Source organism: Neoarius graeffei, chromosome 11 (genome assembly GCF_027579695.1).
Source record: "Neoarius graeffei isolate fNeoGra1 chromosome 11, fNeoGra1.pri, whole genome shotgun sequence".
Classification (NCBI taxonomy): Eukaryota; Metazoa; Chordata; class Actinopteri; order Siluriformes; family Ariidae; genus Neoarius; species Neoarius graeffei.
The window spans coordinates 13,897,619-13,969,707 of record NC_083579.1 but is presented as its reverse complement, the minus strand read 5'-3'; the positions used below and the strand labels follow the sequence as shown (position 1 = coordinate 13,969,707).

Genomic DNA, 72,089 nt, shown 5'->3' with positions numbered 1-72,089 from the left:
TATTACATTTTGATTCTTCTACAGGGCGGCACGGTGGTGTAGTGGTTAGCGCTGTCGCCTCACAGCAAGAAGGTCCAGGTTCGAGCCCTGTGGCTGGCGAGGGCCTTTCTGTGCAGAGTTTGCATGTTCTCCCCATGTCTGCGTGGGTTTCCTCCGGGTGCTCCGGTTTCCCCCACAGTCCAAAGACTTGCAGGTTAGGTTAACTGGTGACTCTAAATTGACCGTAGGTATGAATGTGAGTGTGAATGGTTGTCTGTATCTATGTGTCAACCCTGTGATGACCTGGTGACTTGTCCAGGGTGTACCCCGCTTTTCGCCCGTAGTCAGCTGGGATAGGCTCCAGCTTGCCTGCGACCCTGTAGAACACGATAAATCGGCTAGAGATAATGAGATGAGATTCTTCTACAAGTAAATGACTGAATAAAAACAAACAGCCTAATAAGTGCTCCCCACACTTATCATCCTCTCTCTTAATTGAGTAGTTATTATTCATAAAAATGATGTATTATAACCAAAATTAAACATTTACACAGTTGTAATTGTAAGCATAGTAAGGGGAGAAAAAAACCAATCAGTAGCTAGATGGGTGCTGTCCACATATCTTACTTTTTTACATGAACAATAAAGTAAATAGGTGGCATTTATAACGTTTGTAAACAGTGTAACCTACACTGTCTACTCACTACACTGAACAGCATTAACATAACTTTGAATTTAGGTATCTCTTACTTAAAACATAATTAACCTTTTGGTGCGTCCTGCAGGATTCTGGTTCTCACGTAAACCATGGCATCTTCTGGGCTTTGAAGTTGTCTCTCGGTTCCATTGTGCATGACATGAAGACGTGCAAGGTAAGAAAGGCCATATCTGTTATGTAGTGGGTTCCTTTAGATAACCTTTCTAGAGACATACTCAGACACATCTTCATGGTGAGAACTATATTCATTTACTGAAGTATCTGCATTAGTTCGTACATGCAGATAATTACTGGAACAGTTGCAGTGCCAACCAGTGGTATGGGGTGCATACATTGGTGGAGTCAGTGCAGGGCACATACAGTGGTGCTTGAAAGTTTGTGAACCCTTTAGAATTTTCTATATTTCTGCATAAATATGACCTAAAACATCATCAGATTTTCACACAAGTCCTCAAAGTAGATAAAGAGAACCCAGTTAAACAAATGAGACAAAAATATTATACTTGCTCATTTATTTATTGAGGAAAATGAGCCAATATTACATATCTGTGAGTGGCAAAAGTAGTGTGAACCTTTGCTTTCAGTATCTGGTGTGACCCCCCTGTGCAGCAATAACTGCAACTAAACGTTTCCGGTAACTGTCGATCAGTCCTGCACACCGGCTTGGAGGAATTTTAGCCCATTCCTCCGTACAGAACAGCTTCAACTCTGGGATGTTGGTGGGTTTCCTCACATGAACTGCTCGCTTCAGGTCCTTCCACAACATTTTGACTGGATTAAGGTCAGAACTTTGACTTGGCCATTCCAAAACATTAACTTTATTCTTCTTTAAACATTCTTTGGTAGAACGACTTGTGTGCTTAGGGTCGTTGTCTTGCTGTATGACCCACCTTCTCTTGAGATTCAGTTCATGGACAGATGTCCTGACATTTTCCTGTAGAATTCGCTGGTATAATTCAGAATTCATTGTTCCATCAATGATGGCAAGCTGTCCTGGCCCAGATGCAGAAAAACAGGCCCAAACCATTATACTACCACCACCATGTTTCACAGATGGGATAAGGTTCTTATGCTGGAATGCAGTGTTTTCCTTTCTCCAAACATAATGCTTCTCATTTAAACCAAAAAGTTCTATTTTGCTCTCATCCATCCACAAAACATTTTTCCAATAGCCTTCTGGCTTGTCCAAGTGATCTTTAGCAAACTGCAGATGAGCAGCAATGTTCTTTTTGGAGTGCAGTGGCTTTCTCCTTGCAACCCTGCCATGCACACCATTGTTGCTCAGTGTTCTCCTGATGGTGGACTCATGAACATTCACATTAGCCAATGTAAGAGAGGCCTTCAGTTGCTTAGAACTTACCCTGGGGTCCTTTGTGACCTCGCTGACTATTACACGCCTTGCTCTTGGAGTGATCTTTGTTGGTTGACCACTCCTGGGGAGGGTAGCAATGGTCTTGAATTTCCTCTATTTGTACACAATCTGTCTGACTGTGGATTGGTGGAGTCCAAACTCTTTAGAGATGGTTTTGTAACCTTTTCCAGCCTGATGAGCATCAACAACACTTTTACTGAGGTCCTCAGAAATCTCCTTTCTCCGTGCCATGATACACTTCCACAAACATGTGTTATGAAGATCAGACTTTGATAGATCCCTGTTCTTTAAATAAAACAGGGTGCCCACTCCAAAAAACCCCTATGGAGAAAAAATCCAGGACCGTGACGTCGCCCGGTAGGACGCAGCCGGGGCCCCACCCTGGAGCCAGGCCCGGGGTTGGGGCTCGTATGCGAGCGCTTGGTGGTCGGGCCTTTGCCCATGGGGCCCGGCCGGGCTCAGCCCGAAGAGGCGACGTGGGCCCGACCTCCTGTGGGTTCACCACCCACAGAGGTAGCAGTAGGGGTTTGGTGCAGTGTGGATTGGGTGGCAGTCGAAGGCAGGGGCCTCGACGACCTGACCCCCGGACACAGCGGCTGGCTGTTGGGACATGGAATGTCACTTCGCTGGGGGGGAAGGAGCCTGAGCTTGTGCGGGAGGTTGAGAGGTACCGGCTAGAGATAGTCGGGCTCACCTCCACGCACAGCTTGGGCTCTGGAACCCAGCTCCTCGAGAGGGGCTGGACTTTCCACTTCTCTGGAGTCGCCCATGGTGAGCGGCGGCGGGCTGGTGTGGGCTTCCTTATAGCTCCCCAGCTCAGCCGCCATGTGTTGGAGTTTACCCCAGTGAACGAGAGGGTCGCCTCTCTGCGCCTTCGGATTGGGGAGAGGGCTCTTGCTGTTGTTTGTGCCTACGGGCCAAATAGCAGTATAGAGTATCCGGCCTTCTTGGAGTCCCTGGGAGAGGTACTGAGGGGTGCTCAGACTGGGGACTCCATTGTGCTACTGGGGGACTTCAATGCTCACGTGGGCGATGACAGTGACACCTGGAGGGGCGTGGTTGGGAGGAACGGCCTCCCCGATCTGAACCCGAGTGGTGTTTTGTTATTGGACTTCTGTGCTAGTCACAGTTTGTCCATAACGAACACCATGTTCGAGCATAGGGGTGTCCATAAGTGCACGTGGCACCAGGACACCTTAGGTCGGAGGTCGATGATCGACTTTGTAGTCGTGTCATCTGATCTCCGACCCTATGTCTTGGACACTCGGGTGAAGAGAGGGGCTGAGTTGTCAACTGATCACCACCTGGTGGTGAGTTGGATCCGCTGGCGGAGGAGGAAGCTGGACAGACCTGGCAGGCCCAAACGTATGGTGAGGGTCTGCTGGGAACGTCTGGCCGAGCACTCTGTTGGGGAGGTCTTTAACTCCCACCTCCGGGAGAGCTTTTCCCAGCTTCCGAGGGAGGCGGGGGACATTGAGTCTGAGTGGACCATGTTCTCTACCTCCATTGTGGACGCAGCTGTTCGGAGCTGTGGCCGCAAGGTCTCCGGTGCCTGTCGTGGCGGCAATCCCCGAACCCGGTGGTGGACACCGGAAGTAAGGGATGCCGTCAAGCTGAAGAAGGAGTCCTATCGGGCCATGTTGACCTCCGGGACTCCTGAGGCAGCCGACGGGTATCGGCAGGCCAGGCGTGCTGCAGCTCGGGCAGTTGCGGAGGCAAAAACTCGGAACTGGGAGGAGTTCGGGGAGGCCATGGAGAAGGACTATCGGTCGGCCTCGAAGAAATTCTGGCAAACCGTCCGGCGCCTCAGGAGGGGGAAGCAGTACTCTGCCAACACTGTTTACAGTGCGGGTGGGGAGCTGTTGACCTCGACTGGGGACATTGTCGGGCGGTGGAAGGAATACTTTGAGGATCTCCTCAATCCCACCGTCATGTCTTCCACTGAGGAGACTGAGGCTGATGACTCAGAGGTGGACTCGTCCATTACCCAAGCCGAAGTCACTGAGGTGGTTTGCAAGCTCCTCGGTGGCAAGGCACCGGGGGTGGATGAGATCCGCCCTGAGTATCTCAAGTCTCTGGATGTTGTGGGGCTGTCTTGGTTGACACGCCTCTGCAACATCGCGTGGCGGTCGGGGACAGTGCCTCTGGAGTGGCAGACTGGGGTGGTGGTCCCTCTTTTTAAGAAAGGGGACCGGAGAGTGTGCTCCAATTATAGGGGAATCACACTTCTCAGCCTCCCAGGGAAAGTTTACTCCAGGGTACTGGAGAGGAGAATTCGACCGATAGTCGAACCTCGGATCCAGGAGGAACAATGCGGTTTTCGTCCTGGTCGCGGAACACTGGACCAGCTCTATACCCTTCATAGGGTGCTCGAGGGTTCATGGGAGTTTGCCCAACCAGTCCACATGTGCTTTGTGGATCTGGAGAAGGCATTCGACCGTGTCCCCCGTGGTATTCTGTGGGGGGTGCTTCGGGAGTATGGGGTTCGGGGCTCTTTGCTAAGGGCTGTCCGGTCCCTGTACGAACGGAGCAGGAGTCTGGTTCGCATTGCCGGCAGTAAGTCAGACCTGTTCCCAGTGCATGTTGGACTCCGTCAGGGCTGCCCTTTGTCACCGGTTCTGTTCATAATTTTTATGGACAGAATTTCTAGGCGCAGCCAGGGGCCGGAAGGAATCCTGTTTGGGAACCACAGGATTTCATCTCTGCTTTTTGCGGATGATGTTGTCCTGTTGGCTTCTTCAAACCAGGACCTTCAGCATGCACTGGGGCGGTTTGCAGTCGAGTGTGAAGCGGCTGGGATGAGAATCAGCACCTCCAAGTCCGAGGCCATGGTTCTCGACCGGAAAAGGGTGGCTTGCCCTCTCCAGGTTGGTGGAGAAGTCCTGCCTCAAGTGGAGGAGTTTAAGTATCTCGGGATCTTGTTCACGAGTGAGGGAAGGATGGAGCGTGAGATCGACAGGCGGATCGGTGCAGCCTCCGCAGTGATGCGGTCGCTTTACCGGTCCGTCGTGGTGAAGAAGGAGCTGAGCCAAAAGGCGAAGCTCTCAATTTACCGGTCGATCTACGTTCCGACTCTCACCTATGGTCATGAGCTTTGGGTAATGACAGAAAGAACAAGATCGCGGATACAAGCGGCTGAAATGAGTTTCCTTCGCAGGGTGGCTGGGCGCTCCCTTAGAGATAGGGTGAGAAGCACAGTCACTCGGGAGGAGCTCGGAGTAGAGCCGCTGCTCCTCCACATCGAGAGGAACCAGCTGAGGTGGCTCGGGCATCTTTTTCGGATGCCTCCTGGACGCCTCCCTGGGGAGGTGTTCCAGGCATGTCCCCCCGGGAGGAGGCCCCGGGGAAGACCCAGGACACGCTGGAGGGACTATGTCTCTCGGCTGGCCTGGGAACGCCTCGGTGTTCTTCCCGAGGAGCTGGCCGAGGTGTCTGGGGAAAGGGAAGTTTGGGCTTCCATGCTTAGACTGCTGCCTCCGCGACCCGGTCCTGGATAAGCGGAAGAAGACGAGACGAGACGAGACGGGTGCCCACTCACACCTGTTTGTCATCCCATTGATTGAAAACACCAGACTCTAATTTCACCTTCAAATTAACTGCTTATCCTAGAGTTCACATACTCTTGCCACTCACAGATATGTAATATTGGATCATTTTCCTTAGTAAATAAATGACCAAGTATAATATTTTTGTCTCATTTGTTTAACTGGTTTCTCTTTGTCTACTTTTAGGACATGTGTGAAAATCTGATGATGTTTTAGGTCATATTTATGCAGAAATATAGAAAATTCTAAAGGGTTCACAAACTTTCAAGCACCACTGTACATCACATCTCCTCCCCACTAAATGTTGTTCTCCCCTTAACATCACCTTACAAACTTTTTTTTTTACATTTAAATCACACTAACCTTGAGGTTGGGAGTAGACTGTCCCAAACCCCTGAGTCAGTCAAGGGTTTATTCTGCCCTTATTCTTGAGACATAACTCCTTAACCTAACAAAAATACAGCTCGACAGTCTCTCCTTCAAGTGTCCAAAAGGAAACTGTCTTCACCATGCTTAACACCTTAAAGGCTGTAACGAACAGGTGGTTTAATAACTCTGGAGGGGTATCGCTTACCAGTCTCTTGTGGTTGTGTGTTGGTTTCCTCTGAGGTTACCTGAGGTGATGACACACTCACGGATTCAGGAGAATGATGCATATCAGGTTTGGGAGTGGTGTTCTCCACCACAGGTAGGTCTACTGAAGTGTGAGAAGATGCCATCTCTCTGTTGGTTGAAGCATCCAACTCAGCATGTCTGGCCAACATCTGGTCAGCGTGGTGTCTCCAGTGTTCTGATGATCCAACGTTGACTGTGTATGACACAGGACCAGTCTCGGCTGACACTACTCCCAGTGTCCACTTCTCTCCTCTCCCATAATCCCGAACTAATACTTTCTCACTGACCTTGAACGACCTGGCCTTGGCATGAATCTCTCAGCAAGCACACTGTGCCTCTTGTGCCTTTTCCACTTCTGATGTGACGTTCGGCTTCAGCAGGTCAAGTCGAGAACGTAAGTTGCGATGCATGAAGAGCATGGATGGTGTCTCCTTGGTTGTGGAATGCGGAGTGTTGCAATACCTTAGCAAGAATGCATCCAGCCTGTGTTGAATTGAAGCTGTTCCTGTGGAACATTTCAGTGAATGCTTGAATGTTTGCACAAAACGTTCTGCAAGGCCATTTGTCGATGGATGAAATGGTGCAGAGAGGATGTGCTTCACTCCATTGCTTTTCATGAATGTCTCGAACTCGCTTGACGTGAACTGTGGGCCATTATCACTTACTAAGACTTCGGGGAGCCCATAGCGACTGAACAGCCCTCTCAGTACCTGTACTGTTTTAGAAGTTGCAGTTGAACTCATGAGGTGTACTTCCGGCCATTTAGAGTGTGCGTCTACGACTACCATAAACATATGGCCTTGCAAAAGACCGGCAAAATCGACATGGATCCTCTGCCATGGAGATCCAGGCCAAGTCCATGGACGGAGGGGTGATGGTCCTGGTGCTTTCTGTGTGAGCTGACAGGACTGACAGGTCTTTGAGACTTGTTCAATTTGAGCGTCAATTCCTGGCCACCACATGTGACTGTGAGCAACAGCCTTCATTTTGACGACACCCGGATGTCCCGTGTGTAGCTCAGACAACAATCGTTTTGGAGGGACGACAACGTGGATACCCCACATAAGGCACCCTTGCTGGAGTGTCAGTTAATCCTTCCTGCTGATGAATAGTGCCAGCATGCTGTCTACATCCTGGACTCTTGGAAACTGACCTGTGGATACCATTTCCACTACCTGAGCAAGAACCCGATTTGTCCTGCTCTCTCTGCAGATTTCTTTGCAATTCACAGGTAAGGCCTCCAAGTGACTAATGTGAAAGCTGTCCACCGCACTGTTTTTTTCCTTCGGAGATGTGGGGATTGGCAGATGTGACAGTCCATCAGCATTGCCATGATGTGTTGCCTCTCTGTACGGTATGGTGTAATTATGAGCAGCTAACAAGAGAGCCCACCACTGCATTCTAGTGGCTGCCATAGATGGTATAGCTTTACTAGGACTCAGAATTGTGGTCAGTGGACGGTGGTCTGTAAGGAGTGTAAACTGCTTGCCATACAGGTAGTGGTGGAATTTACGAATTCCAAAGATGATGCCAAGAGCTTCACACTCAATTTGGGCATAATTCCGTTCTGCTTTGTTCAGAGTCCTTGAGGCGAAGGCTATGGGCCTCTCTTGTCCATTTGGAAGGATGTGTGAGATGACGCTACCTACCCCATATGGGGATGCGTCACACGCCAGCCGAATGGGAAGGTGCGGGTCATAATGGATCAACACACTTTGAGAGAGTAGTTGTTCTTTAGCCTCTTTAAAAGCTGTTGCACATTCTGGTGTCCATCGCCATTGATTTCCTTTACACAGAAGAGCATTCAGTGGGCAAAGGACAGACGACAAATTTGGAATGAATCTGCTGTAATAATTAATAAGCCCTAAAAATGAGCAAAGCTGGCTCATGTCAGTCGGTGCAGGAGCCTCCACAATTGCCCGGACTTTCTCAGGAGATTTGTGTAGACCATGGGCATCGATGACGTGGCCCAAGTATTCCAACGAATCCTTGAAAAATTCACATTTTTCTTTCTGTACACGCAAGCCAACTTCTTTCAAGCGCCCAAGAACTGCGTCCAAGTTCTTCAGATGTTGGGCACGGTCCTGGCCAGTAACTAGAATGTCGTCCAGGTAGCAGTGGACGTTAGGAAAACCCTGGAGGACCTGGTCCATGGCTCGCTGGAAAATAGCTGGTGATAATGTAATCCCAAAAGCAAGCCTGTTATAACAGAACAAACCCTTGGACGTAGGTATTGTGAGGTATTTTCTAGATTTTTCTTCAACAGCCATTTGCAAATATGCATGAGATAGGTCCAGCTTACTGAAATGCTGCCCTCCTGACAGAGATGCAAATAAATCCTCAATGCACGGAATTGGATATTTCTCTACACACAGAGTGGGGTTGACTGTAACTTTAAAATCACCACAAATCCTAATGTCTCCATTCTTTTTAACAATGAGCACAATGGGCGTTGCCCACTCGCTAAACTTCACAGGCGAAATGATGCCCTCTTTACACAGTCGGTCAATCTCAGCCTCCACTGTTGGCCTGAGAGCATAAGGAATGACTCTTGCCTGACAGAAACGTGGTTGATGCGCTGGTTTCAGAGCTATGGCAGCTTCAGTGCCTTTCAGAGTACCGAGCTCTTTTTTAAAGACTTCACTGTGCCTTTGTAGCACTCCCTCTAGCTTCTCTTCACGGATCGTCTTAATTTCCCGCCAATCAATCTGTATTTTTTGCAGCCATTCCCGACCAAAAAGTGGGGGTGAAGTCCCTTCGACCACATACAGTGGTAGCTTAGCCCTCTGCTTGTTCATTTTCACAGAGACCGTGATGACTCCTTCCGGTGAAATAATCTCACCAGTGTATGTCTTCAACATTATACTTGTTTGGCGCAAAGGCAAGTTGCAAAACTGTGCATCATACAATTCTCTTGAAATCAGACTAACTGCTGCACCTGTGTCTAACTTCATTTCAATCATCTTCCCTTCAATTTTTGGTTTAACACATATGTGACAAATTTCCCTTCTGCGCCACCATATGCAGACTTAGTTCTAAATCACTTGTGCTACCATCACTACCGGACCTCTCTTTTACCTCCATGTGGTGCACTCTGTTCTTATTTTTGACTTTGGGTTTCACTGACTTTTCATGATTTACAGTCTCTTTGTTTCTGCAAACCTTTGATATATGACCTTTCTTACCACAGTTGTGGCATTTCTGTTCCTTGTAATAACACTCTGCTTCTTTATGATTCGTTTTACCACAGCGCTCACATTTGTTGCATTGCTGCTTATTCACTGACAATGCATGCACCTTTAGCGCGTTACTCAGCTGATGCGTTTCTCGTGCTACAGTCTCCATTGACACAGCAATCTCTACCGCCTTCTGGAAAGTGAGCGCCACTTCGGTCAGCAATCGTTTCTGTATTGCCTCTGCGTTCAGTCCGCAAACGAGCCTGTCTCTCAATGCATCCTGGAAGTGTGTGCCAAATTTGCAATGTTCCGAGAGCATTTTAATGACTGCAATGTACTGCGTCACAGATTCTCCCTCTTGTTGGTTTCATTTAATGAAAGCGAAACCTTTCCGCGATAACAACTGGTTTCGGAGAAAAATGCCCTTGCAAAACACTCACAATGTCTTGATATGACTTTTCCCCCGGGTTGTCAGGAGCTATGAGGCTGCGTAAAAGCCCATACGTAGCAGCACCCATTACACTTAGAAAAACGGCTACCTTTTTATCTTCCTCAATCTCGTTCGCCTTTACAAAGTGCTCAAACCTCTCCACGTAGGTTGTCCATTGCTCCATGTTCTTGTCGAACGCATTTGTGTGTCCAATGTATCCGTAGCCAGCCATTTCGTGTCATTAGCACTTGCCCTCCCTTTTCTAGACGTGTGGGTCTTGGCCAACTTTCCACTGCGACCAAACTTTTCCCTTCCTCCACTCACAGTCAGTACCGTGGCGGAAACACTGCGGGTAATCTAAAGTCTACCTCGTCGCCAATAATGTTATGTAGCGGGTTCCTTTAGATAACCTTTCTAGAGACATACTCAGACACGTCTTCACGGTGAGAACTATATTCATTTACTGAAGTATCTGCATTAGTTTGTCTCATCTCATCTCATTATCTCTAGCCGCTTTATCCTTCTACAGGGTCGCAGGCAAGCTGGAGCCTATCCCAGCTGACTACGGGTGAAAGGCGGGGTACACCCTGGACAAGTCGCCAGGTCATCACAGGGCTGACACACAGACACAGACAACCATTCACACTCACATTCACACCTACGGTTAATTTAGAGTCACCAGTTAACCTAACCTGCATGTCTTTGGACTGTGGGGGAAACCGGAGCACCCGGAGGAAACCCACGCGGACACGGGGAGAACATGCAAACTCCGCACAGAAAGGCCCTCGCCGGCCCCAGGGCTCGAACCCAGGACCTTCTTGCTGTGAGGCGACAGCGCCAACCACTACACCACCGTGCCGCCCCTGCATTAGTTTGTACATACAGATAATTACTGGAACAGTGGCAGCGCCAGCTAGTGGTACGGGGAGCAAACACTGGTGGAGTCAGTGCAGGGCACATACATCACAATATCGAACACTAATCCGTCCACGGAGTAGTCACCTGACTTCGCTAAAAGCAGACCTAGCTTGTACAACAGCGGGAGGGAAATCCAGGAATATGGAGACAGCGGTTTCTTTGAAACGAAGAGGACCGGACTCCTGGGCATGACGAAGAACCTCGACACAGTCCTGAAAATAATGTAATTTCACCACTATTACACGGGGTTTACCATCTGGTCTCTTTGCCTAGGGACCTCTGTGTGGTCTGTCGACCAGGACATCTTTGTCCATGCCTAAAACTTCTTTCAGGAATCTCAAAACATTGGTTGGAGTGCTTGAGCCTGGTGTTTCAGGAACATTTAATATACGGATGTTACAGCATCTCAATCTTCCCTCCATGTCAAGACATTTTTCTTGTAGATTGGTTACCTCCATCTCGAGCTTGCCCACCTTGTTTTGCAGCAAAGCCACGTCATCTGAGAATGATGATAGCCCACGTTCCATGTCCGATATGGTTGCTTTCATAGTTTCCACAACAGAGCGGATTGTTGCAGTGTTGTTTGCAACCTCTGACTTTACTGCTTGTAGTTTGGATTTTACAATCTCAAGTTCCTCAGCCAGCACAGTTTTCATCTCCAGTCTAAGCAGAGTTGCAATGTCATTTTTTAGAGAAGTGAGGATTTCAACTTTCAAGTTTGCTACCTCCATATGTATGCCTGGTTGCTGCTGAGGAGAACTGTCGCTGCTCCCGCTGGATGTAACGCTCGAGCTCGAGGCTTTGGGCCCAGTAGCAGAAGATCCTCTGGTAAACTTAAACTTTCTTAGATTGTTGGCCATTGATGCAACCATGTTAACATAAAACTAATGAAAATTATAAATGACAAAATTTATACTTAAAGCAATGTTTGTTTGGGTATAAAGTGCCTAACAAAACTATTTTGAACCGGATTTTAGCAGAGCTTGTCGAAAACACAACTACCACATTGTCTGCTCACTAGCGCCCCCTCCCATGGGTGAAATGTTTAACCAAAATTTATTGGATAATGGTGTGAATGAGGCCTGAATTGCAAACAGTGAAGGTCTCTTGCCCGGCAAGTTTCCTACTGTAAAGCAGGGTAGGCCTGGTCGTCATCAAGCTACTGTGGAAAGGAGGCAGAAGTGGACTAAAGAGCTTAACGTTGCAGTTTTTACACGAATAAATCATTGGATGATTAGGGAAATCCTGTTCAAGGATACAAGAGAAGATTTCATGTATTATGGAAGGAAAGGGAAATCTTTGCTGTGTCTGAGCAAAGGTTGTGTGATCAAAGAAGGGCAATTGTCAACAATGGTTGGTTGACAGAGCTGGATTTAGAATCAATCAGAAGATGAGTCTTGACATTGAAGGTGGGTGTCCACAACAATGAGTATGAAGATCGGCAAGCCATAGCTATTGAAGACCCAGAAAATAAAAGAGTAGACAGACAAGAAAATGGAATGGGGAAACTGAGGATGTTCAACATTAGCATTTTAGAAGGTCATACACTTGAGGGAGAGAACCTGGAGATACTAAACAGAATATTGGACATCGCTAATGAATATGGTCTTTGGAGGACTAAAACCCTTCCGAAAAACTGACAGAACAAGATTGGCTTCCATTACAAATAAATGCGGTCCTCTGTCATATTAAAATGGCTTTGATCACTGAAATAAATTAAGTAATTAGGGCTGCGGAAAACTACATAGCCAAAAATTGATGGCTTAAGGAAAGCAAGAGGACTGAGAACAAACCTTGTTAGAAGTGACAAATGAGCCAGGATACTGACACAGTAACAAGACACAACATAATGGAAAGAGAATGAAAGGGCAAACATAAGAAAAGCCATAAACATACACTACCGTTCAAAAGTTTGGGGTCACTTTGAAATGTCCTTATTTTTGAAAGAAAAGCACTGTTCTTTTCAGTGAAGATCACTTTAAACTAATCAGAAATACACTCTATACATTGCTAATGTGGTAAATGACTATTCTAGTAAAATTCTATTAAATGTCTGGTTTTTGGTGCAATATCTACATAGGTGTATAGAGGCCCATTTCCAGCAACTATCACTCCAGTGTTCTAATGGTACAATGTGTTTGCTCATTGCCTCAGAAGGCTAATGGATGATTAGAAAACCCTTGTACAATCATGTTAGCACAGCTGAAAACAGTTTAGCTCTCTAGAGAAGCTATAAAATTGACCTTCCTTTGAGCAGATTGAGTTTCTGGAGCATCACATTTGTGGGGTCGATGAAATGCTCAACATGGCCACAAAAATGTCTTGACTATATTTTCTATTCATTTTACAACTTATGGTGGTAAATAAAAGTGTGACTTTTCATGGAAAACACAAAATTGTCTGGGTGACCCCAAACTTTTGAACGGTAGTGTACAGTACTATACCGTAAGTACAACATAAAGGTTTAGGTACTGTCAAGCTAGAGGACTGAGAAGAACGAACCTTGGTGGAAGCAGCGAATAAGCCAGGTGTAACAGTATCCTGATGTGGGTGGAGTACAAAAGCATGGCAGGCGGGAGATGATTTCACACACATGCTTTATTTTCCTTTATTTTCTTAGCTTTTCAGCTTTACTCGCTCACAGTCACACATGCCACACACACATTCAGGCCAGGGAGAGACCTCTTCTCTGCTCTCCCCCTTCTTTTATGCTCGACCATCCCTGCAACAAACACACACACACACACATTAATTGACACCAGGTGTAATAACCTGGCCACTCACCTTCCCAGACCCCGCCCTCCATTCACAAACTGATGCTCGGCCACGCCCCCGCTGACACATACCCCCACCGCCCGACTCAGGCCGGGGAGCCGTCCAGCCTGCAGTGGACTCCCCCCCGATGGGACAGGAAGTCCACCACCACCAGCTGCGCCCCTGGCCTGTGGACCACCTCAAACTTAAACTGCTGGAGAGTGAGATACCAAGGAGTGATCAGTGCGTTGGGATCCTTCATGCAGTGGAGCCACTGGAAGGGCATGTGGTCCAAACAGAGGGTGAAAGGGCACCCCAGCAGGTAGTATTAGGGGGCGAGGACCACCCACTTGATGGCCAGGCACTCCTTTTCAATAGTGCTGTACTTGCCTTCACGCAACGAGAGCTTGCGGCTGATGTACAGCATGAGACGCTCCTCGCCCTCCACCTTCTAGGATGATTATCCCCATTTCGAGCATGGCCTTGAGTTCATCCCAAACCACCATTTTTTTTGTGTTCAGGCAAGTGGTAAGGGCGGCTACGCACCACCACCCCTGGGGGCGTCTCAATGTGGTGTTCTATGAGGTGGGTGTGGCCGGGAAGGGGTGAGAACACGTCAGAAAATTCCTTCTGCAACTTCGCTACCTTCTTGAGTTGTGCCAGTGAGAGGTGGTCTCCAGAAGGGACCGTAGTGGTTCAAGATGTTACTTTTTTTTTTTTTTTTACCTCCAGCCCCAGCTCTGCCTTCTCTGGAACTACCAACGCCAATACCACAAGAACCCCCTCGTCCCAATGTTTTAAAAGGTTGAGGTGGTAAATTTGCAGTGCCCCACCCCGATCCGTTCGCCTCACCTCATAGTCGATGTCCCCAACTGACCGTGTGACCTCGAAGGGTCCTTGCCACTTGGCGATTAATTTGGAGCTCAATGTGGGCAATAATACGAGCACTTTGTCTCCCGGTATGAACTCTCTAAGGCGCGTACCCCTGTCATACGGCCGGATTTTACATTCTTGTGCCTGCCGTAAATTCTCCTGGGTTAAGTGCATGAGGGTGTGGAGTTTTGTGTACAGGTCGAGAAAGTATTGAATTTCATTTTTGCTAGGCAAAGGTCCCTCCTCCCAATTTTCTCGTAGCATGTCCAAAATGCCACATGGCTTACGCCCATATAATAACTCAAACAGTGAGAAACCTGTGGAGGCTTGTGGGACCTCACGTACTGCAAATAACAGGGACTTGAGACATTTCCCAATTACGTGCATCCTCACTTACAAATTTCCGAATTAAGTTTTTGAGTATTTGATTAAACCTTTCCACTAAGCCATCTGTTCGTGGGTGATAGGACACTGGTGTGGATAGACTTAATTCCCAATAACCCATACAGTTCGCGCAGTGTGTGTGACATAAATGTAGTGCCTTGGTCTGTCAGGATTTCTTTCGGAAAAAATGGTGATCTGAACTGTAGACAGTGATCCATCAGCTTCCAGTTCATGGCAGGGCTGTGCCATGGTGGTTTCCAGGTTGTTCCTGACCATCCAAACCAATTTCCTTTCAGTTGATGGTGACAGTTTGGGTTTTCTTGAAGCAAAGTGGCTTGGCAAAGTGACTACACCTCACAATAACTTGAATACAATTGTTTGAACTGATCTTGGAATTTGCAGTTGTTTAGAAATGGCTCCAAGAGACATTCCGGAGTTGTGTATATCTGTGATCCTCTTTCTCAGATCTGAACTGAGCTCCTTGCACTTTCCCATTTTACTCTGTGTTGGTCAATCCAATGAGTGCTGTAAACAAACCCTTTTTATGAAGGCACAGAGAAGCTACCAGCTGTAGTCAATCATGATCACCAACAGGAAGTTAAGAGACCTCAGCCTTGGCAAGATAAAAGACATTTTGGAAGTTTCGGAACCTCTGAATTAATAATCTAAATGAGCATATGTAGATTTTTTACCATGTATGTATAATTTTGACCCTGTGTTGATTTCAGAAAACCCAAAGAAAATTTAAACTTGTGCACCAAATTAATTTTTTTAAATTAAAGATGTATGCAGTACAATCATTCTGGAAAAATGAACAGTTCAAAGAAATTACAGAAAGCCCAAATATTGCCATGACATTCGTATCACTGTATGTAAACTTCTGACCACAACTTTAGATGTCATCAGTCCATAGCGTTACAAAGTAGCCATTTAACTGGACTAATCTCTCATTATCCAGGCCAATACTGGCAGTGGGGATATGTCGCTGCAATCGTGATTCGACTTCCTTCCACCACTTATGGTTACCTATTGGAGCTGCGAGCAAGTGCTTCTGTTCTCATTCATAAGATGGGAAATACGGTTTTTCAAATGTCGAACTTCCATATTAGAAGTTGAAATTCTATTTATGGTTTTGAGTATAAATTTAACCAAGGGAGACATCCAGAATGGATCCTGTGAGGACAGACATCGATCGCTGAAGCATACAGCTTTCCAAATGTCCCAAAATAATGGCTTCCAGTTTTTCAACCACTTGATCCAGATCATTAGCAGACAAAATTTGGTCCCAATTTTCATTCTCAAGAGCTTGACAAAAAGGGATCTTGTGACGTTCACGGCAATCCCGAATCAAAACTTGACAGCGAGTAGGTTTAACCTTGTACCCCACTGGCAAAATAACCTCAGAATGATCAGTGTTAATTAGCATATTCAAAGGAGAGCATTTTCCCAAAAGGTGTTTGTGATTAGTCAACACATTATGTAAACACAAATTTCCTCTTTTTGGAAAGTCAACAAGTGCATTCCATCCAGATAATTGTTGCAGTTAGTTAATATCCATCTTGTTCACATCATCACTGCAAATAAAAACCATGTCAGGATGGGAATCTAAGACACTGTCCACAAGTTCAGTTATATCAGTCATAAAGTCAGATTCTTTAGTTATATTCAGGCAGATGATGAACACCACAAACTGATGTCCCAAAGGTAATCTTAAAGTCAAACATACCAGTTCATCAAGTTTAGATCTATAGACATCAATAACATCCAGGTTATGTTGCACATAAATGGGGATTTCACTTTTACTCCTATAATCCAGCTTAAACCAATTTCTCTCCTATCTAAATATATCTTATAGCTTGGCATGTTGACTATACGGCATATCCGGTTTGAGGTGTCTCCCCAATATTACGCATACATCAAGATCATTCTTATTCTAATCGGCTTTGAGTGCTATAACCACTTAACTCTATTTTTAGTTTTGCTGAGACTGCAAACGTTTATAAATAAAAAAATTCTGGCACAGCAAAATCTGTATTTAATGTTCACGCAATAGCAGACACCCGTTGTGTGATTTGTATCAAGTTCGTCAGAGATACACCTCTAGCGAATTAGTGGGGAATAATCCTGCCGATTCTTTGCGCCACAGGAATAGGCTTGATTTCAAATGATATGGCCAAGTTATTGGTAAAATTCGTCTGACTCTCATAATGCTTATTGCCTCTTCAGGAACCTTGATTTCTGAACAGACTGAACATTTTGAGATTGTGGTCAACAGCTGGGGCAGGTTTCAATTTTACCGATTTTCTGAGTCCGACAAAGTCCCTTTTCAGATATTTAAAATCAGTTTGCCGTTCTCAATACTTTTCTCCATCCATGTACTGGTTTCACTTTCGGGGCCTGGATTAACTTCCACATCCATACAGACACTTAGATCCAGACAAATGTGATGTTCCTTGGGTGCGATGATTAGAATACCATGCTTCGTCCATACGGATATCATTTGACATATCAAACTTGGTCGGGAAAGGTGTCTTACCACTTTCACATTTGGACAATAAAATTCCATCACCAACACATTCTTGCCACAAAAATCTACTCCAACAACTCTATAAAAGCTGAGCATAGATACAGCTGGTATATGAAATCTTTGGACACCACCCTGGCTCAAATTAAATAAAAATAAGACCAGAGCTAAAAATCTTATGGCCACCATTACTGGCACCTGCGCACTGACAACTTCCACCTCAGAGGAACTTTCCTCTGTTACAAAGCTACAGTTGGCCAATCAAGTTCTGTGGGGTCTGACAGTGATCCAGTCAGCGTTGATAATTCTGGGAGACTACTGATCCAACCTTGTGCAGTAGTTGATGTGAATGTACTTTTGATGCAATGGCATGGCAAAGTGCATATATTATTGTTTATATGTTATATTGTAGTCATGTTTCAAATGAGAGGAGATAATGATCTGAGGGAGCTTCAGACTGTATAAGTGTGACTACATTTTCTATATGTAATATGAACGCCAGTATTTGATTGAGGAGTGCGAACACCATTATGAGTGGGTCCTAGGACATTCTGATTAACTTCTACTGAATTGAGAATGAACAAGGATGCTGTTCTCAGAGGGTCTTCCAGGTTATCAAAATGAATATTAAATTCTCCAACAATTAATTTTTTTGTCTAAAGAAACAACCAGGTTTTTAGATGAAATGTGCAAATTTACAAAGGAATTTAGAAAATAGACCATGGATCTGTAAAAAAAAAATAATTAGCGAAATCGACTGGGGAGACATTTTTTTAGCGACATATGCTTGGATAAAGAACTACAAACAGATTGAATTTTTGTTCAGGTTTTTGTATATTGCTGAGATCATCATTATAAATAACTGACACCTTCTCCTCCACCAGGTCGGTGAGGCTGATAAATATAGCTTCATTTAAAATGCTACATACCTCAATTGGTTTGATCCACATTCCTGTTAAACATAGTACATTAAATTCCTGAGCAGTAATAATTCCCTTAACAATTAGTCTCATACTGCAGTACTACAATGAAAACAGTGTCTCAGTTAAATCATGACTTGTACAGTGGTAATTAATGACTACTTAACATCAAAAGAAAAACAAAAAAAACCAAACAAACAAACACTCTTATTTTAAACATCTCTAAGGTTACATTTTAAAAAAATGGTCATTATAACAAACCAAGTTCAAAGTACGGGTCATTTTCAGGTTAATAACTAATAACCATATTTAATTTGACAACTTTAAATCATGCAATGTCTCTAACTTGATGCACTCGTGGGTCTTAAATGTAACAGGATAAGTAAACGTCTTTCCACACTGTGAGCAGTGGTACGGCTTCTCTCCTGCGTGAATGCGCTGGTGTTTCTGGAGATGACTCTGCTGAGTAAAACTCTTTCCAGACTGTGAGCAGTGATACGGCTTCTCTCCTGTGTGAATGCGGTGGTGTTTTTGGAGATCACTCTGACGAGTAAAACTCTTTCCACACTGTGAGCAGTGATACGGCTTCTCTGCTGTGTGAATGCGCTGGTGTTTCTGGAGATGACTCTGCTGAGTAAAACTCTTTCCACACTGTGAGCAGTGATACGGCTTCTCTCCTGTGTGAATGCGGTGGTGTTTTTGGAGATCACTCTGACGAGTAAAACTCTTTCCACACTGTGAGCAGTGATACGGCTTCTCTCCTGTGTGAATGCGCTGGTGTGTTTGGAAATTACTCTGACGAGTAAAACTCTTTCCACACTGTGAGCAGTGATACGGCTTCTCTCCTGTGTGAATGCGCTGGTGTGTTTGGAAATTACTCTGTTGAGCAAAACCCTTTCCACACTCTGAGCAGTGATACGGCTTCTCTCCTGTGTGAATGCGCTGGTGTTGCTGAAGATGACTCTGACGAGTAAAACTCTTTCCACACTGTGAGCAGTGATACGGCTTCTCTCCTGTGTGAATGCGCTGGTGTTTTTGGAGATCACTCTGATGAGGAAAACTCTTTCCACACTGTGAGCAGTGATACGGCTTCTCTCCTGTGTGAATGTGCTGGTGTTTTTGGAGATCACTCCGACGAGCAAAACTCTTTCCACACTGTGAGCAGTGATACGGCTTCTCTCCTGTATGAATGCGCTGGTGTTTGTGGAGATCACTCCCACGAGCAAAACCCTTTCCACACTGTGAGCAGTGATACGGCTTCTCTCCTGTGTGAATGCGGTGGTGTTTTTGGAGATCACTCCGACGAGCAAAACTCTTTCCACACTGAGAGCAGTAATGTGGATTTCCTCCTGTGTGAAGGCGCTGGTTTGTCTTGAGTGCATTCTGATGACCAAAACTTTTTCCACCGTCTGAGCAGTGGTGAATTCCCTTCTGTACATCATTATGTGATGTGTCAGAACTGAAAGTATCAGTTGATGTAGGCTCACTACTGGAGCATTTGGAGGGGATTTGAAGTTCATATTTAAACTCTCTTGATTCCCAAAGTCTCACATATTCTTCATAATGGCATCTCTGGATGTGTTTGTCGAGGTCAATTTGAGATGCATAGGAACGAGGACATGTGGAGCAGGAAAACACCTGCAGCAGAGTGTTCTTTACTTCTGGAGAAGTGAAAAAAAAACCAGAAAATGAACATGAAATGCAACAAGATTATAAAATCTAACAACATTAATCCACTGTCAGGAAGCATATTTACTGAACCTCAAACATGCAAGATTCTACATGAATTAAGACTGAGACAAAACTAGAAAAGCACTCAGAGCGCAGACCTCCACCAAGAATCCTTTAAAAAAAATCCGGGATCCAGAAGGTGATACGGATCACCGCCAAAATTTAATGGATTGTTACTTGTGCCCAGTCACACCTCTGGAAAAAATTTCAGAGCAATCCGTTCATAACTTGTTCCATAATGTTGCTAACAGACAAACCAACAAACAAACCAACCAACGCTACCAAAAACATAACCTCCTTGGCGGAGGTAAAAAGTTTGAGGACTAAGATATAACAGCCTCTAGCTAAGAATACTGCAAGATTCAATACAGTGCTAGAATAGCAGTTATGCACAGCATTGGCCACAGCCCCGTGGGTCTGAGCGACCAAGGGGGAGTTGTTGGTTTCTGTCTGATATGTCAAGTATAGGGAATGGCAAGCGTAGCCTTATTTACAGCTCGTCCAGGACTGAGAAGTAAACTCGGCCCAAGCATTCAAGGTTCTGAAAAGAGACAACGATGGGCCTTATTTATCAAGCTGGATATGATTAGATTTATCAATAGCATTTACACAAGTAAGTCTGTATTTTTACAAGTGGATTTTATACATGGATAAGGCTGCCACATTTAAGACACTTATTAGTTTTAATTATACACACATTTAATTAAATTAAATTTTGTGGGATTTTGTGAAACCCAGTTGATTCATGTTAATGTAACTGATGAGAGAAAGCAAGCTAACATCCATGAATTGAGACATAAAAATAGCCATGCAGAAATGCAGGCATATAGAAAAGGGACACACTGCAACGGTTCAGACGGTATTCAAGTAGGTCTGCAGCAGTATAGGAATTTCCTTACTGCAGTATTTGAAGAATGCCAAGGTGGGGTTTATAGTAATAAAGCAGACAAACCTCCATATGTTTATTCATTTGTTCATCAGATGCTACTTGTCCCTTAATATTAGAGTAAGGAGTTAAAAAGAAACATTATTCAAAAGATTATTTCTGCATGGCATGACTCTTGGGGAATTATTGAATTTAATACTAAAAATAATATTATTTCTTGTTAAATTGCTTGATAATATAACCATCATCACATATGCTCCTGAAATAAAGCAAATGTGTTTTAATTGATTGTATAATGCTTGATGGGCTTCACTAACATCTGTATTAGTCAATTAACAACTTCACTTGGTTCAGACACGCTGCATGTATGTGTTCAACTAATTTCTATCCAACCAGTTGCTTGTATTGCATTGAAGGTATTAACTTTTCCCCCCTTGCGCGTTCCTGTAATAGATGACTTGCAACCACGTGATCAAAATGTGCTAAGTCATTAGCATCCGCCATGATGGTGGATATACAAAGCAACTAGGATGGCAGCCACTGAAAGCGCGTCTGTAAACAATGCTGAATTTACTCAGTATTACCATGATTTGAACGGTCGAACGAAGAGTCGATACAAAGAGTAGATAGATATATGTGGTTTTGACTCATATTATTTAAAAAAGTCAGACTTTTTTGAAGACAAGATGCTTATACCGACCACCGAGTACCCAGATATCATGGGCTATCTGTTTTGACTGCCAAAGAATCAAGTCTGACCTTGGACGAAACATAGCCCGTTTTCTGAGTGGGCACCCAGTCTGGATTGTTTCCATCATAAAATTTTGCTGGTGCTCCTAGACGCGAAATAGTAACACGTGTTAAAATAACAACCACCAAGGAAACACGACAAGAGAATGCTCATTTTTCAGCAAAATTCTAGCAATACGAAATAAAATTCTTCCATGATAATATTAAGAAAGTTTTTGAATCTCACTCGAGATAAAATGATTAACTGCAAACACGAGCTGTTTTGGTTTTAGCCTGTGTTCAATCAGCCCTGCCGATGTTGGTCAGCCATGCTCGTCCTCTCCGTACTAAGCCTCAGAGTTTCCTCGCCCTCTTTCTGAATCACAGACAAAATTCTAAAACAATCTGAATGTGCCACGGTCATGGGTACTGTTGTGACCACAAACATATACAGCACAAAAATATGGAATAGCTAAAAGACGCAGTGGAAAAACAAAGAGAGTTGTGCACGCGTGACTATGATTTGTATGGAATGTCACTTGACCCCACATTTCTATATCCACCAACATGGTCAGCATCCGGGTTTCTATTTTGCTTTGACGTCACTTGCAAGTCAAGGATATGGGGAGGTCTGACATCATTATCCTATATTGTGTGTTTGTTGTGACAGAGCATGCGTTATTTCCCCTAATTTTCCCCCATTTTCTCCCCAATTTATCCATGGCCAATTCCCACCCATCAGACTGCTCTCCCATATCACACAACAGCAACCAACCAGGGAGGGCTAAGGCTATCACATGCTTCCTCTGAGGCAAGTAACACCAGTTGACCACATCTTTTACTTGTACAATGTCAAGGGGCAGCATAACACACTCGGAGGAAAGCCCAATCCACTCACTTCCATATGAATGTGCATGAGCTCACAGATGTCCATGACTCGCTAGCATAATTGACACAGGAGAGAGAGCATGTGACCACTCCCTCGCAGAAAGCCCAGACAAATTTTCTCTTTTGAGCTCCCAAACAGAGATGGCCATGGCATCATCAGGATTCAAAGTGGTAATCTCCAAATGTTGAGGAGGATGATGGGAGGACACTTTTCCACGGTGCCACTCAGGATCCACAGGGCGTGCGTTTTACGCTACTTCTGGTTAAACTGTGCATGATGAATAAAAATGCAACAGTATTTTGTGGTTTACTATATATCCAGCATCAAACAAATAACCTTAGAGTTGGGTTATGATTTTTGAATATTCAAATAGTCATTAAAATATAAAAGAAATCCTTCAGTTTATGCAAAAATCCTTTTTCTTGCCTTTTTTTTTGGGGGGGGGGGGGGGGGGTGTCCCTGTGTGCTGCGCTTGGTGCCCATGATGATCATGACTTTTTTGTTCCGTTTTAGTTTTGCGGACTTCACCAAATGCAGATCAGCTGGAGTGTGGCCAAACCACCTAATTTATGGGTGATTTGCAGTCATCAACATGCACATGAATCCAAAGCAAATCAGCCTTTTGTAAATCTGACATTTTTAGCAAAGCTTTTCCAAGTCTTCATAAAATTTTAACAAATACCCAATGTAACCAGACTGTTCAAAAGTAAAGAAAAAAAAAAAAAAAGAAGTGTCCATCTTATCCATACGATCAGATCTTATCCACGAATGATTTCAAGAAGACATGGTGCATTTATTGGTTAGAAAATATTTTTCCCTTCATTTTTCACCTGCTGCTACATTGCTTCTACAAACAATTTTGGTTAAAAGCAGGACACCATGTTCTTTATAGTCCTCATCAGGAAATGGCTCGAAACAAATACAATCCACAGTATTTCAGAATAAACAACATTGAGTTTAGTTAGTTTTTTTTTTCTTTTTTATCAGACATCTAATTTTTGGGTTTGTTTACCTGACATGTTTCGACGTACAACTTCCGTCTTCCTCAGAGTGTCACCGGATGTTAATTGGTGACGCATCTTTTATCAGCTGCTGTTTCTGTTCTGTTTCAGCTGCTGTCACCAATTAACATCCGGTGACACTCTGAGGAAGACGGAAGTTGTACGTCGAAACATGTCAGGTAAACAAACCCAAAAATTAGATGTCTGATAAAAAAGAAAAAAAAAACTAACTATATTTAATATAAGACATAATGAACGTAATCGAAAGAACATTGAGTTTATTCATGATGTTGAGTGGAAGATGTTCAGCTATTCTTCTTCTGTAATTACAACCCCGATTCCATAAAAGTTGGGACAAAGTACAAATTGTAAATAAAAATGGAATGCAATAATTTACAAATCTCAAAAACTGATATTGTATTCACAATAGAACAGACAACATATCAACTGTCGAAAGTGAGACATTTTGAAATTTCATGCCAAATATTGGCTCATTTGAAATTTCATGACAGCAACACATCTCAAAAAAGTTGGGACAGGGGCAATAAGAGGCTGGAAAAGTTAATGGTACAAAAACGGCACAGCTGGAGGACCAAATTGCAACTCATTAGGTCAATTGGCAATAGGTCATTAACATGACTGGGTATAAAAAGAGCATCTTGGAGTGGCAGCGGCTCTCAGAAGTAAAGATGGGAAGAGGATCACCAATCCCCCTAATTCTGTGCCGACAAATAGTGGAGCAATATCAGAAAGGAGTTCGACAGTGTAAAATTGCAAAGAGTTTGAACATATCATCCACAGTGCATATCATCATCAAAAGATTCAGAGAATCTGGAAGAATCTCTGTGCGTAAGGGTCAAGGCCGGAAAACCATACTGGGTGCCCGTGATCTTCGGGCCCTTAGACGGCACTGCATCACATACAGGCATGCTTCTGTATTGGAAATCACAAAATAGGCTCAGGAATATTTCCAGAGAACATTATCTGTGAACACAATTCACCGTGCCATCTGCCGTTGCCAGCTAAAACTCTATAGTTCAAAGAAGCTGTATCTAAACATGATCCAGAAGCACAGACGTCTTCTCTGGGCCAAGGCGCATTTAAAATGGACTGTGGCAAAGTGGAAAACTGTTCTGTGGTCAGACGAATTAAAATTTGAAGTTCTTTATGGAAATCAGGGACGCTGTGTCATTTGGACTAAAGAGGAGAAGGAAGACCCAAGTTGTTATCAGAGCTCAGTTCAGAAGTCTGCATCTCTGATGGTATGGGGTTGCATTAGTGTGTGTGGCATGGGCAGCTTACACATCTGGAAAGACACCATCAATGCTGAAAGGTATATCCAGGTTCTAGAGCAACATGTGCTCCCATCCAGACGACGTCTCTTTCAGGGAAGACCTTGCATTTTCCGACATGACAATGCCAAACCACATACTGCATCAATTACAGCATCATGGCTGCGTAGAAGAAGGGTCTGAGTACTGAACCGGCCAGCCTGCAGTCCAGATCTTTCACCCATAGAAAACATTTGGCGCATCATAAAACGGAAGCTACGACAAAAAAGACCCAAGACAGTTGTGCAACTAGAATCCTACATTAGACAAGAATGGGTTAACATTCCTATCCCTAAACTTGAGCAACTTGTCTCCTCAGTCCCCAGACGTTTACAGACTGTTGTAAAGAGAAAAGGGGATGTCTCACAGTGGTAAACATGGCCTTGTCCCAACTTTTTTGAGATGTGTTGTTGTCGTCATGAAATTTAAAATCACCTAATTTTTCTCTTTAAATGATGCATTTTCTCAGTTTAAACATTTGATATGTCATCTATGTTCTATTCTGAATAAAATATGGAATTTTGAAACTTCCACATCATTGCATTCTGTTTTTATTTACAATTTGTACTTTGTCCCAACTTTTTTGGAATCGGGGTTGTAGTATTAGTTTTACTTGTGAGAAATGTAGATTAATTAGCACTCTTATGGACAAGAGCCAGACTTTACAGAGGACTCATAACAGCAAGAGATGCAGTGGGCTGACTTCATGTGTCTCAAAGGAAGCTGACAGACTTCACCCTCTCTGGTTGGTCATTGTCATATGATAGAGAAGACCTTCCTGGTTGGTGGAACTGGCCAAAATCAGTTCTCTGGAGGAGTGCTCTGGTTATTGTAGACTGCAATGTACAACAACAACTTTCATCCCAGAAACACTGTTAAGCTAAGAAATGTGTCACGAGATAATGCAGAAAACAACATCTATATCAGACTATAATAACACCTTGCTGTCTGGCTGTTCCTGTAGGTACAGGACTAAGTTCTTTGGTGTACTCCTCTTCATACCACACCAAGAGCTCCTGTCCTGGGTTAATGGGTCGACAGCAACGATACAGAATTCCCCCTTGATACTGAAATGCCACAAGATTCTGTTCTTCATCGTTACGGGTACAATTCACATACCTAAAAAAAAAAATAAAAAGTGCGGCAACATTCCAGAAAATATAAAATTCAGATCAGAGTTACAGACTTGGAGAACACATGGCAGAGATAATCAGTGACAGCAAGAAGATAAAGTTCTTCCAACAAATGAGGAGCTGTAAAATAAAATCACTAAAAAGACCAACTGGTGTATTCCTCACCTCATCCAATTCACATGCATCTCTCTTTTGGCATCTATGTATTCTTCACACTGCATGCTCCTGCATATCTGTTGAAAAATACCACATTTCAGGGCAGGAATTTCACGAGGGCCACGGCCCTCGTGCCCTCTCAATTTGGCCTTGTGCCCTTGGAAAAAATATCTGCCGTAAGGCCACAGTGCCCTTGATGCCCTGCGGTTTTGTAGTCTGCCTCGTGACTGCCAATAGGGTTTAACATCACCTGCGTCTATTGAGAAAAAAAAAAAAAACGTCTTTTGATGACATTCTGGATTCTTATTGGGCAACTCATCAGTGGTGGATCGGACTTGAGCCTGGCATGAACCGCTCCGACGTGCTATAATGACACCAATCTATCACCAGCCAACCAGGAGACTTAATCAAACGCATCCCCCGCCCACTTGTGTCCGCGTCTGAGACGTTGAATTTTCACAGAAGGAGGGAAGAAGTTGACTGAGGCAAGACTGTGTGATAAATTAACGAACAAATAAGATAGGAATTTCAACATATAGGGCTTAAGTCTGTTACCGTTAAATAAGCATTGCTTGTACAGTAACGTTATGTCGTTACAATGTTGACCCACTTTTAACGTGCCGAGTACCGACTGTAGCCGCTAACAAATGCTAATTAGCTTGCTGTCAAGTTTTTCCTTTGTCGAGCTTTGAGCGCAAGGTCATGGATGTTACTACTGCTTGTTCCTGCCGTAATAGGATACGTGATATGTGCTGTTGTCTGTTCATAGCCACTTTTTTAATCTATGCACTGTTTTGTTACTAGTATTGTATGTTTCTTTTTGCTGTTTAACCGAAGTGTAACTGCTGCCATCTTGACAAGATCACCATCGCAAGAGATTTTCTCTCATTGTTTTTGGCGTCATTACAACATTAATATTTACTTTTATTCATTTACCCCCCAGTAATAATTATGCCAAGCAAGCGCAGACTTGTCTTGAGTTTTGAGCCAATCACAACAGGGCAGCACTGTGGCCTGAGGTAAAACATGATAGTTTAAGTTTGTTTAAATTACAAAAATGAGTACACCCAATGACTGTCTCATATACTCTTCATATACTCATACTGTTTAAGTAATGCAATAAAACTAATCTTTAAAAGTGGTATTTACTCAAACTGTTTGCACAGAATGAATTTTCGGGTTAACAGTGTAATAGTGTTGCAGTGTTCTGCAAATCTGCAATTTAATATTTCAGATCTTGAGACATGAAAGTACTATTTTAAAAAATAAAAGGTCAGAAATGTTTTCTTTGTCGTCTATTTAGTTCATTTTATTTCCTCAATAATTTTTTCTTCATTGAGAAATCGGTCTGAGCTCTTATGGGTTAATCAGTAGCCTGCATGCTAGTATATGTTCCATTTACAGTCAAACATTTTGATGTACTCTAGGCTCAATTTTGATTAATCAAAAATCTGCGTAGGAGTACAGTCTGAAGATGCTCTTGCACATTCGGTGTCAATTGAACAAAAATTATGGGAGGATATAGGTTTAATAAGTTTTACAATTTTTGAAGAAGTGAGTGATGGATTGATAAGTTTAGAGGTGTTCAATATTTTCTTATCTTCAGACATAATAGTGTAGGAGATGTTTCTTTACCTGCTTGATAGTCTCGATTGAGACTCCAATCTTCCTCAGAAGAGTCATTAGTCCTTAAATTAAATTCATTACAGACGTGAACTTAAAATCATTGTTTTATTTTATGGCCTTGCTGCCCTGGTTTTGGCCTTCGTGCCCTCAAAAAACTGACAGCACAAAAGGCCAAGTGGCCTTGCCCCTAAAATGATGAAATTCCAGGCCTGCCACATTTACATTTTCTTCACTAAAATCAATCTATACCTTTAAACAAGGTATACAGAAACGAGAATGATGGCTCATGCCAATATTATATTAAGCATCATGAAGGCTGAATTAAAGGTTCTTGACTGTATCTTTAGATTCACAAAACAGCCGACAAGTTCCGAGATGAATTTAGTAATGATAGGAAAATGCAGGCAAGGCTTTATCAGAATTTAGGTAAAGGAAAGGTTTCTCATAAAAGGCTTTACATCTTTGACATGGCAAAACTGTGTTGTCAATCAGACCTCTCTGATAAATATCTGTCCCTTGTGTTTTGGTCTATTTAGAGACCACTACAAAAATGCACAACTTTAAAGTCAGTTCGGTCACTAAATGGGTTTTATATAAAATATTTTGGATTTGTACAAGTCATTTATTTGCCACAAGTGTTTGGAAGTAATGATGGTTTAGTTCAGTATAGCAGTGTTAATTTTGAATTTAAAGAATTTTAAATTTCGTTGTAGTCTTGGACTGAAAATTGTAGTTTTATTTTAGTCTCTCTTTTTGTTTCGTTTTCATCAAAATTTAATCAGTGGAACTCAATTTCAGTCCAATTCTAGTCAATGTTTTGTTGTAAAATGTGTCCTGTAGTTTTAAGAGAGGCTACTGCAGGAGGGCTATTGCTGGATGACAGTCTGAAGGGGGCTTCATCAGAGAAAATAACTTTACCCCAGTCCTCTACAGTCTGCAAAAAGTCATGCAAAAAGTTATTTTCTCTGATGAAGCCCCCTTCAGACTGTTTGGGACACCTGGAAAAATGACTGTCTGGAGAAGAAAAGGTGAGCCCTACCATGAGTCCTGTGTCATGCCAACAGTAAAGCATCCTGAAACTATTCATGTGTGGGGTTGCTTCTCATCCAAGGGAATGGGCTTACTCAATTTTGCCTAAGAACACGGTCATGAATAAAGAATGGTATCAAAAACATCCTCCAAGAGCAACTTCTCCCAACGATCCAGGAGCAATTTGGTGATGAGCAATGCTTTTTCCAGCATGATGGAGCACCATGTCACAAGTGACATGGAGCCAAGTGGCTCGGGGAATAAAACATTGAAATTTTGGGTCCATGGCCAGGAAACTCCACAGATCTTAATCCCATCAAGAACCTGTGGTCAATCCTCAAAAAGCGAGTGGACAAACAAAACCCCAAAAATTGTGATAAACTCCAAGCACTGATTATGCAAGAATGAGTTGCCATCAGTCAGGATTTGGCCCAGAAGCTGATATCTAGCATGCCAGGGCAAATTGCAGGACTCTTGAAAAAGAAGGGTCAACACTGTAAATATTGACTCTTTGCATACACTTGATGTATTTGTTAATAAAAGCCTTTGAAACTTAGGAAATGCTTATAATTGTACTTCAGTATACCATAGAAACATCTGACAAAAAGATCTAAAAACACTGAAGCAGCAAACTTTGTGAAAACCAAAATTTGTCTCAGTCTCAAAACTTTTGGCCACGACTGTAGACCACCAGTAATTTGACAGAGGGGCACCTCATCATGTCACTGAGTGGTTCAACCTGACTCTTCACCATTCACAGCCAACGCTTGACCATATCCCCACTGCCACAGAATGTTATTCTGCTTTAATTTATTTCTTTTTCTTCTTTTACAGAGCATTACTGAAAATTAGCCGGATTGAAAGCAAACTTTCCAGTTGTTTTTCGGCACCTGTAACAGTTCTAAGTAGAGTTCTCCGTGCCTAACTTACACTGCCATAATACTTAATGTAGGCAATTATTCAGGGAAAGAAAGTTATAGTTTCCCTGTTTCAACATTTAGGACAAAGAAAGTTGCAGTTTCTCGAGTTGAGATGAACCAGTATCTACCTCAGGGACACTGAAGTACTAGCCAACCATTTCTACTGGTTGCAAGATGCTTGTAGTTAGAACAAGAACGCATGTAAAGGGAAGGAAAACAATAAGATAATGAATTCTACTTATTTGCTCATTGAAGCTCATAGTTTTACTCGAATTATTTGTTTTATAGTGATGATTTGCCATGGATGAAAGTGCTCATGACTCACCCTCACCTGTGTCTTGGCGAGCTTGAGATGAAAGATATGTTTGCATCATTTAAAGAGGAAATTACTGAACACACTGAAGGTCAATTTGCACATAATGACGAATCGGAAGGTGAAGATAAGGAGTTTTCTGATAATGACAAGTTCAAAAGGCTCACTCAGGGTTCCCGCTGGTGCTCGTCACACTCGTCATTGACGAACATAATCCATCAGTGATGAGATTACAAGCAGTCGTCACATTGACGAATGCATTTGTCATCATTATCATAAGTCATCTTTTCTAGAAATCCCTCCACAAATCCTTCGGTTTGCTGAACTCCAACCCCAGCGAAGAGATGGTGGGAAGCCAGAGAGTAAACAATAAGCACAATGTTTGTGACCAATAAAAACTGATTACACATAATGACCAAATGGGCACCAAGTTTTTGACCAAGCGCAGTGCATCGTAATCGGCCTGGTGTGGTGGTGTAATTGCCTCTGCGTGAACCGAACAATGGCACAGTTTAAGCTGATGGTTTTTCGGCGAGCTTCTTCCAGCACTGAAGATGATTTAAGGGCCAAAACAGCCATGGGAGAGGCACACTCAGAGCCCCGACTGTCCCCAAGCACATTGGACAGTGTCAGTAATGCAGGGGGCAGTTAAAAAAGAAAAACTTCAAAGTGAAAGTGCAGCCAGCCAGCAAACAACTGAAGGGCTCTATGTTTTGTGCGGCGTGGCATGTGGAGTTTCTGTGGCTAATGCAGTGGTGTCGTTAGCCCCCATCACTCGGGACTATACAGTGATGCTTGAAAGTTTGTGAACCCTTTAGAAATTTCTATAGTTCTGCATAAATATGACCTAAAACATCATCAGATTTTCACACATGTCCTAAAAGTAGATAAAGAGAACCCAGTTAAACAAATGAGACAAAAATATTATACTTGGTCATTTATTTATTGAGGAAAATGATCCAATATTACATATCTGTGAGTGGCAAAAGTATGTAAACCTCTCAGATTATCAGTTAATTTTAAGATGAAATTAGAGTCAGGTGTTTTCAATCAATGGGATGACAATCAGGTGTGAGTGGACACCCTGTTTTATTTAAAGAACAGGGATCAATCAAAGTCTGATCTTCACAAGACATGTTTGTGGAAGTGTATCATGGCACGAACAAAGGAGATTTCTGAGGACCTCAGAAAAAGCGCTGTTGATGCTCATCAGGCTGGAAAAGGTTACAAAACCATCTCTAAAGAGTTTGGACTCCACCAATCCACAGTCAGACAGATTGTGTACAAATAGAGGAAATTCAAGACCATTGTTACCCTCCCCAGGAGTGGTCGACCAACAAAGATCACTCCAAGAGCAAGGCGTGCAATCGTCGGCGAGGTCACAAAGAACCCCAGGGTAACTTCTAAGCAACTGAAGGCCTCTCTCACATTGGCTAATGTTAATGTTCATGAGTCCACCATCAAGAGACCACTGAACAACAATGGTGTGCATGGCAGGGTTGCAAGGAGAAAGCCACTGCTCTCCAAAAAGAACATTGTTGCTCGTCTGCAGTTGGCTAAAGATCACGCGGACAAGCCAGAAGGCTTTTGGAAAAATGTTTTGTGGACGGATGAGACCAAAATAGAACTTTTTGGTTTCAATGAGAAGTCTTATGTTTGGAGAAAGGAAAACACTGCATTCCAGCATAAGAACCTTATCCCATCTGTGAAACATGGCTTTGGCCCGTTTTGCTGCATCTGGGCCAGGACGGCTTGCCATCATTGATGGAACAATGAATTTTGAATTATACCAGCAGATTCTAAAGGAAAATGTCAGGATATCTGTCCATGAACTGAATCTCAAGAGAAGGTGGGTCATGCAGCAAGACAACGACCCTCAGCACACAAGTCGTTCTACCAAAGAATGGCTAAAGAAGAATAAAGTTAACATTTTGGAATGGCCAAGTCAAAGTCCTGACGTTAATCCAATCAAAATGTTGTGGAAGGACCTGAAGCGAGCAGTCCATGTGAGGAAACCTACCAACATCCCAGAGTTGAAGCTGTTCTGTATGAAGGAATGGGCTAAAATTCATCCAGGCCGGTGTGCAGGACTGATCAACAGTTACCGGAAATGTTTAGTTGCAGTTATTGCCAGGGGGTGGTGGTATCGTCAGACCAGATACTGAACGCAAAGGTTCACGTACTTTTGCCACTCACAGATATGCAATATTGGATCATTTTCCTCAATAAATGACCAAGTATAGTATTTTTGTCTCATTTGTTTAACTGGGTTCTCTTTATCTACTTTTAGGACTTGTGTGAAAATCTGATGTTATAGGTCATATTTATGCAGAACTATAGAAAATTCTAAAGGGTTCACAAACTTTCAAGCACCACTGTAGCCCCCAGTATTTTTGCCCTCAAAACAAAGTAAGAGATTAATAGAAAACAACTGACTTGGAGGTCATCTGGGATTTTGAATGTTGTAAAATAATAATTTGGCTTAGAATTGGTGTCTTTGTGGTCGTAAAGGAGAGGTATGTCAGTGGGAAATTATATATTTTTATTAAACTGATCAATTTTACTTGTGATGTTTAAGTCAATTGCCAAATGCTTCAGCTTCCTGAGACATTAAGTTATTATAATAACTTCACAATAAGGAGACAGAAACTGACATGAACTACATAAAGTTAAAATGAGCAGTGCAAAGATCGCTAATAACAAGGTCATAACCTTTGAATGTGTGTGGGTGATAACATTACCTTGTAAAGCAAGATTTTACCTCCCCAGCCTATCGATGCCAATTTCTGCTAAAAAAAAAAAAATACAAGCCCCAGAAAAACTTGACTTTCCCCGGTCTTTTCAATACCTAGAATAGAATACCTGGGCTAACTAACGCATGATGAAAAATGTCGTGTCGTTCTGTGGTCAGCTTCTAAAATCAACAGGAAAATTGGATTCCTTCACTGTTGTTTGTTCCAAGATTCTTCTTGACACTGTTCAATTGTAAACCAAGTTTTTTGTTCAAGTAAAGGCTAAAGAGAGTCCTAATACTGTTTTTGAATAATTTCATGCTAAAATAACTAAGTAAGCTCAAACTAAAATTTAGCTTGATGGTGCACAGCTACCCAAAATCAAGTCTCTCTTATTAGAGGCTGGAGTGGAGCGCAAATTTTATATGTAAATGCAGAGGCCTAGCTGTATCTGTTCAAATATTTGAATTGTGCCAGTTTGGTTGGTATAAACCTGTATTAAGGCCACTTTGATAAGATGGTAGCTAAGAAATAAATACAGACTAAGAAAAAGTGAAGAATACTTATTGAACTTTAATTTTCAAGGAAAAAAGTGGACAATATTTTTCAGAACCCAGGGGAACCCTGCTCACCTACAGTGGGTGCAGCTATTACCAACTATTTAATGGGTGAGGCCTCTAAATCAAATTTTGATGATATTGTACAAGAATTTTCAACAATATAAGATGGGTCCTTTTGTTGACAAAAAATTAGCCGGTACGGTTGAGGAGCTTATCAAAGGAAAATTACCCAAAACAAAGCTTGAAGAACCGATAACGTGATATCCGAGGCCAGAAAATTGTCCTCTGTGAGGCTACATCCACACGACAACGGCAACGAGATGTTATTTAAAAATATATCGCGTCCAAATGGGCAACAATCAGTAAAATATCAGGTCCATATGGCAACGCAACGCTTGCTGAAAACGATGCAATACACATGCCACACCTCTAGGGGTGCTGTAAGACGGTCCCTTCGGAGACACCAGAACAATAGAAGTAGTAAGGACGCATGCACATAAACTATTATGCGCGAGACTTCATATTAGCCACAAAGTCAGGAAAATCTGTTCGTAAAATTACATTATAATGACCAAATACAATGAAAAGTATTTTTCCAGTCTCACCTGTGAAAGGTAATCCCATGTGATCTCGTTTGGATGGCAAACCTGTTGGTACAGTTAAACGCAGCTAATCTTTATTCTCCGCTTTGACCTATCCAATATGGCGGTGAGGATGACGCATGATTCTACGCGGAAGGCGGCGTCTTTAATGGTCCGGAATAAATTGAACGCTACACGTTGATGGATTAACTTGTTTCTCACCTGTGAAAGGTAATCCCATGTGATCTCGTTTGGACGGTAAACCTGTTGGTACAGTTAAACGCAGCACATGAATCTTTATTCTCCGCTTTGACCTATCCAATATGGCGGCGAGGATGACGTATGATTCTACGCGGAAGGCGGCGTCTTTAATGGTTCGGAATAAATTGAATGCTACACGTTGATGTATTAATTTGCTCTTCTACACCCTTTTTGAGGAATGTATTGTAGGATTTAAACCAACATCTGAAGAGGTGAGATCGCTCCTTTTTTTTTTCCCTATTTTTGCTGGAGGGATTGACTCTGCTCTAAGGGCAGAGTCTCTCTCTCTCTCTCTCTCTCTCTCTCACACTTTGCACCATTACACAATAAATATTCACAGTGAAAATATTTTGTAAGCGCGTTTCATGAACCAAGTTATAGGATTTGTTGACAACTCGCATCGAGTTCGTTACACTTCTACCCGGCGTGAAGCACTGACAGTCATGTGGTTGTGACATCATCGTAAACAAATCCGTTCTACTCATCCAGATGACTTCACAACGGCAACGTTGCCAGATCTTTCCACTCTGGAACCCGTTCTCAAAAAGACTGCGTTTTGGGCACCCAAAACGCCGGTGCCGTGTGGACGCCAGGCCTAAACGATAAGCAATTGTATCGGAGTCACCTGAATCCGTTGCCGTGTGGACAGGGCCTGAGTCTCCCCCAAACGTTAACAGGGCAGTCTGGAACCAATTAAAGGCCAGTCAAAGTAACAAGTTGGCAGATAAGGCATTCCAGAAAGCTCAACAGTGCTTTGTTTTACATTAATGGCATTTAGCAGATGCTCTTATCCAGAACAATGTACAACATACCCAAAGAAGCCTGGGGAGAAGTTGGCGATTAGGTGCCTTGCTCAAGGGCATTTCAGCCATTCCTGCTGGTTCAGGGAATCAAACCGGCAACCTTTTGGTCCCAAAGCTGCTTCTCTAACCATTAGGCCTATTTATTCAATGTATGCAACGATCAATGCTTGTGAAAAAGCAACAGATGAGATGAAACCCAGACTTATACACGCTCTAGTATTGGCATTAGCTGGGAACTGGGAGCTAAATCTTTGTTGCCGAGAAGCTACAAGACCAGAGCTCAATTCCCAGTTTTCTTCCCTTTCTGTTACACCAATAACAAGGGAGTTGTTTGGAGATTACATTGGCAAAGAAATTGATGATGTGAGTAAAGAAAAAAAAAAAGTTTGCATGGAGGGGTTTACCATTTCAGTTGAGAGCCCTGTGCATGGGGTTGATCAGTCACCCTCGCATTTTTACCAAGGTGTTGAAGCCTTTTTTTCTACTTTGGGAACACAGTATGGACAGAATTGCTTGGGTTAAATTGAGGATTCCTTTTATACAGAGGACACTGAGGATGCTTGTCGTGAGGCAACGTTGCATACAGTTCAATTGTTTACTCATTCCTCTTCATTCCAATGCATACCCCCATCTCTCCAAACCCAACTCAACCTCTTTTCTAGTTTCACCATATTACAATATCATCCGAAAACATCATGTTCCTTGCATCTTCACTACACTCTCATCCCCATTCTCACTGATGCACATGTATTCTGTTTTGCTACTGCTCACCTTCATTCCTCTTCGTTCCAATGCATATCTCCATCTCTCCAAACCCAACTCAACCTCCTTTCTACTTTCACCACATATCACATCATCCGAAAACATCATGTTCCATGGCGACTCTTACCTCACTTCGTCCGTCAAGCTATCCATCACTATGGCAAACAAGAAAGGACTCAAAGCAGATCCTTGATGGAGTCCCACCTTCACCTTGAACCATTCAGTCTTTCCAACCGCACACCTCACTGCTGTTTCACTGTTCTCATACATGTCTTGCACCACTCTAATATACTTCTCATTCCTCCACTCTTTTTCATACAATAACATAACTCCTCTCTCGGCACTCTATCGTATGCCTTCTCCAGGTCTACAAACACAATGTAGCTTTCTCTGGCCTTCTCTGTACTTCTCCATGAACATTCTTAAAGCAAAAATTGCATCCAACGTGCTCTTCCTGAGCATAAGCCCATACTGCTGTTCACAGATTGCTACCTCTCTTCTCAATCTCGCCTCCAATACCCTTTCCCATAGCTTCATGGTGTGGTCCATCAATTTTATCCCTCTGTAATTACTGCAGCTCTGTACATCTCCCTTATTCTTGTATATTGGGACTAGCACACACTTTCTCCATTCATTTGGCATTTTCTCATTCTCTAGGATCTTATTAAACAATCTCATTAGGAACTCCACAGCTGTCTCACCCAAACATCTCCAAGCCTCAATCGGGATACCATCTGGTCCGACTGCTTTCCCAGTCTTCATTTTTTTCATGGCTGCCCTCACCTCATCCTTATTAACCAACTCTGCTTCCTGACTTGCCGTCTCCAATGAATCTGACCTTTTCTCTCTTGAATTCTTCTCATTCCACCTTCTTAATACACTCTTTTTGTTTGAGAATCACAATCAAACTTCACCTTACAGGTAAGGCTTGTTTAATTTTTTAAAATTTATGACAAACTCACAACCCAGGAGTATCCACTGTTCCTGGATTCCGCTCTGTTTACCAGCTCTCCCTGATAGGGTCCGAAGTGTGCACCTATTGGAACAGTCTCCCCCTTATTAAACACTCCCAGGCCTGCATCAGGAATACTGGACTTCTGGATTTCTAACCCAGGAGGAAGAGTTTGTCTGGCTCGGTCAGAGACTCCCATGGGAACAGGAGTATCTGGGATGAAGAGGGGCGGTCCATGAACCTCACATTTGCTGAAGAAGAAGGATTTGCAAACTTCACAGTCTGGAAGTAGAGAAAACACAATAGGAAGAAATGAGGCCCAAAAGCATGTGCAATGTGTGTTTATGTCTAAGACCATATACATTAGTACTGTATAGTTTATCCAAAGAAAGCTTGCCAGAAAGGTTCACTGAGCATATGGTTGAGACTAGAGGTGTCCATCAGGACTGAGATCTCACAGGATACAACAAGGTACAGGAGTATGAATTTTTACTTATTAGTGGGAGTAAATAAGTGGTCAGATATGAAGCTTGCAGGGCAAAATAAAACAACGTTCAATAACATGAGTGTGGCACTACGTGATCTATTTACAGCATTCTTAGAACCTGCCTGGTCAGGGTCATGGTTGTTTAAAATTCAGAAACTTATTTGGTTATCTTTGTGAGGGAAATTTAGTGGATGAACATTCCTATTCTCTGTGTTTCTGTGTGTTGAGCTCAAGTGGCCTAGTGTACTGAGAAAGTAGTTTTTCCCATGTTGTAATTGCCTTTCTGTGGCCTTGGTGGTGATAAGCAGGGTGCTCCCTAACTACACATCTGCCTGCACACATCAGAGCATTCCAGGTGCACTCATTAGCAAAGCTTCATAGAAAATCTTAAGCCAATCACATACAGATGAGAGCAGTAAGCGAATGCCTTTAGAGTATAATAGATAACCGCCACTAAAACACAACTCAGAGTGCGCGTACTCTCGGCATCACTGAAGTGGTGTCTTCTCTTCTTCTTTTTTCCTATCCTATTTTATATCTCCGTTTTATATGATCTACTATAATAAATAACTGAAAAGACAACTGCTAAGCATTCTGAAGTGTTTATTAGAAGTTTCCATTACAAATTGGCTACCCTGGGTGGGCCCCATGCGTCTGATCCTCGGACGACGGGACACTCCCAAGGCTACGGTGCAGAGCTGAGAACTCGGATGAGAGACCAGACCGTCAGGGCTCACCGAACCAGTAAGTGATAACTTTGCATTCTTGTGTAAAGAAATTAGTGGAAACAGTATTTAAAGACTGATATAAGAGACAGACAGAAATTTGTCCGAGCCAGGAGGACTGCTAAGCTGTGGTATCATCAATATGCTTGCAGAAACAGATAAAACACAATTTTGAGACAATAAACCGCAAAACTATCGGGTTGCGTAAGAGAATTATCCGCCTAAGTGACGACTGGGTAACGGCTCACCTACTTGAGAGAGGGAAGTACGGGTGCGTGTTTCGACGGATTCACGTTTGGCAATTCATAACTGGGAAAGAATTGAATCTTGCTCCCTTTGTTCTGTGTGAACAACTGGCCCGTCGTAGGAACGGCATAGAGAGGTTCGATCACTAAGTCGCCAAGACACACCGGTGTGCACGCAAAACATTCATGAATTAACAGAGTACTGTCCTCCTCCAAATTCTGAAACAGAGAAATAGATTTTGTACACATGCGTAAGTTGTCTTTGAGGTTGTTGTGCTAAATGATACCTACTTTTAGCTTAAGGTAAATGCCAGATAAATTGTTTACTAATAAGAACATACCTAAAGGATTATTGTGTCGCATTTTTGGACATCGTCCAACCTATTCTTCTTGTGATCCTAGTAAAAACTCAGCCATTGTTGTCACAACCTATTGATATAACAGTGTACAATGAAGAACAGAAACGATAAGTTAGGGAAAGAAAAGAAAACGCAAGCAAGCCTGAGGCTACATGTGCTATAATAAGAACTGGATGTTCCTATGACAGCCCAAACATCCAGTTTATGAAAACCTCGTATGGCGAGGATTATTTGGCACAGTTTGACATATGGGTAAAGGACTTAGGATTCCTTGAGAAGGGCAGTTTTAGTCCCAGGCAGATACAACAGTTGGAAGAAAAGTTGAAACGGAAGGAAAAAGAAGAGTCTGCAGATAATGTTAAGTTCTTAGGGGACTGGAGGGCGTTTTCTGCATGGAAAGAAGAAACACTTAAGAGAGAGTACAAAAGAGAGAAACGACAGGCAGGGCTCTCACCCTCTTCTCAGTGTTTGAAATTTCAGATGGACCCTGACCTGGAGTCTGCCCCACCACCCCGACACACACACACACACACACACAGCCTCCTCAGCAAGGCGGAGCATCACTCCCACAAGCGCTTCACCCACAGAAAGGGGGAGAAGTTGATACAAAGCAAAAAAAAAAAAACCATGAGCCTCTGGAATCTCTCCCAGCTTACCAGCCGCCTCCAGCATCAGTGCTTCTCCATCACACATGAGAGCCGGTCTTGCATATGGCGACGGAAGAGACACCCTCCTGGACCTGACCACATGCTCACCAGTGGGTCCACAAGGACATAACCTAAAGTCTGAAGTCCTTCATCTTCCAATGGTGGAAGTGGCTGGAGCTGACAGCATGCTTCTAGTCCACAGACCCTGGACAACAGCTGACATGAAGGAAAGCATGGGTTCTCTTCCCAATGTGAGAGAGGTAGGAGGAAAGAGATTTGGTAACGAACTGTTGATGTTTTGCAGAGAATTCTGACCGACCACCCATGAACTTCACTGCCTGCTCATGACCAAGATGGGTATAGATTGGAGCAAGGTTTCCAGAGAGTGGCCAGAAGCCGACCAGCAGATGGCAATAGTGAGTATGGAAATACCCTCACTGCTCTCTGTGCTTGTCTGATCGAAGCTTTTCCCTTGAACATAGACTTTACTAAGATCAGTACGTGTAAGCAAGAAGATGGTGAAGTGGTGTCAGCGTTTCTCACTTGTCTCACTGCCACACACGAGAAACACAGTGGTCTGACCAGACCCCTGACCCTGGCTGGAGTGGAAGGCACCCCTGAGGTCTGGGAAGCACACCTGCGGAACAGTTTCATGAACGGTCTGAATCCAGCAGTGGCCAAGTCAGTAAAGCAGCTCTGTCTCCTGTGGGAAACCACCAGTCTCACCAAGATTGAGCAGTATGCTGTGCATGCAGAAAGGCTGCTGAAAGAGAAGGAGAAGACAAAGTCAACACAAAGAGACCAAGACCTACACGCCGCCACTCTCACTCTTCTCCAGACTGTTCAGCCTGGACAAAGAGGAAGAGGTCGAGGTAAGGGCCGAGGCAGGATGACCTGGGGTGACTTGTCCTGGATAAAAGGCGCAACCTGCTACAACTGCAATCAGAAGGGACACATTGCTCGAGATTGTCTCCACAGTAGCAGCCAGAGGCCCCGTGAGGAGTACAGCAAAACAGACTGACGGGCGGACTCCGGGAACGGGCCCCACACAGAGAACAGGGGAGGTAACACACACACACACCTGATGATACACATACACAGAAGCATTCACATAACGTTAAAACACATTAGTAGCAGCACCTGCATGCAACAGCAAGACTACACAAACACCCGATACACCAGTCCAGACAGATAAACCTGAAGTTGCATTAAGTTTGTTAAAATACACAATTACTCCCTTCTCTAAACTCCCTTGTATGCCCCTCACTGTATGTGGGCATGTGTTAACCTTTTTAGTAGATTCTGGAGCGGGACACTCAGTCATACAACATGGGGTACTTCCAGTAGACCCACCGCTCAGCTCAAATTCTATTCAGACGATGGGCATCTCAGAACGACCTGTGACCGAAACTTTCTCAGTCAACCTCCCATGTAAAAGCGAGGGAGAAATAGTTACGTCCCACTCATTCCTCATCTCGCATACATGTCCAGTAAATTTGTTAGCACGCGATTTAAAGGGATAGTTCGGGATTTTTGACATCAATCTGTATGGCATCCCCATCAATAGTGTTGTGCAAACACACTGACTTACCCCTGAAAGCATCCTGTGAGTCCAGTTCTTGTCCAGTTTTGGTCCAGACGAAAGTAGTCCAGCAAGTTTGTTGGGGTCACGAAAGTAAAACGTTTTTCGTCTCAAAACAGTACGTGTTCAAAAGAGTGATATATTTGCATCACAAAACCGTTGCCAAATAAAAAAAGTCAGACCTCGAAATCGCTTGGCACTATTTTCTCTCCCTTCTTATCACTGCGCGCTGCCGGCTTCATCCAGCTGCGGCTCCAGCTTCAAGGATAAGCTGGAGCCGCATAAGTAGGAGTCCCGGCGGGTGGTTTGTATTCGATTCGTTTATATCCCGACCTTGTCAGCTGTCAGATTTATGTTCATGGACCCGGTAAGCTGGTAAATAATATTATTATTTTCTTTACCAAATTCTAACAGAAAACGAGAGCACCCGAAAGGGAAAACCGAGCCGCCTCACGGCTGTAATGCAAATTGCTTTCCTCCTCAGTATACAAGTGCGCTTCCATGGCAGGGAAAAAGAAACTACCACTGCTGCCTATGTAGTGCCCTATTTATACAAATAGGAGTGATTCAGGATTCAGCCATGACACGGAGCAAAAACGTGGCTGAATCCTGAATGACTCCTATTTGTATAAATAGGGCACTACATAGGCAGCAGTGGTAGTTTCTTTTTCCCTGCCATGGAAGCGCACTTGTATACTGAGGAGGAAAGCAATTTGCATTACAGCCGTGAGGCGGCTCGGTTTTCCCTTTCAGGCGCTCTCGTTTTCTGTTAGAATTTGGTAAAGAAAAAAATAAAATATTATTTACAAGCTTACCGGGTCCATGAACATAAATCTGACAGCTGACAAGGTCGGGATATAAACGAATCGAATACAAACCACCCGCCGGGACTCCTACTTATGCGGCTCCAGCTTATCCTTGAAGCTGGAGCCGCAGCTGGATGAAGCCGGCAGCGCGCAGTGATAAGAAGGGAGAGAAAATAGTGCCAAGCGATTTCGAGGTCTGACTTTTTATTTGGCAACGGTTTTGTGATGCAAATATATCACTCTTTTGAACACATACTGTTTTGAGACGAAAAACGTTTTACTTTCGTGACCCCAACAAACTTGCCGGACTACTTTCGTCTGGACCAAAACTGGACAAGAACTGGACTCACAGGATGCTGTCAGGGGTAAGTCAGTGTGTTTGCACAACACTATTGATGGGGATGCCATACAGATTGATGTCAAAAATCCCAAACTATCCCTTTAATGTGCAAGTTAGGAGTAAATCTCATGTCCACTTCAGATGGACTAACTATTGAAGTAACTGAAATGTGCAGTGTGCAGTATGGGTTTGGAAGCCCCCTGTATGTGTATGTCTGGTGGCTCTGCTCAGATCAACTCGCACAAACTCCCAAATACCTTGTACAGCTCGCACACTTGAACACCTCATCAGTTGACACAGATTATATGAAAAAGGAAGATTTGCACTATACAGCACATGTTCACCAAGGGCAAGATGTCGAGTTTGAAAAGACTTGGTTTGCAGACCCCCATGCACGTGAAAGATTGACCCTCAAAACTACATATTGGTCTAAACATTATTGCACTGTGCAGGTCCATTTTACTCGTTGTCCGAACAACTGCATCAATGTTCATCGCAGTGTTCTCAAACATGTAATGCGCGGCCTCGTGTCAGAGGACTCTGAGGTCGTCTGCTACCAGCATTTCTTTGACATCGTTAATTCTATACCCCATGTCTCATTAGCAAAGCCACGAGCCGCTCATTGGAAAGACGTGGGGAAATGGGTCAAGAAGTGTGCAGTCAATGGCAATGAATGGTCCCAAACAGAGGACCCTAGTGTGTTGTTTTGCCAAAAGCTTGGGGTCTACAAACAAAGTCATACTGTGTGTGTGTGTGTATGTTAAGCGCAGCGTAATATTAGCCACTGATGACCGGGATCCTGGGGACCCCGGCCATAGTGGCCTGTTTGTCGCCGTGTCCACAGGCATAACTCCAGCAGAGGTGCACCCCAAATTGGTGGGAGTTCCAAATTCCGTTTGGGCGAAGGGTAAACATGATGTAGGCCTAATAAAGAATGCTGAACCAGTGGTGATCACCCCCAAATCAAATTTCAGGCCTAAACAGACCCAGTACCCACTCAAGCCAGAAGCAATCGCAGGTATAAGACTGGTCTGTGAATCGTTGCTGAAGTCAGGTGTAATTGTCTCTTGCCAGGACTCTCCAGTACGCACTTCTATTTTCCCCAGTTAAGAAGGCAAGAAAACTGTCCCAGCCTGATGAGTGGAGGTTTGTCCAAGATCTGCAAGCAGTCAATGCTGCGGTTGTTCCGCGCGCACCTGACGTCCCAAAATAGCACTCTGCAGACCACACCCACTCTGGGATTGCCTGACCCCAATAAACCATTTGTTCAAACTGTAGATGAAAAGAAGGGTTTCATGACCTCTGTTCTTTTGCAGAAGCACAGGGATAGATTAAGACCTGTAGCCTACTTCTCTGGCAAATTGGACCCAGTGGCGGCTGGACTTCCTGTTTGCCTGCATGCAGTTGCTGCAGCTGAAAAGGCGGTAACTGCTTCCAGAAATATTGTGGGGTATTCTAACCTCACCCTTTTGGTCCCACATGCTGTCTCCCTGCTTCTGTTGGAGAAAAAGACATCACATTTGTCAGCACAGATATGGTTAAAGTATAACACTGTCATACTTGATATGCCTAACATCATTGTGAAACATTGTACTATTCTGAATCCTGCCTCCCTTCTCCCTACAGAGGACGATGGAGAGCCACATGACTGTGTTGCTCTCACTAACGATTTTTGTTCCCCCAGGGCAGACTTAAAGAGCAACCCTTTGGAAAATACAGACATGGTCCTCTATGTGGATGGTTCAGCCTCCAGAGACGGGAAAGAACAAAGTAAAAGAAGCACTTCCCAAGCCCACTGAGGGACCTCTGCACGATCTACAACCAGGGGATTGGATAGTGGTGAAGGACTTCCGACGAACCAAGCGGAACGAGCCACAGTGGAATAGCCCATTCCAGGCCCTGCTCACGACCCCAGCGGCAGTGAAGGTCACAGGCAGAGTGACGTGAATCCACGCTAGCCACTGCAGGAGGGTTCCCGAACCGGCTGAGCAGGAGGAAAAGGAAGGCCTAAGTGACCCGGACGCTGGTAATGCGCGTGAGGAAGAAAGGCATCACTGCATGGAACAGTGAGAGTATCACATCAATCATGCACGCACGCACCCTCAATAGAGAAGAGTATTTCAGTATCTAGTCAGTAAACTGGTTTCAGAAGTCCCGAGTTTCTCCAAGCCCTGGTGAGGTGGGACGAGGGCTGACAGGGCATGCCCGCCCTCTGAGCACCAACAAACGTCAAGAAGGACAAGGGTTAACTCGGTAACATCACTGAGGCACTGAACAAGATGCGCAAGGTTGCTGAACAATTACAAGCAGATAAACATGGAGGAGTTGAAGACAGTTGATGGTGTTGGTTCAGTGGATGGAAGACTCTGATTCCATCCACCATACCGGTCCTGGGTTTAGTGACTGTGATGCTATGTTTGCTCCTTGTTTTCTGTCAATGTTGTATGTCTGTGCTGACAAATATTGGTTACCAGACGGTGAAAACAGACCCAGACAACTTGCCTGACAGGCCTCCAAACCCACATGACGACTATAACCCACCGTTCGAGGACATCAGCACAGCTGACATGAAATTAGCCTTAACTTAAAACACTCATTTGTGGTTGTTTCCTGTTCTACTGTTTCCTGATCTATGTATATAGCTTGCTAGCATTAACTTAAGATGTCTATGTCTTACAAAAACAGCCTTAGCATTATCCCTGTAGACTCAATGACGTGTTAAGTCAAATCTCGCTAGGAATTCTTACCACTGAAATTGTGTACATTTCTTTCTTTAGCAATTATTATCCTGTAGGATAAAAGGGGGGGAAACGTGTGGGAAATGTAGTGGATGAACATTCCTATTCTCTGTGTTTCTGTGTGTTGAGCTCAAGTGGCCTAGTGTACTGAAAAAGTTGTTTTTCCCCATGTTGTAATCGCCTTTCTGTGGCCTTGGTGGTGATAAGCAGGGTGCCTGAGTACTCCCCAACTACGCATCTGCCTGCACATACAGTTAGGTCCATAAATATTTGGACAGAGACAACATTTTTCTAATTTTGGTCCTGTAAATTACCACAATGAATTTTGAACAAAATTCAGATGCAGTTGAAGTTCAGACTTTCAGTTTTAATTCAGTGGGTTGAACAAAAGGATTGCATAAAAATGTGAGGAACTAAAGCATTTTTTAAAAACACAATCCCTTCATTTCAGGGGCTCAAAAGCAATTGGACAAATTAAATAACTGTGAATAAAATGTTCATTTCTGGGCGGCACGGTGGTGTAGTGGTTAGCGCTATCGCCTCACAGCAAGAAGGTCTGGGTTCGAGCCCTGTGGCCGGCGAGGGCCTTTCTGTGCGGAGTTTGCATGTTCTCCCCGTGTCCGCGTGGGTTTCCTCCGGGTGCTCCGGTTTCCCCCACAGTCCAAAGACATGCAGGTTAGGTTAACTGGTGACTCTAAATTAACCGTAAGTGTGAATGTGAGTGTGAATGGTTGTCTGTGTCTATGTGTCAGCCCTGTGATGACCTGGCGACTTGTCCAGGGTGTACCCCGCCTTTCGCCCGTAGTCAGCTGGGATAGGCTCCAGCTTGCCTGCGACCCTGTAGAACAGGATAAAGCGGCTAGAGATAATGAGATGAGATGTTCATTTCTAATACTTGGTTGAAAACCCTTTGTTGGCAATGACTGCCTGAAGTCTTGAACTCATGGGACATCACCATACGCTGCGTTTCCTCCTTTTTAATGCTCTGCCACGCCTTTACTGCAGCGGTTTTCAGTTGCTCTTCGTTTGTGGGCCTTTCTGTCTTAAGTTTAGTCTTTAACAAGTGAAATGCATGCTCAATTGGGTTGAGATCAGGTGACTGACTTGGCCATTCAAGAATATTCCACTTCTTTGCTTTAATAAACTCCTGGGTTGCTTTGGCTTTATGTTTTGGGTCATTGTCCATCTGTATTATGAAACGCCGACCAATCAGTTTGGCTGCAGTTGGCTGGATTTGAGCACACAGTATATCTCTGAATACCTCAGAATTCATCCAGCTTCTTCTGTCCTGTGTCACATCATCAATAAACACTAGTGACCCAGTGCCACTGGCAGCCATGCATGCCCAAGCCATCACACTGCCTCCGCCGTGTTTTACAGATGATGTGGTATGCTTTGGATCATGAGCTGTACCACGCCTTCGCCATACTTTTTTCTTGCCATCATTCTGATAGAGGTTGATCTTGGTTTCATCTGTCCAAAGAATGTTCTTCCAGAACTGTGCTGGCTTTTTTAGATGTTTTTTAGCAAAGTCCAATCTAGCCTTTTTATTCTTGAGGCTTATGAGTGGCTTGCACTGTGCAGTGAACCTCCTGTATTTACTTTCATGCAGTCTTCTCTTTATGGTAGATTTGGATATTGATACACCTACCTCCTGGAGAGTGTTGTTCACTTGCTTGGCTGTTGTGAAGGGGTTTCTCTTCACCATGGAAATTATTCTGCGATCATCCACCACTGTTGTCTTCTGTGGGCGTCCAGGTCTTTTTGCATTGATGAGTTCACCAGTGCTTTCTTTCTTTCTCAGGATGTACCAAACTGTAGATTTTGCCACTCCTAATATTGTAGCAATTTCTTGGATGGGTTTTTTCTGTTTTTGCAGCTTCAGGATGGCTTGTTTCACCTGCATGGAGAGCTCCTTTGACCGCATGTTTTCTTCACAGCAAAATCTTCCAAATGCAAGCACCACACCTCAAATCAACTCCAGGCCTTTTATCTGCTTAATTGAGAATGACATAACGAAGGAATTGCCCACACCTGCCCATGAAATAGCCTTTGAGTCAATTGTCCAATTACTTTTGGTCCCTTTAAAAACAGGGTGGCACATGTTAAAGAGCTGAAACTCCTAAACCCTTCATCCAATTTGAATATGGATACCCTCAAATGAAAGCTGAAAGTCTGGACTTTATGTCCATATCCATTATATAACTATAACTTGAATAGGTTTCAGTAAACAGGTAAAAAAAGCAAAATTTGTGTCAGTGTCCAAATATATATGGACCTAACTGTATCAGAGCATTCCAGGTGCACTCATTAGCAAAGCATCATAGAAAATCTTGAACCAATCACGTACAGATGCGAGCAGTAAGCGAATGCCTTTAGAATATAATAGATACATGGGTGCAAGTATAAAATTTTCAAAAACCTGAAAAATCTGACAAGGTCAGACGTGCATGGCGCAGCCATGCAGGGGAGGTTACAAATGCCCCTTTTCCACCAAAGCAGTTCCAGGGTTGGTTCGGGGCCAGTGCTTAGTTTGGAACCAGGTTTTCTGTTTCCACTGACAAAAAAAACTGGCTCTGGGGCCAGAAAAAACGGTTCCACGCTAGCACCAACTCTCTGCTGGGCCAGAGGAAAGAACCACTTACGTCGGGGGGGGGGGCGGAGTTGTTAAGACCAACAACAATAACAAAACCGCAAAAGATCGCCATTTTTAAGCGACGAGAAGCAGCAGCTGTACAAACGCGAAGTCATCCATTATTATTATTATTGTTGCTGCTGCTGCTTCTTCCATGTTGTTTTTGCTTCGATATTCGCGCCAAGGTTTATGCAAACGTAGCGATGTAACTGACGTATACAGCGACGTAATGACGTATACAACGACGTAACTGACGTATACAGCGACGTAATGACGTGTCTTCCCTTAGCACCGCGAGCTATGGAAAAGCAAACTGGTTCTCAGCTGGCTTGCAAGTTGAACGAGTTGTGAACCAGCACCAGCCCCGAACCAGCCCTGGAACTGATTTGGTGGAAAAGGGGTAAAAGGGAGGTGAGCCCCCCTTAGGGCTCGAAAAAAATTGTAAATTACAAAGTTAAAATGGTCGTCTCTCATGCAATCATTTATAATATTAATAGTTATATGATTTGCATATTCACATCAAATGTTTAATACATTTCATTAATTCATCTGAAATAATATTTCAAGTTCAAGGCTTGATATTTCAAAACATCTAGCAACTACTAATTTAAATGTTGAAACAACCATTTTTAATATGCTTTTGCTGCGATACCTTTTTTACAATATATACACTGGAATAGCTGTGTTGATTTGGTCGAACAACGTGCTATGTGCGTGAAACATGATATCACACATGTATAACACCGTGAAACAACGGGCTAGTCAGGACCGCTCGTCGGTGAGCGGCATATAAATTGAATGATGTTTGTGGCGAAGACGAGATGAAAAGATTTGTCTTGTGCAGAGACTGTAGCGTGGTAACCCAATAATACGCTGAGAATAGAGCCAATGATTTTCCGTTTCAAAATCTGGCTTTTTCCTTTTCAGACAATGAAAAATTCCGTTTCAATTCCGTTTCACAATTTCAATTCAAAATTGTTCTGTTTGGCTCCAATTTAGTAATTCTGGCTGGCATAATTTTACTTGGGTTTCAAAGGATTGCATCTCTAGACACAAATGGTCCTTTGCATGATGAAGTCATTCATAAAAAATATATAATAAAACAATTACACTGACAGTAAGCTGATAAATTGCATTAATAAAAAAAATTAAAGTGGGATCATAGATTGAGACAACTCAAAATGTTTTACTTGACATACTGATAACAGATAAATCAAGAAACTAGGATCACCGTTAACTAAAAACCCATCTCATATATAATATATGCAATATAATAGCATATATAATCTCAATATAATAGAGAGTACTGATAAATTAATAGGGATAAAATAATGTTCAGTAATACTTACTGAGCCTGTAATGAAAATACTCATAACTGACTGTTTAAAAATATTACTCTACATCCATCTTTTTTAGTACACCACAAACTCATGAAACAATGTTTCCAACAGAACACAGAACACACTCTCAAACAGACTAGAATAGTTTAACTTTGATTGTAATGACAGTCCTGAAAATTCAGTGCAGCTCAATCATTGAGCGCTCTCAGAGTACCGAGAAACGCTGCTCAATATCGCCATTATGATAGAGCATCATAAGTTGTTTAGTGTTGGTCTCCGTGAGACTGAATCTTCTGTCATTTAGAAGAGGTTTATACATGGAAAAGGAGCGCTCAACATCCACACTCGCCACTGGAAACCATATGGCGTCCTTGGCCACCAGAGCATTCGTTTCTTTTTCGCAGTCGCCATTCTGGTTGCGACGCGGGGAGCGAATCTGTAAACAAGCAGCTCATTGGCTGGCTAAGTGTGCCACAAGCCAATCACAATCACCAACAAAGCTGCCTTGACCGGAAAGGAATGCCTGCTTGGGCGTTAGCGGCAGTTACGCAGAAGCCTTCTGCGGCAGTTACACTTTGATACGCGAGCAATGTTTCACTATAAAAATTCCGTAATTTCTGTCCGTTTTCCGTGATCGCGGAAAATCACTGGCCCCATGAGAGTGAGACAGTGAGAGGGGTCCCCCCCCCGAAAATCTTAACGGATTTACACGATTTGGAAAAATGACTTTTTCAGAACCGAAAAAACCGGAGCTTCCGGCACATGCCGGAAAACTTGTACCCATGTAGATAACAGCCACTAAAACACAACTCAGAGTGCGCGTACTCTCGGCATCACTGAAGTGATGTTGTCTTCTTTTTTCCTTTCTTATTTTATATCTGTTTTATATGATCTACTATAATAAATAACTGAAAAGACAACTGCTAAGCATTCTGAAGTGTTAATTAGAAGTTTCCATTACATCTTTTAGAAAACAGAATCTACCAAATTCGTGAGGAAATCACATGCAGGCACAAAGAAATATAATTGTGCAAATAACTGCACTGGTTCTTCTTCTTTTGGCTGCTCCCGATTAGGGGTCGCCACAGCGGATCTTTCGTCTCCATTGCTCCCTGTCTTCAGCATCCTTCACTAACACACCTGCCACTTTCATGTCATCTCTCATCACATCCATGTATCTCCTCTTTGGCCTTCCTCGTTTTCGTTTGCCTGGCAGCTCCATCCTCAACATTCTCCTTCCCACATGCTCTGCATCTCTTCTTAGGATGTGCCCATACCATCTCAGTCTCATCTCTCTTAGCTTAATTCCCAAGCTCTCCACATGTGCTGTCCCTCTGATGTGCTCGTTCCTTATCCTGTCCAACCTTGTCACTCCCATTGCAAACCTTAACATCCTCAACTACACCACCTCCAACTTTGCCTCCTGTCTCTTCGTTAAGGGTATGGTCAGCAATCCATACATCACAGCTGGTCTCACTACTGTCTTATACATCTTACCTTTCACTTTTGCTGGGACTTTCCTATCACAAATGACTCCCGAAATCCTTCTCCAACTGCTCCACCCTGCCTGCACTCTCTTTCTCACCTCAATACCGCTGACCCCATTTTCCTGCACAGTTGACCCCAGGTACTTGAATTCACCAACTTTCATTATGTCTACTCCTTGCATCTTCACTATACTCTCATCCCCATTCTCACTGATGCACATGTATTCTGTTTTGCTACTGCTCACCTTCATTCCTCTTCGTTCCAATGCATATCTCCATCTCTCCAAACCCAACTCAACCTCCTTTCTACTTTCACCACATATCACAATATCATCCGAAAACATCATGTTCCATGGCGACTCTTGCTTCACTTCGTCCGTCAAGCTATCCATCACTATGGCAAACAAGAAAGGACTCAAAGCAGATCCTTGATGGAGTCCCACCTTCACCTTGAACCATTCAGTCTTTCCAACCGCACACCTCACTGCTGTTTCACTGTTCTCATACATGTCTTGCACTACTCAAATATACTTCTCATTCACTCCACTCTTTCTCATACAATACCATAACTCATCTCTCAGCACTCTATCGTATGCCTTCTCCAGGTCTACAAACACACAATTTAGCTTTCTCTTGCCTTCTCTGTACTTCTCCATGAACATTCTTAAAGCAAAAATTGCATCCAACATGCTCTTCCTTAGCATAAGCCCATACTGCTGTTCACAGATTGCTACCTCTCTTCTCAATCTCACCTCCAATACCCTTTCCCATAGCTTCATGGTGTGGCTCATCAATTTTATCCCTCTGTAATTACTGCAGCTCTGTACATCTCCCTTATTCTTGTATATTGGGACTAGCACACTCTTTCTCCATTCATTTGGCATTTTCTCATTCTCTAGGATCTTATTAAACAATCTCATTAGGAACTCCACAGCCATCTCACCCAAACATCTCCAAGCCTCAATTGGGATACCATCTGGTCCGACTGCTTTCCCAGTCTTCATTCTTTTCATGGCTGCCCTCACCTCATCCTTACTAACCAACTCTGCTTCCTGATTTGCCGTCTCCAATGAATCTGACCTCTTCTCTCTTGAATTCTCCTCATTCCACCTTCTTAATGCATTCTCTTTGTCAGCACATTTCCATTTACATCTTTCATCACTCTTACCTGCTGTACATCGCTCACTTCCCTGTTTCTCTGCCTAGCTAGTCTGTATAGGTCTTTCTCTCCTTTGGTCTCCAGTCTGTCGTACAACTCCTGGTATGCATCTGCTTTCGCCTTTGCTACCGCTTGTGCAAATAACTGCGCACATATTTAAAAAAAAAAAATCTGTCTCTCTCTCACGTCTCTATTTTAGCTTGCTGACGATGCTGGCATTTCTAGATCTAAACATTTTTCAAAAGGCACACATCTAGGATTCATATTTAATTCAAAATATATTCACACCTAGTTGCAATTTAAACATAACCAATTTACTTATGAAGAAACCAGTGGACCCAGAGGAAACCTACACTAACAGGGGGAGAACTTGCAAAATTTCACACAAACAGCAACCCAAGCTTAGAATTGATTCCAGGACCCCGAAGCTGTGCCACTGTGATGCCCCTAAATCCATATTCAGATATTTGGACACCTGTCCATCACACCAATATGTCCTAACTGAACATCCCATTCCAGGGGTATACTGAGGGACATACTCTCTGTCCCCTGTTAATCACAGCCAACTAGGGTCTTCTGCGAGCTCGCGCATGTGGGGAAGAAAACGCACAGCACTTTCCTCCAGGTGCATTTTGCTATCCTGTGACACAGCCTGAGCTGCATTTGGAAAAGAGGAGGTTGATGGCTTCACATGTCTGCCGTCACTCACATAGTTAGAGATCTGGCTTGTGGGTGGATACTAGCAGGTGACCACACTGGGGAGAAAGTGGGTGGAAGAAAAAAAAAAAAAAAAACTACAATTTTCTAATGTGGTGAAGACGCAAGGACACATTTATTTAACATTTATGGAAGGAGACCCAGGTATTAGTCAGTAAGTTTGCCAAGATGGGAGAGTCTTCAGGACAGAGGAGTTTGGGCTTTCTGGTTTCTCAGGTCACAACCTGAATTTCTTTTGGTCTCTGAACAAAACACAGGAGTGGCTGGAGAGAAAGACAGACATTCTCCAACATTAAATGTAACTAGAAATAAGCAATGTGTCATTCGTTAATAAACTAAAAATTGTACTCATAGGCAAATCACCATGGTACAAGGGGAACGATACACTTTAGGCAGTGCTGTTATACAACCCCGATTCCATAAAAGTTGGGACAAAGTACAAATTGTAAATAAAAACGGAATGCAATAATTTACAAATCTCAAAAACTGATATTGTATTCACAGTAGAACATAGACAACATATCAAATGTCGAAAGTGAGACATTTTGAAATTTCATGCCAAATATTGGCTCATTTGAAATTTCATGACAGCAACACATCTCAAAAAAGTTGGGACAGGGGCAATAAGAGGCTGGAAAATTTAAAGGTACAAAAAAGGAACAGCTGGAGGACCAAATTGCAACTCATTAGGTCAATTGGCAATAGGTCATTAACATGACTGGGTATAAAAAGAGCATCTTGGAGTGGCAGCGGCTCTCAGAAGTAAAGATGGGAAGAGGATCACCAATCCCCCTAATTCTGCGCCGACAAATAGTGAAGCAATATCAGAAACGAGTTTGACAGCGTAAAATTGCAAAGAGTTTGAACATATCACAGGGGTGATAGCGTTCCGGCGCCGCGCCGGATTTCCGGCGTACCGTGGCTGGGGAAAAAAAAAAAAAAAAATCTAGTTCGCCCATTGTCCTGTGTCATTCTGAGATGCGCAGATAGACAGTAAAGGGAATTCGCATGATATGGAACTAGTGGGAAAAAAGTGCCGTCACGGCACGAATTCGTGCCGTGACGGCACTTTTTTCCCACTAGTTCCATATCATGCGAATTCCCTTTACTGTCCATCTGCGCATCTCAGAATGACACAGGACAATGGGCGAACTAGATTTTTTTTTTTTCCCCAGCCACGGTACGCCGGAAATCCGGCGCGGCGCCGGAACGCTATCACCCCTGCATATCATCATCTACAGTGCATATCATCATCAAAAGATTCAGAGAATCTGGAAGAATCTCTGTGCGTAAGGGTCAAGGCCGGAAAACCATACTGGGTGCCCGTGATCTTCGGGCCCTTAGACGGCACTGCATTACATACAGGCATGCTTCTGTATTGGAAATCACAAAATGGGCTCAGGAATATTTCTAGAGAACATTATCTGTGAACACAATTCACCGTGCCATCCGCTGTTGCCAGCTAAAACTCTATAGTTCAAAGAAGAAGCCGTATCTAAACATGATCCAGAAGTGCAGACGTCTTCTCTGGGCCAAGGCTCATTTAAAATGGACTGTGAAAAAGTGGAAAACTGTTCTGTCATCAGATGAATCAAAATTTGAAGTTCTTTCTGGAAATCAGGGACGCCGTGTCATTCGGACTAAAGAGGAGAAGGACAACCCAAGTTGTTTTCAGCGCTCAGTTCAGAAGCCTGCATCTCTGATGGTATGGGGTTGCATTAGTGTGTGTGGCATGGGCAGCTTACACATCTGGAAAGACACCATCAATGCTGAAAGGTATATCCAGGTTCTAGAGCAACATGTGCTCCCATCCAGACGACGTCTCTTTCAGGGAAGACCTTGCATTTTCCAACATGACAATGCCAAACCACATACTGCATCAATTACAGCATCATGGCTGCATAGAAGGAGGGTCCGGGTACTGAACTGGCCAGCCTGCAGTCCAGATCTTTCACCCATAGAAAACATTTGGCGCATCATAAAACGGAAGATACGACAAAAAGACCTAAGACAGTTGAGTCAATTCACAATTTGTTGACTATTTCTTAGACTGAGGCTACATAATGTACTATAAAATGAGGCTCCTAAATGTACTCTATTGCACTTTTAGTGCACTAGATAGTGTGTAGGGTAGAATAAACAGTAAAGTGTTACTGAGGACCAGAGTTGGCTGATGCCTTACAGAGGTTGTCTTTCTTGTCAGGATCTTCCACTTTAATGGAGAGATCTTCAGGTGGGTTGTCAAGGTCGTCTCCATGGTTGAAGATGTTCAGCTCCAGTGTCTCCTCTTTCTTCACATAAACTTCTGACGCTTTGCATATCTCCGATTTCATGTCCTCACACAGCTAAAGATCAAACAATAAGAATTATTCAGCAAAAAACATCAACACAGTTTATAAAGTTTGTGTGGCAGCAAGGGCTCGATCGTGTGTCAGCTATGGATGGTGAGGAATCAGGTAGAACCGGCAGGTAACACGTGAGGAGTTGCACCTGTGTTTTACTAGCAATTTACTTCGGTATCTTGTGTTCTTTCACAGAGGAGAAGTCAGTCATCAAAGAGAAAGAGAGACCTAAGCAACCCAGCACCATGTGTGTGCAAAGTAGAGAAAAATAACGTCACAAAAAAGTGATCTCTAAATTAACAATAAAGCCCAACTTGAGTTGTCAAGCCTGTCTCCCAGTTCCTCATTCCCTGAGCTGCAAGACTACTACAGTTTGTTCAACTCAAAACATTGTTTTTTGTAACAAATTCATCATTAAACTTTACCTGTGAGGGATCAGGAGCCCGAGACTTCCTGGAGGAGCGCTGTCTTCTGATGAACTCCTACCAGCTTAAACAAAGATTAATAATAAGAATAATAATGAAAATAAAAATAATAATAATTTTTACATTTCTATAAAAATTAGTGGAAACAAACAAGGTTTGTTCTATTGCTAAAAATTTCTCAAAGAAAGATACAAATAAACAGATTACAGCCGAACTAAAATACTGACCTAACTATCACGGAATTATTATTATTATTAGTAGTAGTAGTAGTAGTTGTTGTCGTAGTAGCAATAACATCCATGCTTTAACAGTAAGATGACATGAAAAGTCTTTAATGGTATTCTTTAACCATTTAAACAGCAATTTTTCAATAAAATTTTTTGAAACATTTGAAAATATCAGAACATATGTTTTTTTAGCTGCTCCGTTACATTACATTACAGGCAGTCTACAGTTTATAAAAAAGTTATGATAATCATTCACATCAAGATCTTTAAAATTCTTTGACTGCATGCACTAGAACATTCAAAGAAAAATAATTCAATCAATACTTTAAATAGAAAAGTTTGTTAATATTATTATCTTTCTTTTCATTACCAGTAAACACAAATAGGTGGGAGAGCTCTCTAATATTTCCAGAAAGCAGCTGAACAATGTCAATAGTGGCCATGACATTCAATTAAATGGCTTTTACAGCTTTATATTTTAAGTGTCACTTAAAATAGAGAGCTCTGAGAAATTATAACTTACACCAAACATTACAACTAAGTGGAATTTACTTCCCACTTTCCTTACTAGATTTAAGTCAATTATTACTAGAAAATACATAGTACCTCTTTTGTTCGCTCGCTTTTCTCTTTCCCGCTGGGGTCTCTTCTCCCTCTGACGGCGTTACTTCTGGGGGTGTAAGCTCACCCACCACTTTGCCTTCGCCTGCCTCCACTTCTCTCTCTGCTCCTCTTGAGCAGCTCGAGTCAATCTAGGTTGCTCTGGCTGCTCTACTTTTTTCGGGCTCTCATCACCTGCATCCGAAGCCTGCTTTGTTCTCTCTGAATGGCCTGCACAAACACACACAAAAGTTAGCTTTGTATTTGGCAACTTTTCAACACATTATGATGAATAACCCTGTGTCGGTGCATGGGGCGTCAGGGCCCGGAGCCCTGCCTCATGCAGTACCTCCCCCTCCCCTCTGTCGTCCCATCATGAATCGGCTTGGGCAGGGGGGGCTGGCACCATAGCCATAACAGGTGCTCAGGTAGTCATCATAATTAACTATTAAATAACTATTATTTTTAGAATTTCTATCTATAAAAAATTTACTAACACAAATGATTAGCAAATAAAATAATACTCCCCCTCCCCCTCTCTCCTTCATTATGATCCAGCTTCCTTCTCCCTGGCCCGACACAGACCAGCACTGCTTATACACACACACACACACACACACGTGCTTACTTTCACATATCCCGCTCCCCCCCAACATATACACACTGTCCCTCCACCCATAATTCAAGGCCCAACACCCCTCCAAATCTCCCCCACCTACCCTCCTCTATCTCATATGCACATTCATTACCCCTAATCAACCCCACCCATCCTCCTCTATACAGCAATATAGCTCTTGTTTATCTTTGTCGAATTTGTCTCCATGTGTTCTGTTACATCTCTTTGTTAACATATTAGTAGTATTGTCCAGCCTTTGAAATTGTTGTTAGTTACGTCAGTGCTTCTGTTGTATGTCATGTGTATGTATTGATTTGTTTCATTCTGTCCTTTTTACTTTGTATTTGTTTGTATTTGTTAGCAAATAAATTAAAAAAAAAAAAAAAAAAAAAAGAATAACCCTGTTACATAAAAATGAAACTTGTACTAATTGCAATATTCAGGTATCCTTCGCTTCATTCACTTATACTGCCATACACATTCTTATTGACAAATATATCAACAATAAATGCATTTGCAAAATATGTCTAATGCACACTTTGATTTAGGTTCTTGTTAAAAAAAAAAAAAAAAAAAAAGCACCTTTTTTTCAGAACAATTTTTTCTGTAGACTTTTGTTGCCTCTCTGCCTCTTTAGATGTATTCAGCCCATCTCTCAGGTTCATTTTGTTTCAGTCGGTCTTTCCAATCGCGTGTCGCCTCAGCGGCAGTTTTCCTTTTTTTGGGCGGTGGGGGTGGAGTAAGGCTAGGAGTGTGTATCTCTAAAAGACAAATCCTTAGCCTTGAACTCTGGCGCGAAGCCATTGACCTAATTAAAAGTAAAACAGCTTAATGATTTTTATTAGAAAATTTTGAAGGGGGGGAGGGTTGTCACGTTATGGCGGTGAGCTGAGCAGACGCTTTTGCCAGAGTTCCGTGCCACCCGGTGCTAATTTTTTTCATTATCCTGACAACAACCGGGTGCGATAAGCTATTTTTGTTATGAACATAAAACAGGCTATGTCCTTGGAAAACTTTTGGCCACAGTCTTTTGACAAGATGGGAAGAACCAGAGGAAATAAAGACAAAAAAAAAAAAAAGATGTCCTGTCCGAGCCCGGCGACAACACACAAAATGGCGACCAGGCCGAATTTGTAACCGCAGATGGGCTTGACCCTGCCCTTGCTAAAGCCCTGAGCATAATGACTTCCAATATTATTAAAGTTAATAACTTAGTTATTAAAGAAAAATTTAGCCCTCTGGCCGAGACTATCCACAAGCATGCTACGGAGCTCCAGGCCGCTAGCAAGCGGCTAGATGAAGCAGAGGCTAGGTTACTAGCAGTTGAAAACTCCAACACAGCACAAGAGCCAAGAATTGTGAAGCTGGAAAAGCAGGTTAGCGCCCTCATGGAGAGTTTGGACATGGCTGAAAACTATAGTAGGCGCATAAACATTCGAGTCGTCGGCTTGGCGGAGGATACGGAGACTGGGCAGCCGGTGGAGTTTTTCGAGTCATGGCTACCCCGCATCCTAAAGATGACCACGAAGGCTGGCCGCATAAAGCTGGAGAGAGCCCACCGCACCCTCGCACCGAAACCGGACTCGAACAGGAGGCCCAGGTAGCTATGATTCCACGCGTTCAGAGACAAACAGAGGGTCATGGAAGCGGTGTGCCGGGCAAGCCAGGACGGTGACTTAATCTACAAAGGATCCAGGGTCTCTTTCTACAGCGATTTTTCCTCGACGGTGATGAAGAAACGCAAGGCATACGATGCGGTGAAACAGCAGCTGCGAGAGCGAGGGATGCCATATGCTATGCTGTTCCCGGCTACTCTACAGGTGATACACGGAGGCTCCAAAAAGAGGTTTTCCACCCCGGAGGAGGTTCGCGGTTTCATTGACTCTCTGCCTGGATGATAACTTTGCGGAGCACGGAGCTCCGTTTGTCTGGTTTGGGACACTTTTTCTGTAACAGACGTAGTTTTCCCACTCAGGCTGGTATGTCATGCTCCGTGTTCTAGACGCTGCCGAATCTTGAACACTCTTAACATTTTGAACATATCGAACATTTCCTAACTGAGTGGCGCGGCTGCTCGTAACGTGAATATTTTGTTTCCACCTTATTTTGTTCACTCCCATCCTTGGTAGACCTTCGATCCGACAATGTCAATGTGCAGTGGGCCTCCTTTCGTGGGCACGGGTGTGGCTGGAGAGACCAATTCTGGAGGCACACACTCGTGGGCAGTAAGGGCATTGGAATGTGGCTGCTGCAGGAAGGGAGGATGTTGAGGCCTTTCTTCTTTCTCTTGCTTGGGTGATGTAGTCATGGCGACTGCTTTCAAAATTGTCCTGGGCCTGCCGGATTTGACTACGCCATGCTGGTCTGTCTTGTGCACAAGCCTCGAGGTCTTTTGCAGGGATGCCGACATGTTTCAGGCTGTCTTTGATGCAGTCTTTGTACCGTTTTCTCGGTCGGCCCCTGGGTCTGTGGCCCTGCCTCAGCTCTCCATAGGAGTAGGTGGCGAGGCAGTCTGTAAGGCTCCATGCGAATGACGTGACCAGTCCAACGGAGTTGAGCCTTCAAGACCATAGCTTCTATGCTAACTAAGTCTGCTGTGTCCAGGACTTCGAGGTTCGTCACTCGGTCTTGCCACTTGATGCCCATGATCGACTGTAGCAATCTCATGTGAAAATGTTCAAGCTGTTTGATTTGTTTCCTGTACAGCGTCCAGGTCTCACAGCCGTAGAGGAGACTTGTGATCACGACAGCTTTGTACACTTTGATTTTTGTCTTGAGCCTGATGCTTTTGTGACTCATCACACGAGATCGAAGGCGACCAAGAGCCTGACTGGCTTTATTGATCCTGGCAGAGATTTCCTTGTCAAGGGAGCTGTTGCTGGATATAATGCTCCCGAGGTTTTTGAAGTTCTCAACGTTCTTCAGTGCAGTACCTCCAATAGAGATGGTGGGGGGAGGGTGCACAGCGGGGCCTGGGGATGGTTGGAAGAGGACTTCTGTTTTTCCTAGGCTGATTGTCAGGCCAAAGAGTTGGGAGGCTTCCGCAAACTTGCTGACGATGAACTGGAGGTCCGCTTCTGTGTGTGCCATCAGTGCACAGTCGTCGGCAAACAATGCATCTGTCACAAGTCTCACCATTGTTCGGGTCTTAGCGTTCAGCCGGCGCAGGTCAAACAGAGAGCCGTCTAACCTGTACTTAATGTAGATGCCTCTGTCGAGATCTCTGAGGGCATGGTTCAGCACGCATGTGAAGAACAGGTTAAACAGGACCGGGGCAAGGACACAGCCCTGTTTGACACCGTTTGAAATCTCAAAGGGAGCAGAAATGTCACCCCCAGCAAGTACAGTGCCAACCATGTCGTCGTGGAAGAGGCGGATGATGGTAGTGAATTTCCTCGGGCAGCCAAGCTTGGCGAGGATGACCCACAGCGCTTCTCTGTTCACCGTATCAAAGGTCTTCGTAAGGTCTATGAAGACTGCGTAAAGATCCATCCGCTGCTCGATGCACTTTTCCTGGACCTGTCTCACCAAGAAGATCATGTCGATGGTGCTGCGACCTCGTCTGAAGCCACACTGGGACTCTGGCAGTGATGGTTCTGAGACGGCGCTGACAAGGCGGTTCAGGATGACCCTGGCAAGTATCTTCCCAGCGATAGAGAGGAGGGAGATGCCGCGGTAATTGCCACAGTCAGCTTTGCTGCCCTTGTTCTTGAATAAAGAGACAACAATGGCATCTCGAAAGTCCTGTGGCATGGATTCTTCTTCCCAAATGCTGCAAAGTATCTCATGGAGTGTGTCCAGGGCCAATGGGCCGGCTGCCTTGTATATCTCGACTGGGATGCCGTCCATGCCTGGCGCCTTACCCGAGTTCGTCTGCTTCACTGCGGCGGTGACTTCTTCAAGGGTGGGTGGCAGGTCAAGTTCCTCAAGCGCTGGCTTCTCTGGGATTACGTTCAAAGCTGTAGGGTCAACTGTGGACGGTCCGTTGAGGAGGGTGAAGAAATGTTCCCTCCAGCGTTGTGTGAGGCTGTCCTTATCTTTCAGCAAGGTCTGACCATCTGCCGACAGTAGTGGGGTTGTGCTGGGTCTCTGTGGTCCATACACGGCCTTGAGCTCACTGTAAAACTCCTTAGAGTAATTCAGGTCGGCGTAAAGTTGAACCTTTTCAGCTTTTCTGTCCCACCAGCTGTCTTGCAGTGCACGCAGTTCTCTCTGGGATTTGCTTTGGAGGTGCTTGAAGCTTTCTTTCTTGGAGATGGAAGATGGGTCATTCTGCCAGATGATGTAGGCATTGTGCTTCTCCTCTAAGAGTTGGTTGATTTCAGCATTGTTCTCATCAAACCAGTCCTGATGGACACGCCTCTGCAGACCTAGAGTGGCTTTGGCTGACTCTGTCACCGTGTGCTTGAACTGGTTCCGTTGTTCTATTGGGTCGCCAGTCAATGGTCCTTGAGCAGACAGAGCGTCGTCTAGGTGGGATTGAAATTTCTCTCTTGTGGAAGGGTTCAGTAGCTTTGTGAGGTTGAATTTTGGGTGAGCAGTTTTGGGCTTCTTGCGATGAACTGTGGCTATGTGAAGGTTGAGGATCACCCTCACCAGCCTATGGTCAGTCCAACACTCCGCTCCTCACATGGCTCTTGTAATCATCACGTCCCGTGTATCCTGCCGCCGGACAATGACACTCTACGAGATGCCATTGTTTGGACCTTGGATGCATCCATGTGGTCTTGTACTTGTTGGCCAGTCTAAAGAGGGTGTTGGTGATGGCGAGACCATTCTCAGCACACATAGTCAGGAGCAGCAGCCTGTTGCTGTTCATCTCGCCGACTCCCTGGGGGCCTAAAACTCCTTCCCAGCTCTGGTGATCCGTCCCAATTCTTGCATTGAAGTCCCCTAGGACTACTAGCTTGTTGCTTGCAGGAGTTGACTTCAAGAGGAAGTCCAAAGCTTCATAGAAATTCTCCTTGTCCTCGTCACTGCATGTGAGCGTGGGAGCATAGGCACTAACGATGGCAACATGCCTTGAGCGACTGACAGGGAAGCGGATTTTCATCAGCCGTTCATTGATGCCGGTGGGGAGATCAGGGAGTTGGCATAGCAAGGTGTTACGAATAGCGAATCCAACTCCATGTTGTCTGTCTTCAGCTTCTGCCTTTCCTTTCCAGAAGAAGGTGTAGCCCCCATCTGGTTCGCAGATTGCTCCTTCTTCAGCAAAGCGGGTTTCACTGAGCGCGGCGATGTCGATCCTGTATCGTGCCAATTCTCTAGCTACCAGGGCAGTTCTTCTGTGAGGCCTTGCTGTGTTCTCTCTGTCTAGCAGGGTGCGCATGTTCCAAGTGCCAAGGATAATTTTCTTTATTTTTTCTTTTCGACCGCCAAGAGGGTTAACTGCCAGCCGCGGCATGCTGGCCAGTTAGTGAATTAGGGCAGGCAATGTTTAGGCTACCTTTTCTAGGCCCCTCCCTTGCTAGGGTGAGCAGTGCTGTCCTAAAAAGGGCTGCTCAGTCACCAGGGATGCTGCCGAACTTCACTGCTGCCCCAGGTACAATGAAGGACGACCATCTGTCCCAGACTGCCTACGTGCAGGTTTGAGGCTACGACTGCCAGTAGTAACCGCTACCTGTCGCTTCACCCCGCTCCCATCGCCACAGGACTTTCAGGAGAAGTTGAGAGGAAGGAATTGGGGAAAGGAAGGGGGATCTGCACATAACCTGTACGTGAATTGGATTTTGGTGGAGAAGCTGTTGCACGGGAACAACCCCACCCTCTCGGCCACAGAAGCCAGGGTCCAGTGGCACAAGGGAATGTTACAACTGGGTGCCTCCTTGGCTGCAGTGGATGACCAGGACTTCTTTGGGTGCCGCGTCCATGCTCTAGGCGTTCCACAACGCTTGCTGCCACCACCTTCACAACCGTTGGATCTACAGATCTCTTCTGTTCGTTCCGCTGGGAGTCAGTCTCCACATGCAGTGGGGCTGACACCGCCCAATTCTAATTCACCGAGGGTTTGGAACTCATCAGCTACCCTCACCTGGTTTAGCAAGCCCGCCAAGGCCAGTGCCCAGGGTGTGGCCGCTGCTGCATGCGACAGCTACGTGGAGCCACAGGTGAGAGCTGAGTGTCAGGTGAGGACCAGTAACAGACAAGCTGTCCTGACAAGGACATGGCGAGCCCTCCTGCTAAAGGTACTACCTCTTCCTGGACACCCCATACACTCCCATAGGGAGGACTTTTTTCGGTTTCTTGGCATGCTACTCATCATATGCAGTCAGTTCGCTCATGGTGAGTTTGAAAGGTGCTTGTATGGTGAACAGTCCCTGTTTATTTGGGGAAAGGCCCTCAGTTTGTTTTTCTCTGTTGTACATTTATTATGCTTGTTTAGTGTAGTTCATGTGTTTAACTCAGGACATGACTTATGTATAAGATTTATGTGGGGTATCAGTGTGGCATTTTCCATTCCTGTTAAATGTAACTGTCCTATGTATCTGATAATGTGGGTCATGGGATGCATATATAGGGCGAGTGTAGGTATAAACTGCTCTGACTTTTTTATCTTGCCCTTATGGCAAATAGTATCTTATGGCCATGTCCAATTTATATAATACCTGTTTTTGGAACATCCGTGGCCACCAAAAACCTGCCAAGAAAACGGCAGTATTATCATTTTTGAATAAGGAAAATGTTTCTATTGCGTTCCTCCAGGAGACTCACCTGGAGGACAAGGATAATGCTAAATTGCAAAGGAGTTGGGTGGGGCAGCTCTTTGTTACTTCGTGTTCTTCTTTCAGTAGGGGCGTAGCCATTTTGATTAGTAAAAAGCTAGCATTTAGGTCTCTTGATTGTGTTAAAGACAGCCAGGGCCAGTATAGAATTGTTAAAGGAATACTAACAGGAAAAGAAGTAACATTTCTGAATCTATATTGTCCCCCAGCCTAGTCCCCTGATTTTCTCTCCAAGGCTTTTGCAGGTTTTATGGATCGGGCCTCAGGGGACTCTTTTGTGGGGGGAGATTTCAATTGTCACCTTAATCCCTCTCTTGACAAACTTCCATTTGACATTTCTCCCCCTTCTAAACAAGCGAGGGTACTCACTAATATAGGTCACGATATTGAATATTCTGATGTGTGGAGGCAGCTTCACCCTACTGATTCAGAGTTCACTTTTTTCGGCCCCATATAAAAGCTATACCAGAATTGATTACATTTTCATCCCCTCCTCAAAAATGTCTCTTGCTTTATCATGTTCTATAGGCAACATTGTATCATCAGACCATGCCCCCCTTTATTTGGTATACTCTCTCACTGAGAACAGGGCATTGTCACGGTGCTGGAGATTTCAGCCTTATCTCCTCAAAGATAAGATTATCTCCTACTTTACTTCAGAATTTAAGATTTTTTTATTCTATCAACTCACCATCCACAAATAATCCCTCTGTCCTCTGGGAGACGTGTAAAATATACTCTCGTGGACTGATTAGGTCTTTTGTTGCATCCAAAACACCCGCGAAGAATGAACAGCGTAAACTTCTCGAATCTCGACTAGCTGAACTGGAGAAAAATCATATATTTAGTCCGAGTACTGATTTCCTTAAGGAACTGTTATTTGCACGTGCTGCATTAGATACTTTTCTGATTCAGGACTCTGAACAGTCCCTTACATTTCCCAGGCAGAAATTATATGAGTTTAGGGACAAACCTGGAAGGTATCTTGCCAAGCTTGTCAAAAAGAGAGCAGATGCTCAAAATATAGTCTCCATTACTGACTCTAATGGTGTAAGATCGTTCGATATTAAAACCATTAATAAACACTTTGCATTGTTTTATTCCAACCTATATAGTTCCGAGCAGCCTGATGGTGCCCTGATCCTTATGCGTCAGTTTTTTTGCAGACTTAAGACTCCCCAAAGCTACGGATGATCAAAAATTACAACTAAATGCCCCAATTACTAGAGAGGAAGCGCTACTTGCTTTGAAATCTATGCCGTCTGGTAAGGCCCCAGGGCCAGATGGATTCGGATGAGAGTTTTATAAGGAGCTTAGTGGTATTCTTTTAGACTCTCTGTTGTCTATGCTCAATCACTCATTTGAAAATGGGATCCTACCTCAATCCCTTAGGGAAGCCAACATTTCTCTTATCCTTAAAAAAGGAAAATGCCCAGATAGCTGTGCCTCATACAGGCTGATAGCCCTACTTAACTCTGACCAAAAACTGCTCTCCAAAATTTTGGCCTTAATTACGCCTAGAGAGGGTTCTGCCTCATATTGTCAGGGAGGACCAAACTGGTTTTGTCAAGGGCCGGAACTCCTGTAATAATATGAGGAGGCTCTTTAACATCATCCAACTGACCCAGAATTGCAAGGACCTGGCCCTCGTGCTGTCTTTCGAAGCCGAGAAGGCGTTTGACTGGGTCGAGTGGTCGTATTTGTTCTACGCTCTGGAGGAATTTGGCCTAGGTGATAATTTTGTGAATTGGATTAGGGTTCTGTATAATTCTCCGATGGCGGCGGTTCTGACTAATGGACTGAGATCCGACAACTTCCCCCTCCACCACGAGAACAGACAGGGCGACCCCCTCAGCCCCCTGCTCTTTGATATTGCTATTGAGCCACTGGCCCAAGCAGTAAGGCAAAACACTTTAATTTCTGGTATTTTCATTGGTGAAAAGGAACACAAAAAGTTACTTTATACACGGATGACATTTTGATACATTTATCGCAACCCCAAACTTCTGTTCCCCACCTGATTAAGGTCATTTCGTCATTCAGCGTCTTTTCGGGATATAAAATTAACTTTACAAAATCCGAGGCTGTGCCCCTAGGGTCATTAACATGTGTTCCAGATATGGCTGAGCCCTTCCCGTTCCGCTGGTCTCCCACCGGTTTCGTTTACTTAGGAGTGCATGTAACACCCTCTTTTAGTCAGATGTTTAAGTCCAACTCTCCCCCAAGAGGTGGCCAAGTTGCAGAAGGAAATTTCCGATGTGTTCTTGCCCCTTCCCAGCCACACCCACCTCATAGAACACCACACTGAGCCGCCCCCGGGGTTGGTGGTGCATAGCCGCCCTTACCGCATGCCCAAACAATAAATGTAAAAAAAAAAAGTTGGTTTGGGATGAAATCAAGGCCATGCTCGAAATGGGCATAATTGAGGAGTCCCACAGTGACTGGAGCAGCCCAGTGGTCCTGTTTCCCAAGACCAACAGGTCGGTCTGGTTCTGTGTGGACTATAGAAGAGTCAGTGCAGTAGTGTAAATTTGATGCATATCCAATGCCTTGCATTGAAGAGTTGCTCGATTGGTTAGGTGCTGCTCGCTTTTATTTGACACTGGATCTAACGAAGGGATATTGGCAGATCCCCATGAGTCCTCCATCCCGGGAGAAAACTGCCTTTTCCACACCGTTTGGGTTGCACCAATCTGTCACGCTTCCTTTTGGGTTATTTGGGACTCCCGCTACGTTCCACTGGCTCATGGACAAGATCCCCTGCCCTCACTCCACCTCTGCGGCAGCGTACCTTGCCAACATCATTATTTATAGCAATGATTGGCCGTGGCACCTGGAACACCTTAGGGACATCCTCAAGGCGCTGAGGCACGCGGGTCTCACAGCTAACCAAAAAGGAGGTGAGACAGTTCCTGGGGCTGGCTGGCTACTATCGTAGGTTCATACCTAATTATTCGGATGTCACCAGCCCACTAACTGATCTCACGAGAAAGGGAGCACCAGACCCAGTCCAGTGGACGAAGCAGTGCCAACAGGCTTTCACTATGGTAAAAGCTGCACTGTGTGTGGGGCCACTTTTACACTCCCATGACTACTCTCTCCCCTTTTTTTTTTTTTAACACATGGATGCATCGGACAGAGGGCCGGGGGCCGTTCTGTCCCAGAACGTGGAGGGCGAGGAGCATCCCGGGCTGTACATCAGCCACAAGCTCTCGATGCATTACAGCAAGTGCAGCATCTGCAGTTGTTTAAAAATGGCTCCAAGAGACATTCTGGAGTTGTGTACTTCTGCGATCCTCTTTCTCAGATCTGCACTGAGCTCCTTGGACTTTGCCATTTTACTGTGCATTGGTCAATCCAATGAGTGCTGTAAACAAACCCTTTTTATGAAGTCACAGAGACTCTACCAGCTGTAGTCAATCATGATCATTAACAGGAAGTTAAGAGACAGCCTTGGTTAGATAAGAGACATTTTGGAAATTTCAGCACCTCTGAATTAATAATCCAAGTGAGCGTACGTAAACTTTTACCCTGCATGTATAATTTTGACCCTGTGTTGATTTCAGAAAACCCAAAGAAAATTAAAACTTGTGCACCAAATTCTAGTGGGGGTTTTTTTTTATTAAAAGATGTCATTCTGCCACAATAAAAGAACAGTTCAAAGAAATTACAGAAAGCCCAAATATTGCCATGACATTCATGTCACTGTATGTCAACTTCTGACCACAACTGTACAATACATTTCTACAGCAATTATACCTGTTTGTGCAACCTACTTATAGTGCAATATCAATTTCAAGACACTAATTACAGGGCAATATATTCTGTGGGCAACATGGCAATGCGTCTTTCTCTTGTGCAACACAATTTTAATGTAATATACATTTCAACACATTCATTATAGTGCAATATATTTATACATATTCTGTATATTGTGTATATTCTGCAGAACACTCCATCACATTCTTATTTTCTTTTTATTACATTAAAATTTTACTCCCTCTTTTTTTTTTAAACCACCCCCAACTATCCTCAAGAACGCAGCTGGATTGAGGTGTTTGAACTAGTTTTGTTGGAACTTTATTGATGTAACTTTTGAATAATTATGATTAAAATGGTGATTTTCAACAAATATTCAATTTGTCCGTATGACAGGCACATGCGGATTTGACTTATCTGCGCCAAACATTTGGTCGTCCCAGACAGTTAGACTACCGTTAATGTCGAGCCCCGAGTCTAAATATACACTTTAGGACTGCAGTTGTCAGGAACAGTTTTACACTCAAGTCTCCATCAATGAACAGTTGGTAATATCAACAAAATAGACTTCATGTTAAAACTATAATGAATTTCCTGGGTACACAATTGCACTTTTTAAACCATCTAGGATGTAAGCTTACAGAAGTGAGTTATTTACAATCACGTGACCTGTCATCACCCAAATAAGGATGGATTCCCTTCTGAGGTTTCTTCCTCATGTCATCTCAGGGAGGGTTTCCTTGCCATTGTTGCCTCAGGCTTGCTCATTAGGGATATGTTAATTAATTCACATGTTTAAAAATCTGTATTTTTCTATAAAGCTAGTTTGCAACAATATCTATTGTTAAAAGCATTATACAGATAAATTGACCCTGTTGGACAAAAAAAAAAAAAACTGCACTGAATACACAACCTCCCTGGCAGAGGTAATAACAATGCTGTCCAAACGTTCCTACTCCACATGAACTAAGCTATTGCGTTATCAGTAATGACACGATTAGGATGACACTCTGAACAATCTACACATCTTGGAGGTGTAACTTGTTTTGTAAACAGAAGACAGCTTGGCAGATGAAGAATAGCAGCAAAAAGACCAATATCCTGAAAGAAGCATCAAAGCGGTGGAGATACAAATCACTTCTGGTCATAACTTTAAGAATAAAACCACAGCGAAAACAGGATGCAGAGATTTGCGAGTTGGGCTTTTAGCCTTGAGTTAAAGTAACATGTTTTGTTGCTGCCAGAGCTAACTGTTAGACAGAATTCTCTCTCTCCATGGATCAGAGGCTTAGAGCTCAATACCATACGATTCTTTCAGTAACAAGATCTCCCGGTTCGGGAAACCATGCGCAAAATAGTCACCTATGATTGCATCCAGTTTACTACATACTCTGCAGAAGGGGCAATACTACTGATGTACTAGTAAGAGACAGCAAGGAAGGTGCTCGGGTGGTCATCAGGAAGGAGGAAGGAAGACAAGGAGAGATGGTAGTGGAATAAAGAAGTGCAGGAAATTATAAAAGAGAAGAGGCTAGCAAAGAAGAATTGGGATGATCAGAGAGACGAGGAAAGCAGGTGGTTATACAGAGAGACGACACAGAAGGCAAAGAGAGCAGTAGCGAAGGCGAAAGCAGATGCATACCAGGAGTTGTACGAAAGACTGGAGACCAAAGAAGGAGAGAAAGACCTGTACAGACTAGCTAGGCAGAGAAACAGGGAAGCGAGGGATGTACAGCAGGTAAGAGTGATGAAAGATGGAAATGGGCTGACAAAGAGAGTGTATTAAGAAGGTGGAAAGATTACTTTGAGGATTTATTAAACAAGGAGAATCCAAGAGAGAAAAGGTCAGATTCAATTCAGCGAATCAGGAAGCAAAATTGGTTAGTAAGGATAAGGTGAGGGCAGCCATGAAAAGAATGAAGACTGGGAAAGTAGTCGGACCAGATGGTATCCCGATTGAGGCTTGGAGATGTTTGGGTGAGACGGCTGTGGAGTTCCTAAGGAGATTGTTTAATAAGATCCTAGAGAATGAGAAAATGCCAAATGAATGGAGAAAGAGTGTGCTAGTCCCAATATACAAGAATAAGGGAGATGTACAAAGCTGCAGTAATTACAGAGGGATAAAATTGATGGACCACACCATGAAGCTATGGGAAAGGGTATTGGAGGCGAGACTGAGAAGAGAGGTAGCAATCTGTGAACAGCAGTACGGTTTTATGCCAAGGAAGAGCATGTTGGATGCAATTTTTGCTTTAAGAATGTTCATGGAGAAGTACAGAGAAGGCCAGAGAAAGCTACATTGTGTGTTTGTAGACCTGGAGAAGGCATACGATAGAGTGCCAAGAGATAAGGAGTGGTATTGTATGAGAAAGAGTGGAGTGAATGAGAAGTATATTAGAGTGGTGCAAGACATGTATGAGAACAGTGAAACAGCAGTGAGGTGTGCAGTTGGAAAGACGGAATGGTTCAAGGTGAAGGTGGGACTCCATCAAGGATCTGCTTTGAGTCCTTTCTTGTTTGCCATAGTGATGGATAGCTTGACGGACGAAGTGAGGCAAGAGTCACCATGGAAAATGATGTTTGCAGATGATATTGTGATATGTGGTGAAAGTAGAAAGAAGGTTGAGTTGGGTTTGGAGAGATGGAGATGTGCATTGGAACGAAAAGGAATGAAGGTGAGCAGTAGCAAAACAGAATACATGTGCATCAGTGAGAATGGGGATGAGAGTGTAGTGAAGATGCAAGGAGTAGACGTAAAGAAAAGTTGGTGAATTCAAGTACCTGGGGTCAACTGTGCAGGAAAATGGGGGGCTGCGATAGTGAGGTGAGAAAGAGAGTGTAGGTAGGGTGGAGCAGTTGGAGAAGGATTTCGGGAGTCATTTGTGATAGGAAAGTCCCAGCAAAAGTGAAAGGTAAGATATATAAGACAGTAGTGAGAACAGCTGTGATGTATGGATTGGTGACCATACCCTTAACGAAGAGACAGGAGGCAAAGTTGGAGGTGGCGGAGTTGAGGATGTTAAGGTTTGCGATGGGAGTGACAAGGTTGGACAGGATAAGGAACGAGCACATCAGAGGGACAGCACATGTGGAGAGCTTGGGAATTAAGCTAAGAGAGATGAGACTGAGATGCAGAGCATGTGGGAAGGAGAATGTTGAGGATGGAGCTGCCAGGCAAACGAAAACGAGGAAGGCCAAAGAGGAGATACATGGATGTGGTGAGAGAGGACATGAAAGTGGCAGGTGTGTTAGAGAAGGATGCTGAAGACAGGGAGCAACGGAGATGAAGGATCCGCTCTGGCGACCCCTAATCGGGAGCAACCAAAAGAAGATGATGATGATTGCATCCATTTTCAATGTGTAAAACTTTCTGATTGACATACTGCAGAAGGGATGACGCTGCCTGATTGGCTAAAAAAAAAATACAAGAAAAAAATCTGCGAGAAATCAAGTCGAAATTTCGAGAAAGAAAAAAAAAGTTGGAACATCGAGCAATGAAGTCGGAATTCCAAGAAATAAAGTCGGAATTGCGAGAAACATAGCCGTTATTGGGAGAAATAAAGTCGGAATCGCGCAATTGAGCTAAATAAATAAATAACCCTGATGAATAGGGAACTTGAAGTTAAGATTATTTAAATAATTTCAACATACAACTAAACAGGTTAGCCGAACTACAAATCTCTCCTGAGTGGATAAATAGTGCACTACATCGAGAGTACATGGCATAATTTCATATTGAATGTAGTTCACTTAAAAAGTGAAGTGGAGATACATTTGGGATTCAGCGACACAGCTTCAGTTTAACTTACCTCAGTGTTTTAAAGCAGAGCAAGGTTTTAAATCCTCAGAGCCAGACACAATAACGTGCTTTTATTTTTATAAATCGAAAGACTAAAGTTCTTCAGGCAAGCAGCGGCTTTTTCTTCTCCAATATTTTCTGGCAGTTGGAGAAACAGCTTACTGGACGCGTTACCGCCACCACCTGGACTGGAGTGGAGTTTCAGGGTGCAGGACGCCTGTCTTCTTCTTTGGGGTTTTACGGCAGTTGGCATCCACAATGTTGCATGACTGCAATCGACAGATTTATTTTCTATATTCTTGTCATTTCATTTTAAAGCCGTCTTTCCAGTCCAATTGTTTTTAAAAAATGTAAATAAACATTTCCCCCCGTAGCCCGTTAGGGTGATCAATGGAATGCTGATTCTCTCTGTCCTCCTGTGAGTCACTGAAAACAGCTGGGTTTTGGTGTGCATTCAGTTGTCTGGGAAGTGTGCCAAGGACTGCGTTGTAGGTGGCTGATAAATGATGTCTTAGACCCCCACCTCTGTTCAGTGATGGCCGTTCCAGGTTGACAAAAATGGCTTCTTTAACTCCTCTCTCATACCAACGATCCTCTCTGGCTACAATGCGTACGTTGCAATCCTGAAATGAGTGTCCTTATAGATAGTTTTCACATGACGTCACAGAGTCAGGGATTCCCTAGTGGCGGCCATCTTGCGGGTCAAGCTTACCATACGGGTCACTGAGCACACATTGTAACGCACGAGTACAAAGTCTTCAAAAGAACCCAAGCAGGCTATTTAAAGCTAGCAATGGTGCACACCTGTTGTATTCACAGCTGTCGTAATAGGTCAGATGATGACGTCAAGCGGAGCTTTTATGGAATTCCCACTGTACGGGAGCACGAAGGTGAGCAAACAAAGAAACTCAGCATACCAAGGAGAAATCTATGGCTTGCAAGAATCAACCGCAAGGATTATCAGCCTTCCAAACACAGCAAAGTCTGCTCCGATCATTTTATAAGTGGTAAGTTGTTTAAATAAACAATCAATTGTGTTTAAGTTTGTTTTTGGAAACCAAAACATCGTGTAAACAATCTCTGGAGGATACCTAACTGTAATACCACTAATGGATGTGAAATTTGTCTTAAATCAACTTGATATTATACACACACATATATTTATATGCAGTGTTGAGAGCTCTAAAATTCCAATGTTTACATACCTTGGCTGTAATTAGGACACGACTGTCACTTGGTTTTATATGGTGGACTTCACGGACCCAGCCACAGACAAAATAATTGTATGACTCCAGCGACTTGTATGCTTTGAGGTCATCAAGTGTGTAGGCACTTTTACTATTCACGAAATAGTTCACAATATCAGGGTATGATATGGATGGCAGCCCTGCATAGTCACTTGAAAATGCATCTTTGTCCACTTCGTAGGGGTCAATTCCCCCAATCAAGGCCAGTTTGGCTGCATACCGTTGTCGTGAGATGTTGTCCAATGTATCCATATACTTCCGTTTGCTTGATTTTGCCGATATTGATCTTTATTTTAGAAAACTGACTATATAACTTTATAAATTCGTCCGAGATAACGTAGCCGGTAATAGTGATGGTCCATTTTGTTAGCCCCACAAGATGGCAGTTGGAGGGCATTCCCTGGAATGCCATGACATCAGTGAAAACTATCTATTCCCAGACAACTGAATGCACACCAAAACCCAGCTGTTTTCAGTGACTC

At 43.7% G+C, this 72,089-nt stretch overlaps 1 protein-coding gene across 7 annotated transcripts; it reads right to left on the bottom strand.

Moving 5' to 3' along the window:
* Positions 1-18,103: 18,103 nt before the first annotated feature.
* On the bottom strand, positions 18,104-70,495 carry LOC132894121 (zinc finger protein OZF-like). 7 transcript variants are annotated; one of them, XM_060933457.1, is made up of 8 exons: positions 70,371-70,495; positions 55,471-55,695; positions 54,638-54,701; positions 54,053-54,215; positions 36,614-36,885; positions 26,074-26,141; positions 25,716-25,894; positions 18,104-19,869 (listed from the first exon to the last, which is right to left on the bottom strand). In XM_060933457.1, exons 4-8 carry the CDS (start codon positions 54,201-54,203, stop codon positions 18,518-18,520), a joined length of 2,022 nt encoding a protein of 673 aa, XP_060789440.1. In that variant the 5' UTR covers positions 54,204-54,215; positions 54,638-54,701; positions 55,471-55,695; positions 70,371-70,495; the 3' UTR covers positions 18,104-18,517. The 7 variants fall into 7 exon arrangements, with proteins under 7 accessions (XP_060789440.1, XP_060789442.1, XP_060789445.1 ...); XM_060933459.1 differs by having other exon boundaries at positions 36,656-36,885; XM_060933462.1 differs by lacking the exons at positions 54,053-54,215; positions 54,638-54,701; positions 55,471-55,695; positions 70,371-70,495 and adding an exon at positions 35,294-35,373 and having other exon boundaries at positions 36,614-36,701.
* Positions 70,496-72,089: the final 1,594 nt, after the last annotated feature.

What these genes read in the sequence shown, in the direction of transcription:
- LOC132894121 (XM_060933457.1), bottom strand. Translation starts at nt 54,203, where the DNA reads ATGAAATCGGAGATATGCAAAGCGTCAGAAGTTTATGTGAAGAAAGAG. An exon ending in ACAGTGGATACTCCTGGGTT is followed by an intron (nt 26,142 to 36,613) that starts GTGAGTTTGTCA and finishes ATTTTTCAACAG; the next exon opens with ATATGCAGGAGCATGCAGTG. An exon ending in ATGCATGTGAATTGGATGAG is followed by an intron (nt 25,895 to 26,073) that starts GTGAGGAATACA and finishes TTTTTTTTTTAG; the next exon opens with GTATGTGAATTGTACCCGTA.